This window comes from Bipolaris oryzae (assembly GCF_000523455.1).
Source record: "Bipolaris oryzae ATCC 44560 unplaced genomic scaffold scaffold_153, whole genome shotgun sequence".
NCBI lineage: Eukaryota > Fungi > Ascomycota > Dothideomycetes > Pleosporales > Pleosporaceae > Bipolaris > Bipolaris oryzae.
In genome coordinates this window covers 1-65,973 of record NW_006911429.1, presented here as the reverse complement: position 1 = coordinate 65,973, position 65,973 = coordinate 1, and the positions used below count along the sequence as shown (strand labels likewise).

The following is a 65,973-nucleotide window of genomic DNA, read 5'->3' as shown; positions in this document are numbered from 1 at the left end:
CCCTGATACACCCAAGACCGTAAGGACAAGAAAGGGCGAATACGGCGATGATTACACACTAGTATTTAGCGACGAATTCAACAAAGAGGGCCGATCGTTCTACGAAGGAGATGATCCTTACTTCTTCGCCCCCAACATCTGGTATGGAGCCACACAAGACCTGGAGTGGTATGCCGCCGATGCTGTGGCAACCAGTCATGGATCGCTTCAGATGCGCTTGGAAGAGTTCTTCAACCACGGCCTCAAATTCAGGTCTGGCATGTTGAATAGCTGGAACCAACTGTGCTTCAAAGGGGGCATCTTCGAGGTTTCGGTATCCTTGCCTGGGCCAGCAGGTGTTCAAGGACTTTGGCCTGGCGCATGGGTAATGGGCAATCTTGGTCGACCCGGATATTTAAGTACCACGGACGGGTTATGGCCCTATACTTATCAGGCCTGTGATGCTGGCATCACGCCCAACCAGTCCAGCCCTGATGGTTTGTCTCACCTGCCTGGCCAACGACTTCCATCATGCACCTGTCCTGACGAAGATCATCCTACACCTGGAACCGGAAGAGGTGCGCCAGAAATCGACATCATTGAAGCAGGAGCTTTCTCAGGCTACCCAGGACCTCAAGGATTACCCATAGCAACGCAAAGTTACCAAGTTGCGCCGTTCGATATCAACTACTACCCAAACTATAACTTCACGGCGTTTCCAGATCTCACTTTGAGTGGGTTGAACACGTATACCGGTGGTCCCTTCCAGCAGGCCATCTCTGCGACTACAGTGCTCAACAAAGACTGGTATGATAACAAGCAATACCAGCGCTTCTCTTTTGAATATGTGCCCGGACAGGGCAAAGAGGCCTACATACTGTGGAAAGTAGGCGACCAGACAATGTTCATGATGGATGGCAGGGCGATTGGAGCCAACGGCAACATACAAGCCCGTCAGATATCAGAAGAACCCATGTCCCTGATTCTCAATCTCGGTTTCAGTAACTCATGGACTTATATCGACTGGAGCAACTTAGTGTTTCCGGCAACAATGCATGTCGACTATGTAAGATGGTATCAGAAGAAGGAGGAGAAAATGGTGACGTGCGATCCTCCAGGCTTCGAAACGACAGAGTACATTGAGAAGCACGCAAAAGCCTACCAAAACCCAAATTACACTGTAAGAGTCTTGTAGAGCGATGGAGAGAATCGAGTAACTAATGTGAATCAGTTGTGGGACCAAACGGGCTATGCCTGGCCCAAACACAGGCTCAACAGCGAATGTTGACAACCCAAGGCCTTTACCGACCGAGTCCACAATGGAAAGCATGATTACGGTATAGCCTTTCTTTTCTCGACGGTCCATAGACGTGTCGACTGTGTGCCACTACATGATAGCCCGATGCCCCTTTCCTCCATTGAATCATGCAGCTGTATCTTAGGAGTGGGGCACTGGCGGTATTTAGGCACCATGTGCTGATTGCATATGAGGCGGTGGAACAATAGCTCTTTTGCAGCGACATGAGAATATTGGTTCATGTTAATGAGTGGCATTTAATGGCGAGCATGTTCAGATTGAGTTTTGTTGCGGAAGCAGTTCAACTCAAGTAGCTCTACGCATTTGGAACAATGAAACAAGCCACAGAGATCTTTGTTCGTGTTTCTCTTGTGACCGTTTGTGAGACATTGTAATGTCAACATGCCAATGTTTGATTGAGATAATGGCTGGGTTTGATCTAGGCTACAAATGCGCCCAACTCTTGGCCATATCGGAGCATTAACTACTATTTGCAACCCTTGTAATTCAGTGAAATATCAAGTTTACTATGTAGACTCATGCCGCGCTCCCACTACTAAATACTTTGCCAAAGGCGTCGCCTTCTTCCATGCTCAGCCCTTCATCCAAGATGTCATGCGCCATGTTGACAACCTCATCTTCGATGCCGGACTCCAAAACCAAGCCTTCACTGAAGGCTAGCCGTGTCAGGGCAACAAGATATGCATGCTGTCCGCCCAATGTGTTCACTAGCTTGGTCTTGATGTCAAATTTGGGATTTGATGTGGCTATGTGGTGGATAAGCCTCATGGTTGCATTGATGGAGTTCACCTTGTAGTCTTGGGTGGGTGCAACTGGGTGGCGGTAAAGGCTTGTTATGCAATGATCCAGGTATTTGATGAACCGGCCAATACACAGTCGGTTTTGAGCTAAGCGACAAGACCCATATTCAAATATGGAAAACTGCGTGAGCACTGAGAGGACAAGGAGGCGTAGGTCCCATAGCTCGGCCTCGGACACTAGTATGGTGGATGTAGGTGATGCGGCAGGATCCGGCACAGGCTTGGGTATCTCGGTGAAGAGGTTGGTGAGACGATTGATTAGAGCGTCTTCATTGTTTGCTTGATTATCTGCAGCAGGATCTGGTGTGTTAATGGGCCCAACCGAGGTGGTGAGAGCAGATGTGCCCAATATGCGTAACATGAGAGTCATCTGCGCCACAGGCTGCTCTTTGACTAGGAGCATTAACGTAAAGCTAGAGGGGATTGCTTGCCAAAAGCGGACAATGGCTCCGGGATCTGATGAGGATAGACAGCTAGTTGCTACTAAGTAGAGCAGCTCGAGACAGTCCTCCACATCGATGTAGGCAGTAATTTGGCGCTGTTTTGATGAGTATAGATCTGCGATTGCTTTGTCACCCCCCCTGGCTGCTTTGGATATGGGGTCAGCCACAAGATCAATGGAAGCAATGATGAGTGGAACAATGCGTTGGGCAATCTCTACAGCAGTCTCGACTGGCTCGCATGCGAGGATAAAGTGTAGCGCATCGAGAATCAACGGAGTAGGGACATAGTATTTTTCGGTTTGACATCTTTTCCAGAGGTCGAGAAAGACATGGCACAGGTGCAAGGCTAACTCATGCACATCATCGATAGTCATGTTTGCTAGCGCATCGTACACAATCGACGACAATTTCTTGGTGGGGGAGGAGGGAAAGGCATATCTGGTCAGTGCCTCAAGTACACGGTCTGTATCAATCGAGGACGGGTGGGAAAGCAGGCGGTGCAATAAGGCGAATCGACGGTCGTCGTGTCTGAAGTGCTGCAGCAGTGCCGCATCTATCTTGACTTGGGCTGCTAGCGGCGGTTCCCGCTCCTTGGGTCGACTACGCGGCCCGCTCAGCTGTAGGGCGGGCAGTGGTAGGGGACTTTGGTCAACGACATGCCGCTTGCGCTTCCCGGCCTTGGGGGTAGCAGTTTTTGGTCTGTCGCGATGTCTGGATGGGGATGCCATGACTACGTCGTCATCGTCGAAGCCGTCGGCTAGCGGCCCTCTTGTCGTGTGTGCTCCCTTGGGCGTGCCTGCGGGACTGACGGGTGGCAGAGTTGCCGTTGTTTTTGAGGGCACAATCCTTGCTGTTCTTCGTGGGATGCCAGCTTCGCGTGCCTCATACTGGTGGAACATGGTGTCTGTCTGGGCCGACTCTGCCTCGCGGCGCAGACCGTCCATCTCGGCGCGTAGCCTGGCCAGCTCTGTACCATGGGCATGTTGCTGGTCGGCCAGCTGGCGCTCGTATCTTTGGGTGTCGATGTCATGGCGTCTTCGAAGGATGTCGGCTTCACCTGACTTGGTCTGCAGCTTTTCCCTAAGCGCGTCGGCCTCTCGTGTCTGGCGGGCCTTGTCTTGCTCCAACTGCGGGCATCAGCAAGGTCGAGGGAGCATACGAGCGGTGCACAAAGGATATCGCACCTGGGTGATGCGCTGGAGCAGATGCTGAGGGTCAGACTGCTGGCCGTGTGCACCGGCGGCACCGTCGTCGTAGTCGTCGTCGGCTTGCTGGGGCTGTGAAGGCAGCGGCGCCTGGGTCGTCACCACCCAGGGCGAGGCAGTCGGTGGGCCAGAGGCATCATTCAGGTCGACAAGCTCTGCGCCGTCATCGTCGTCGTCGTCGAGGCCATAGTCGGAGGCGGGTGCAGAGCGGCCAGGGTTGGGCGGGTGGTAGGCGTGCTGGGTGGCGCGCAGGGCATTGGTCTCGAGGTGGTGCAGCGTGTTTGCGGGGAGGTGGTCGAGGTCGTCGTCGTCGAAGCCGTAGTCGTCGTCGTCGTCTTGGTCGGGCATGGTGGCTCCATCGGGGCTAGAGAGGCTGTGCTGGGGCGTATGCTTAGTCGTGGTGGCATTAGGCCGTCGTCGCTAAACGGAGGAGCAGCCATGACGTCTGTCCGTTGTGACTTGTCCGCTGCAATTTCACAGCCTGCCTACTAGTAATAGCCAAATCCTCCCTTGCACGCCTGGCCCACCACCGCGCCCTCGACCACCCCGCCGTCGCATTCACCACCCGACGACATCCACCACAACTTCGACTCCCACTCCACCCGCCATCACCACCACCATCACCATCACCGCCCCCAACCCCTCGCTGCAGGCTCCCACATAGCTGCTGCTGCCATCCCCACCCGCCCGCGCTCACCATGGCGCGCCCTCGCAAGGACGTCAAGTTCCAGCATCAAACGCGCAGTGCCAGCAATGGACGGGCTCGTAGGCCCTCGCAGTCTCTGTCCGAGTTCAGCGACCCCGGAAGCCCAACCACCATCAAGGAGGAAGCGGCTCCCCCAGTACGTTTGGCCCGTCTCTCTCCTCTGCCCTCGCCCTACTGACTAGCCTAGGCCCCCGAACAACCCCCTCAAACAGAGTACGAGAAGAAAAAGGCAAACTTCATCACCCGCACAATATGGACCCTCGTCATGATTGCCGCCTTCTTCTGGGCTCTCGGCGCTGGCCACCTCTTCATAATTATCATGGTCACCGCCGTCCAATGCATATCCTTCAAGGAGGTCATTGCAATCGCAAACGTGCCCAGCAAGGCCCGCAGCCTGCGCTTCACAAAGTCGCTCAATTGGTACTTTCTCGGCACCGCAATGTACTTTTTGTACGGCGAGAGCGTCATCTACTACTTCAAGCATATTTTGATGGTTGACCGGCTGCTGCTTCCTCTGGCTACCCACCACCGCTTCATCTCCTTTATGCTCTACATTATTGGTACCCGAACCCCTCTATTTCATTCCGCCTTATCCAGCTAACCCCAGCCAGGCTTCATATTTTTCGTCTTCTCCCTCCAGAAAGGCCACTACAAGTTCCAGTTCACCCAATTTGCATGGTCACACATGGCTCTGTTCCTCATTGTCGGACAAGCTCACTTTGTTATCAACAACATTTTCGAAGGCTTCATCTGGTTCATCCTCCCCGTGTCCATGGTCATCACAAACGACATATTTGCCTATCTCTGCGGAATTACGTTTGGCAGGACTCCATTGATCCAAATCTCGCCCAAGAAGACATGGGAGGGATTCCTGGGTGCCTGGTTCTTTACCGTCCTCTGGGGTGTCGCCGTCACTCATTTTGTCTCCCAATACAAGTACTTCATTTGCCCTGTCAACGACTTGGGCGCAAACATCTGGTCTGGACTCGAGTGCAGACCCAATCCCGTCTTTGTTGCGCGCGACTACACAATTCCCTTCCTTCCCGAGGGTATTCCGTTCCCCCGCACCTTCAACATCATGCCCGTTCAGTTCCACGTCATCATGCTAGGAACCTTTGCCTCGCTCATTGCACCATTCGGCGGCTTCTTCGCCTCTGGCTTGAAGCGAACATTCAAAATCAAGGACTTTGGTGATTCCATTCCCGGACATGGCGGCATGACGGACCGCATGGATTGTCAGTTCATCATGGGGTCCATTGCATTCTTCTACTACTCGAGTTTTATTGCTGTCCACCACACGACAGTCGGTGGTGTGATCGAGTCTGCCATTACCGGACTTACCTACGAAGAGCAGATGGAAGTTGTCAAGATCTTGAGCAAGCACCTAGTGAACCAGGACATAATATCACCAAAGGTATGTTTCTTCTCTTGTCAAGCCCGTATCTTGGATGCTCACTTTACCGTTCCAGGTGCTTGAACTTCTCTCTGAGCAAATGGTGCGGAGATGAACGCAAGATGTGGATTTAGATTAATCATTTAATAGAGTGTTTAGTGGTCCAAGAGGAGGTTTGGGGGGAGGAGGGGAGGAATCAAATTTGGCGCTGCCAAGTAGACGCAGCTCGAATTTCGACAGGCATGGCATACGGCATCAGCCGTGGGCGGTAGGTATTGGTAATCGGGCGCATATACCCTTTCCGCAGTTTGGCGCACACTTGGAACATGAGTTTCTTCCTGGCGCGCATCAACGTAGCATACAAGTAGTAATATTCTTTACAATTTGCCTACTAGTAGAAGCTTGAGGCTCCTAGTGAGGGGAGGCATGGCGGACGTGCGCAACCGAGGCTTCTGCGCACGGGCCATTTGCTGCAACTCAAGTTTTGGGCCTGTTCAGATAGGCAAAGCATCACATCAACGCCAATGCCACCACGCCCATTTGTGAACGACCGACTATGGCGTTGTCTCTGTCCTGGGTTTCCGCCTAACTCGACGACAAGCGCCACAGTAGCAGCATCGGCTAGACGGCCACAGCGCAATGCGACACAGAATGATGGATCAACCTACCCCCGCAGCCAGTTACGTGCCTATACTCTGTCCAAGACATGTCGCGCGGCCAACGAGTCCTTCTTCTCGCAGCCCGGTGTTGCGCCCACTGGGTTCCGGCCGTTTGGCGAGCAATCCCACGTTCCTCGCCCCGTCAGTTCCCGGCAAAAGCCTTCGCTCGCTCAGCTTCCAACCGACCTTCTCTACGACCATGCCCGCGCCGAGGGCGCCAAAGGCCATTGGGATGAGGTCATGAACATTTGCAGAGTTTTGATCAAGGACAGAGGAGAGCAGCCAAACAGGGAAATGTACACGGCCATACTACATAGCTTCGTCAGTTCCAAGGATGGCACAGCCGGCAAGCTGCGCAAAGTGCTTGAAGAAATGGGATTTTGGAGTCAGACGGATGCGTCCCTGTTTGGAGCCCCAAGAATTGAGCTTGACGCTCGTGCGTGCGAGTGTGTGCTGGAGGTGTTGGCGGTGCATCCTGACTACCTTTTGCGCTCCGAGATTCTCGAGTACATGAAGTCGCGCTGGCTCACCCTTTCCACTCGCGGGCAGAACTTTGTCGTGGCAGGGTTGTTGCGAGAGCGCCACTTCGAGCAGGCGCTTGACACAATAGAGGACATGATTAGGAACAACATACGTGTGGAGAATTGGCTGTTTGACGAAGCCATGTGGATTCTATTGGAATTCAAAGAAGTGGAAGAGGCTTTCTATGTCCTGGGCCTCAAGGAAACAGTGCAAAACAAGGGCAGTGGCACGGGAACTGCCAAGGTGAGTGATGCGCTCTTGAGCGCATTGCTGGACGCGGCGGCAGAGAGTCAGCTTGTATGTGTAACACGAATCCAAGAATCTACCCATAGCACAATGCTGATGCCGCGCAGCACGAAGAAACAGTCAAAGTGTGGATGACTCAAGTTCAGCCGGGCTACCTGAAACCGGGCACTGGCACTTGTATGTCTGTTCTTGCCCTCGCCTCTCATCACGGAGACGTCGAACTTGCCACCGACGTCTTTCGTCTGCTTACGGAACGGGAAACCACTTTTACGACTCACCACTACGAACTCATCCTATCTACTCATCTACAAGCCAACGATGTTGAGGCTGCTCTATCCGTGATTCTCATCATGGTCGATGCCAACGTCAAGGTCGATGCTGCAACGTGCCAGCCACTGTACCGCTACTTGTCTGCGGATACGGGTGATGGGGCTAGCCGCTCGTTAGAAGCTTTTGCCCTCCTGCAGGAGTTTGAGACTGCTGGCCGCAGAGTGCCCACAGCGGCGGTGAATGCGTGCATCCAGGCTAGTCTTGCCCTGGGTCGGCTTGAGGAGGCGATTGAAATATATAAAGCCCTTCATACTGTTTCACGCGCAGGGCCTAACACCAACACATTCAACATCCTCTTCAAGGGCTGCCACAAGTTTGTACGCAAGGAACTGGCAATGTTCTTGGCAAACGAGATGATGCAGCTTGGGCTGACACCCGACCGCATTACCTATGATCGGCTCATACTGGTCTGCCTACGGTGCGGCGACTTGGAAGATGCCCTGCTATACCACGAGGAGATGGTGTCGTCGAGCGAGGGTGATAGGCCGATGAAGCCCCGAAAGAAGACTTGGGAGCTTCTCATACACGCTTGCGTGGATAAGGGTGACGAGAGAGCAGTTGCGCTTCTTAACGAGTACAAACGAGAGATTGACGAGCCCCGCATGTCGGTGGAGAAGGCCGTTGTCGAGCGTTTCGAGTATGGAATGCTGCCGACGCGCCGAGCATCTGGAGGGGGAGGCATCGAGGCTGGTCGATTGCATGGCGTGGAAGATCAACACGTCAGGCCAGCAGCAGAGGTGACACAATTCCTAGGGCTCGGTGCCGACACAGGGCGATCGGGGGCAAAAGATGGGTTTTGGCACCAAGGCAACGAGGCCGGTGCGAATACGGAAGCGGACTTGAAGGAGAGCGCCGATCTCGAGGGCGCACGGCCCACTGTAGCAGCTAGCGAAGAGACAAGGCCATCCTAAGAGGGAAGGAAGTGCGTGCGCGCACGCGCGAACCTTTGGGACGGCCCAATAAGTAGCTTGATAAGTGCCTGGGGGGCTGTGATTAAGTAGATGGTATTCACCGGACACGCTAACAGACTTGCTGGGTGTGTAGGTTTCGAGTAGTCGTATCGCCATGGGCGTCCACGATGAGCGTGGGGGGAAGGGGCCTGGACGTATATGTCGCAGCGTCGATGATAAGTACGTACACTAACTCTACGTACGTGCGCGTGGGGTCATGACATATCGAGACCGGGCGGTCTGGCGGTGATTATTCACGACATGCAAATTCGTCGTCGCACGAGCTTGCTATCTCTCAACCATTGCCATACAGGCCGCGCACGGCTGCTGTTGCTGTGGTGGGGTGGAGAGGGCCGGAGGAAGACAGCTGCCGAGGCCGCGGGCATCGACGAATAGGAGCACGGGCGAATCAAGGTTTTCAAGCAAACTAGCTCCCTCTTGGAGAAGCTTAACTCCTACCGCAGAGCCGCAGCACTCAACCGCTCCACTCCACGCCTCAACTCGGACAATAGCGTTGCGGCCTTTTCCAGGATCATGCTCCCTAGCCGCTCGACCCGATACCACCCAAGCCGAGCTATTGCCGTCGACGCGCCCTGCCTTTTTTTTTCTCTTGCTGGCCTGCTTTCAAATGCCGTAGACGGCGACTCCACACTGGCGACGCGGCCACTACTCTTCCGACCGGTGTGTATGGGGTTATGCCTGAAACGGCCACGGGAGCCTGCTAGGACGTTGCGTCTCCGGTGTTTGGTTTGACCCCAAGATGTGGGGACTGAAATGTCGAATGATGCACTGACTGGAGTCTCCATGATGGCACCCACACGACGGAACTGGCATTGTGGGGAATGGTTCTGGAGTACAAGTAGGCTCCTCTCTCCCGACCTCTTCTTCTCGTGCAGTCCCTTCTGTCCCCTCTTGCACCTTGACTCCTTCCATCTCTGACCACAATGGGACTCAGCGGCAAAACCCTCCAGACGGCCCAGCTTTTGCTCGTTGTCCTACCAGCCTTTGTGCTGTTCGGGTACAACCAGTCGGGCGTAGGTGGTCTCCTCTCCCTCCGCGACTGGAACGACCACTTCCCCGAAATCAACACCGTCGACACCCATGGCGCTGAGAAGAGCAGCAACTCTACCAAGCAGGGTGCAGTCGTTGCCAGCTTCACCATCGGTGCCCTCTTTGGTGCTCTATCCTGTTCCTGGATCGGAGACTACCTCGGGCGACGGAAGCTCATCTTCTTTGCTGCAGGCCTAACGCTTATTGGCGAGATACTGCAATGCACCAGCTTCCAGCTTGCCCAATTCGTCGTCGGCCGCTTCATCCTCGGATGGGGTGTGGGTGCTCTGAGCGCCACAGTCCCAGTCTGGCAATCCGAGTGCTCATCGTCTGCCAATCGTGGCAAGCACGTCGTGCTAGACGGATGCTTCATCTCTCTGGGCTACCTCCTCGAGGCCTGGATCAACCTGGGTTTCTTTGAGCAAGACAACTTGCCCTTGCAATGGCGCATTCCTCTCGCTATCCCGACTGTCATTTCGGTCATTCCCATGTTAGCGGTATTCAGCATCCCTGAATCACCTCGCTGGCTTGTAGCAAAGGGCCGTGTCGAAGACGCTCGTGTCAGTCTGTCCAGCTTCAAGGGCCTAGACCTGCACGACCCTGAGATCACTGCCGAGATTACTGGCATTGAGATCACGCTCGAGGAAACCGGCCGCAGCGCAGCAAAGATGAGCGACATCTTCACTATGGGCAAAGACAAGCTATTCTACCGCTTTGCTCTCTGCATTTTCCTCCAATTCTTGCAGCAGATGTGTGGCAGCAATCTCATCTCCACCTACTCAACTGTAAGCTCGATTAGTTCAATCTTATTCATGATCATCGTACTAATTCATTTCTGTAGATCATCTTCCAGCAGGGTCTAGGCCTTAACAGCGAAACCTCGCGCATCCTGTCCGGCGGCGCGTTGACCTGGAAATTCCTTTCCTGCTTTGTCGCCTTCTTCACCATTGACCGTTTTGGACGTCGCAAGCTCTTCATGTTCAGCGGCGCCGGCATGGCTTCTTGCATGTTGGCACTAGCTGTCGCATCCAGCTTCCCTAAGACGAATCAATCTGCCCAAATCGCCTCTGCATTCTTTGTCTTCCTCTTCAACTTTTTCATCCCTATCGGCTTCCTTGGCGCAAACTTCTTGTATTGCACCGAAGTTGCGCCAACCCGACTCCGCGTGCCCATGGCTGGTATCTCCACTGCGAACCATTGGCTTTGGAACTTTGTCGTCAACATGGTCACTCCTGTACGTATAAGTGTTCTGTTTATATCTTGATTTCTGCTAACGCGCAACACCAGGTCGCGATCGAGACCATTGGATGGAAATACTACCTCGTTTTCCTTGTCATCTCGGCCATCATTCTCCCCGTAGTCTACTTTGGCTACCCCGAGACCATGGGTCGTAGCTTGGAGGAGCTAGAGGTCATGTTCACAGAGGGCAAGAGCATTCCTGCCATCGTTAGCATGTCGCGTAAGCCTTTTACCGGCAGCATTGTGCCTGAGGACAAGCTTGAGAAGATAGACAAGAATGTCAGCGAGGAGGAATTTGTATGAAGCTGCTATGGTCAGATTGACAGTTTCCACGTGGAGTGAAGCCTGTGGCTTTTTGTATACATGACGAGTATCTGAAGACTAGCTACGCTACGATATTATGATGAATGGAAGCAATGAATGATTCATGTGAGAAATTACCTCTGATCTGTATGTGAATGCTTTCTAGGACTTGGAGTACTTGCGTTTTATACTATTCTCAGCTCTAGGAGTGAAGCTGAGGGTCAATTGACAATGAACAGATGTTATCGACATGCACACCCCGCTGATTATATCAATGAGCTTTCCCCATGAAAACTAAAGTCTCGAAGCTTCCTGGTTAGGACACATATTTTAGCGCTTGGGAAGATGCAAGGGACATGAGGGGCTCAGCCGCTTTGACGATCCTATAATTCCTTCTGTGCACCCACAGCCCCCAATCGTGTAGTACTACTTACTATCTTGTCCAAGCTAAAGCTTTAAATGTCTAAGATACGGAAACTTGGACATCGGAGGTTTGACCCTTTGCTCTGATTGGTCCGGAGCGCGTCATTCGATCGGCAGCAACCGGGACAGAGGGAAAAGACGCTAAGCCCAGCCACCAACATCACATTCCCCCCGCGTTCTGTAGGCACTGTAGATCACTGTGGCCTATTCAGCCTCCAAGGCGCACAGTAAGGCACGCTGCGTAGGTATAGGTGGAGGGCAAACCATACAGTGATGTGCGTGGAAGAAAAAAAACCCTACTACGATTGCTGATCGTTGGTATACCAAGCCACTTTTGCATTACCATCTTCAGCAATGCTACGTATGTGGCGTAGTGCAGGCTTCCTATGTTGGATTAGTGGATGAGGTGGCTATTTTGAGGGCTGAGGCGCAGCGCTCTGAGGTGCAAGGCTTAGAAACACCCATGTGATGAGATTCTAGCTGGATAGTGTGGGGTAAGGTAGGCCTGGGACCGGAGTGCACATAACATATATTCAAGGCAGAAGACAGGAAGTCATTCGATACTTTCTCTTAAGAAAGATCTATCTATACCAGCACGTGCCTTTAAACTTTTACTATACCCCCAAGCCTCGACTCACATATTTGTTTTCATCCAGTTCCGCCCCAACAGCATCCTGTACATACTACCCTACCACGAACGGTATGACCTCGGCAAAGTCCAAAGCCAGTGAAAGCGGCACATCAAAGAACGACACGGCGGGCACATCAACAGCCTCACACGATACACCACCGGCCTACGATGGCTCCTCCACCTCCGAGCCACCACCAACCTACGAATCCGTCGGACGCGCCCTAACGGCCCTGTCCCAAGGCGACCCAGACGAGTTAATCCTAGTTCCGTTTGTAACTCGAACCGTGGGCTTCAGCATTCACAACTACAACCCTTTTTCACACAAGCAAGGCGAGATCCGCCAGTCGATTGTGACGCGCCGCATGAAGCGCTCGCATTACCTCGCCCACTACGTCAAGGACATGAACGGCAACTTTGTCGGCACCAGCACTCCGGCGGTAGATGCGGCTCTCGTATTCGTGCCGGGCAAGAGTAGCCCCGAGGACTCGCTGCGCCAGGTCAATGAGGTGGCGTTCAAGGTGCAGAGGTTGAGGGGCGATGGTATTGGTGACTGGGGGAAGCCGTTGCAGGACCATCCAGCAGGATATGGTGGGGGTGGAATGGCCATGTAGGGTTCGTAGTGTATGATGTGTGCGGATCTTTTTTTTGTTCTGTTTTCTCTATTCAATGGGAACTGTTTATGTCGTCGGAAGAACTTGACGGTTTCTGGTCGTGAAAGGTGGTGAATAAACTTCTCAATCCCATTTAGTTTATGACAATACTCAAAAGTGTCCTATGGTGATTTGCAAGTCAATTGCCATGATTCTTCAACATTAGCTATTCAACTACCGGACGTCCATATCTATCATACGATATCATCATGTGGCCTAACATGAAGTACATTAACAATTGGCAAGATTTTCAAAGTCGAATCCTTGGGTAGGATTGACTTTCTTATCACTAGCTTAAAGTTGAGAAATGAGTCCAAGGTCGTATATCCCGGCTGCGACGTCAGAATGATGCAGGACAATCCATTTCAATTTCTGATTCGCCTCGACCTTTAATAGTAACCTTTGTCATTCCAAGGACTTCTCCTCTTAGCCCACTCTTCAATTGGCGTTAGCTCCACACCCAGATCACTGATGATAGGCTTCATGTCTATGTTGAACGGCTCATCTTCTGCCTCATTGTAGTACGTATACGCCTTGAACATCTGGCTCACCACCGTCTCCGTCTCCAACCCTCTTCCCTGCATTGTCTTGCTAATCTTGTCACAAAAATCTGACACAGTCTGATTTTCGTAGCTCAGCTCCTTGCCCCAGGCTCTTGATAGTTTCTCCGTGAGCCGGGAAAGCACAACAGTCTCAGGTCCGCCAATAGGAATGTCGCGTCCGGCAAGTTCCGGTCTATGCATAGCAGCCATCATAATTTGCGCGACATCATGGTGGCAGATCCATGATACGCGAAGGTCTGGCTTGTGGCAGTAGACGACGGTCTGTCGGTCGCGGATTGGAGGCAAAGCCCAGCCTTCAAGAAGATTGTCAAGGTAAACCACGGGCTCAATGCTGATTACCGGAACATGCTCCCGTAACAAGGATCTCATTGCTCTTCGATCATCCTGTGCTTGGATCTCTTGTGGCTGCTTGGGAACCGGCATGCTGGTATTGAAAAGTATTAGAGGAACCTTGGCTTTCTTCGCAGCTTCACCAATGTCTCTTGCAGCGGCGATGATGGGTTCGGACTTGTTGAAAGAAGTTGATGGTAGGTTGAGGAACACTCGGTCTGCGTCTTGAAGTGCCTTTTCAATGGTAGCTTTGCTGGAAAAATCTGCAGCAAACGTTTCGACAGGCTTTCCGTCAACGTGTAGCGGTTGAGGGTTGCGGCTGACTGCAACCACGGAATGACCTGCTTGCGCAAGGGTGTGGACTTGGTGGCGGCCCTGAACGCCGGAAGCTCCAAATACAACGACACGCATCACAACTGAGTTCCTTATGCTTTGGCTTTGCTGAGAGATATTGAGTTATCTCACATACAGCCGTCTTGGTTGTGCTGTTGTATTTGCTGGCGTCATTCCAGGTGGAGAGACGGCGGAGTTGATCAGCCGCTACGGAAAATCATATCCGTGTTACGCACTTGATAGTGTCCGTCAATTTCAGTATACCTTTCATTGCTGTCCATTCAGATCTCAACTCGCAGGTGAAATTACTGTTTGCTGCTTGGCTAATTTCCTTATCGAGGATCGTTGTGTCATTGCGTTTCCAGGACCCCCCTGGAATCCGGGGTGTAGCATGCCTCTCCAATCTTGCTCACAGACCATCAATCCATTTAGGGCCAGCTATGCAGAAGTGGGTCGACCTTCTGTATTTGGTAGGATTCTGCGACGCTGATCATCGAATAAACATAGAGACGGCAGGAACAGATAGAGAATGGGTAGCAATATAGATGTTCAAACACATAGCTACCCGGCTGTGTGGTCGCTCTTGTATTTCCCCGACCTGATGATAAACGACGAAAAACCTTTAGGTCCCAGTCTAGCCTTACCCAGCTAGTTGTAGCATCTATCCCACGTGGCCCTGGTTTCTAAATTGCACTGCAGGACGTTCCGGGACACCGTTCAGCCGTTATCACAGAGTCTCTGGTCTAACAAGGCTACCCGGAGATGTGGCTGCAGCGCTCATAATACTTCCGGTTGCCCCGCCCTTCTATTGGCAACTTATTCCACAGACGATATTGCTTTGCGGTAAGCGAAACACAAAGGTCGGACAAACATAGCTTCCAATCACTGACGTCGAAATTGGGGCTCGCTGAACAAATGCAGGGAGAACGGATCTCTCTTTTTGTCCAACAGTCCATGCATCCAAACCCCAGCCCATCAAAAAGACGAGCATGGCGGTAGCGCAATGTGTTATCTATCTACAGAACCCTATAGAAGCGGCTGGATAATGGCGTGAGTGGTAACACTTGGGCTGAGTTTTCGGAAGAGACCGAGGATCGGTGCTACAGAAGGTAGATGGCGAATTTCAATGGACAAGTACCCAAGGCATGGGGCTGACCCCAGTCACATGCTTGGACTACTAATGCTGGTACCAAGGTGCGGCGGTACTTGGTGGTGAGCCAGTGTGCGTTGCGAAACCTAGCAGTAACTCCAGACCCTAGAGACGGTTATCTTGGTCGGTAGCGAACTAGGCAACCGAGCTCTTCGGTGTGAGAGTTAAGTATGGAACCATGGTGCTGCTCTTGTCCGTGTGGTCTTACCGTGCCGCGGAGAAAGAGGTTTCCTCTATTGACCAGGATATGAGATCTTGGCGCCGGGGCTTCAGAGACAAAGTCGGGTAGCCGGAACGCAGCTGGAGATTGGAAAGCATTGGCTGCATGGATATATGACTTCCCATGGGCTGGTGGTGTTGAGTTCTGTAGAGCAAAGGCGCAGGTGTACAAGCGAGAAAGGTGGACCCTACTGACATGCCAGCCCACGGTGCCGAGGTCGCCGTAAGAAGAAATCGCTTTATCGGGTTGAAACATCGCGGAGCGGTGACGATGAAGGTTCTGCCCAAGTTCATTGGAACGGGCAACTCTGACCGGCATGGAGCTGATGATGGTCGTCACTCCGAGGAGCGGCTCGGCATGAAGCACCGGCTGCAATGTCAATTCCTCATTACATCCTGCGAAATTTGAAATGTGGATCGCCAGTTTCCACAGGGCGATGAGCTTGAGTCGCGTTGACGAGGAGCCCTGTATAGTCGCCACGGTTGCAGCCCACAGAGGCTGGTCGTAATCTGGTGACAGGCTGTGCAGTGTAGAGTACATCTCCACCTACAGGTACTGCATACGAGATCTGCACAGGCTCGTTTTCGCTTCTGCCTTTTGGGAGGAGGCGTTGCTCTTATGGGACAAGCCCGGTATGTGCGGCAAAGGAAAAAAGAAAAGAAAAGAAAAGCTATGTGCGTACACGTACTGGAAAGCAGCCACAGCCATTGTCGTCTGGGGAGCCGCTGTCGTTCAGCGCGCGTCAGATGTGGCTTTCTGGCCCCATGGCCCTCTTTATCGAACCCATGCTGGCCAGGTTGGAGGGAGGAGATCCTATTGGTGGTTATTTGCGCCGCTGCACTGGGCCAAAGACGGTCGAGTATGTTGGATGTGGTGCAGCAGCATCCAGAAGCCAGAAGGCAAACGGGTTTAGGGCACAATTAACGGGCCCGTCCGTATCCACAGCGCTAATCACCAGCAGCAGTAGCGGCGGGGAAGCTGACTGCACTCGATTCCCCGATTCCCCTTGACAATGTTCCCTTTCTTAGCAAATTGACCGGCGTCTCGCCGTTTCGCTTTGCCTACCCTTCCATTGTAGACTCCTGACGACGCGTTCAGTATATCTGTATATCCATCTCCTTTCACCTTGACCAGACGCTCCAACTCGCCCCGTCAGCAACCACCGAACCCACGCGAGCGCAATGCTGTGCCAATCCACCTCAGCACATTTCCGTTTGCGTCTGCATGCCATGCGATCACTCCATGATTGGCCACGGACAACGTAACCGTATCCGCCGTGAACCCACTGTCTATTGCTGATCATGCACGGGCAAATCTTCCGCCCCTCATGATAATTCGTCGCCCAAGTAAACCGTTGGCTGGCCTCAACTCAACACGCCCTCGGCTATTGCTAGCAAGGCCCCAACCACACCTGCAACCCATATGCACACAAGACAAGGGTCGCTGCTTAGAATCTGACGCCCATGGTCGGAGCCAACCCTGACCGCAGGTGAACAGATGGGTCCCTTCCCTTGGGATGACGAAGCTTCCAGCTGCAATGGCAATCATCTTGTCCACAATATAGACCTTAAATTGCCTTTGCCCTATCTTCCAACATCCAGGGGAAAACATACCACGCAGCCGAGCATCCTCCGCTCCAGTAGTATCCTCGTAGTTTTGTTGTCTACACAGGCTGTTATCGATTCTTGAAACTTTGCAGACATATCAAGCCCGTTTCCACTCCGCCCCATCTGCCCGCGCTACCTTCGTATAGACTCGATTAGAGTTAGTCTCATACAGTCGATATGTCGACTACTGTCATGTTTTCACATACCAATTCGTTCGGGGAGCCCGATCTATATGGTCGAATGTCGGGACTGTCGCCAGGTTACGGGAGCTTTTTTAATAACTTCAACACTACCGCAGCGACAGAACCGATCAACTACAATAGCCACGCCCCGCAACACCAGAATCCTGGACAAGCACCTATCCATGGCTGGAGCTCGTCTTCTCTGTCGATATTGCAGCCCCAGAGCACACAACACACATTGGCTTCACAACCACACACCAGCACAGACCCGGCATCGACAGCAAGCATTAACCCAGTCGCTCTTTCAACCCCCACTTTTACCCCCGCCAATCGACCTACTGGGTACTATGACAGCACGTCGACTATCTCTTCATCGCAGTCCAACTTTGATACCAGCAACTCGGCATCACCAGTCAGCTTCACCGTACCCTCTCGCCGGGACAGCCTCTACCTTAAGGAGAGTAGCAGTCTATACTCTCAAGATGAGGAGACGCCCTCAAGGCGGCCCTCTACCACTACGACTGCCACCACCGCCGCCAGCCCCCCCTCAACCACCACTACGACAACAACAACGACGACGACGACTGGTCGACGAAGGCGTAGCTCGGAGTACGTAGAACCAGGCTCGGCGCGGGCCATCTACCTCGAGAAGAACCGCCGGGCTGCAAGCAAGTGCCGGAGCAAACAAAAACACGAGCAAGAACAGCTTGTCGAAAGATCGAGGCAGTATGAGCGTAAGAACCGAATGCTAAAGGCAGAGGTGGATATGCTGCAGTCCGAGGTACGAGCTCTCAAGGACTTGCTTGGCCAACATGCGCATTGTCCCGACCAAAGGATAGCACAGTACCTGCAGCTCGAGGCAAGTCGCTTAGCTTCCTCACGAAACTATTCGGCGTCGTTTTGATCAGACAGCTTGTACGCTGCGTCTTGGATCACCATGTTAACTCGTTTCTTCCCCTTCAATTTTTTTTCTTTATTATTTATTTTGTTTGCTTGCTTGCTTGTTTGTTTAGTTCAGTTAAAACGCAACTATAGGGAGGTAAGTTTACATGTCATGATTTGGGTGGACTAGCGTTGGAATACCACGAATGACGCGACATGATTATGTATGAAGACAAGAAGACATGAACACTTGGGATGGCTATGAAGCGTTGATGCCGTTCGAGACCTTACTCGGTCCTTGGTAGAATCAGGGTCAACGATCATCTGTAATATACCTTGTCAACCCCACAGGATTCTGGTCTGAGCAATAGTCTTTGATGATTTTCTTCTCCTCTGTCTTTCTGCCAACCCCATTTTGTTACACGTCTATGCCGTTTGTAGAACCCCCCGGCTTCAAGTGGTTTTCTAAACAAAGAGAACAGAGCTGCAGGGACATCTGTATAGAGCGGCTTGACAAACATCGACTACTCAGATGTTATGACTGGGCTGTAACGTGATGAGATGAATTACTGGCGGTGAAAAGAAGCAAGAAACAACAAGTCTTCCAGGTTCTTCTTGTGATGTCAAGTCGGGCCAAGTACCCCTTGCTCTCTTAGTCCAGTCATACACAACACTGCGAGACCCAGTGCAATTACAAAAGGCCATTACAGAGAGGAGTCATGAGGAGTCAATGATATGACCTTGTTGTTCCAGGCGGCGCCATGAAGAACCTGATTGCCGTTAAGATCCAGACGATACCTAATCCACCATGGCTTCCAATCTAGCGTGCGCATAGAGTGTATAGAACGGGATTGCCCTGGTGATGAGAACTTGGTGCTTAGATCATTTAAACCCACAAGTCGTGATTCTGTAGTATCCTGCCAATCGATGGTTTTGCGTATCGTTTTAGTCAACGTTCACCGTTCACCTGATAATGCGTGTATATATACGTGCGATGACGCCCTTGAGGCCCTAGCAGGCAATTGTATGAAGGCAATCACCGGGAAAAATGAGACGATATAGCGGCCAATCCACATGACACTGCAGTGGTCTTGGTGGTTGCGAATCAAGTAGCTTGCCTATCGCTTAGCGTGCTAGCTATGCTCCAACCCTGTGGACGAATCATTTTTCGGGGCCACTCTAGCCATTTAAGAAGATCGGGGGTTGCCGCCAACAACTGCTCTGAGGCTGTGAGTAACCACTGGGGCCATTTGCCAACCCACCATACTGGACGGCTTTGAGCCAGCATGGCGACGAAGTGGGTGGTGATGATGCATGTCACAGGGTTATGAGCAGCGAGGAGTTCGAGGAATCGACTTTCCAGCAGGGCAGGCCAGTAGAATAGAAGCGAGTACTCATCACGGTCTGCAGGTAGATGCCGGAAACGGAGCCATGTGGTGTGAAGCTCGTCAATGGCAACTGTACAAGCCACCTTGTCCTGGCTGTCTAGTAACAATTCGGTAAGCTCCTTCAAGCGCATGATTTCCTGGGGGTTATCCTGGCTCGCCAAATTATCCAGACCCTTGAGAAGGTCATCTGAAGGCGTGTCAGTCATGTAAGCAACAAACGCGCTGTCTTTGATTTGATGCCAATGGGGCATGACGACAATCTTGATGCCTTGCAGCAGCATGAAGCAGTGATGAAGTGCCGCAATAGGGTCTTCGGGCTGCTGGAGTTGTGCCGAGCCGAAGTTGTACGTGAAGAGCACCGACGACAACATGAACATGGGCAAGGCTAGTTTTACGTCTGGAATTTCGAGATTTTTCCTGTACGTGTCCAATGCTCGGCTGATATGGGAGTCTGCCTGGAGCAACAAGACCTGTCGATCGTTGGGTGGCAGCAGGAATGCTTGGTGGACGGCAGATAGGGCTAGGAAACCACGTAGGAGGAAGGGGAATTCGAAGCCCAGTTCCACGAACTCGGTCTGCCAAGCACTGCTCCGTAGGGAAGGGTTAGGATGCAGCGATTTGGCACATGACTTGATCCAGTGGTGAAGTAGTTGGAGGTCGGCAAGGGGCAGATCAGAACCGGCGTGGCTATGAGATACATCTGGGCTCTCGGGAAGTCCGACATCCCCGTACGATGAGCTGACGCCAGGGCTGTGCTGGGGAGACGAGGTGTAGCTCTCTGGTATGGTTGGGAATGTACAATGAATGTCCAAGCGAACGCAGTTTGCGCAGCGTGGTCGGGCTTCGTTGCACTACGACAGAGGGTAAGCAAAAGGGAGTCATAGTAATGCGTGGTAGACAGTGCAGTTTGGCCATGTCATGAGCAGACACGAGGATTTGCGTCGGGCATCGTGTCTGGGGATTGGCAAAGTTTTGGGCAAGATACGCTGATTGGCCGGGCAGGGCTGGGGCAGGTGTTGGGCTTCACACGTACTTTTGTGTGGCGTTGCTTGCACTGGAAGCATCCCCTTCGGGACTTTGTGTGCGTCTTGCGCTTTGCGACGCGTTTCTCTTTCTCCTTCTCTGTCATGGTCGTGGTGGAGGTTAGGGTGAGGGCGGCTGCTTCTTGGTAAAGGGCCATGCTCGCTCTCGGAGACCGGTGGGAGTGAGGCGATTATGTAAGCCCTCAGCCACGTGGTTGGATGGGAGAAGGTGTGGGTGGCTTTTGCTGCGCCACCGTCCCATGTTGCATGTTTGCTTTGCATTTCGTCTTGTTCCCATTCCACGCCGAAAAACCACCCAGTAAGTATGACCACTTGGGACTTGGCAGTCGGCAGTATGCCCCGGATTTTGTCCTGCTTGTCAGCCCACAGCCACCTGATTCCGATTTGTCAAGTCAGCCGGTGGACCGGCGTGCCGACATTGCTTCATCAAACGTTATCTGTCTGCTTGCTCCCCCGAATGCACCCTGTGTTGGTCCGCCCGGAGTCCCTGTCTGCGATTGTTACCAGGGACTCTGACCGGAAAACCAACCGTCACCATGCGCCGTTCAAAGAAGACGTCCTGGTGAGGATGGCATGGTGTTTGATGTTGTACCAGTAGTATCGTAACAATGTCAGCCTATACGACCGTCCGTGGCTTTGCCTGTGGCGGCATTGTGCCAATCGCATGGCCCAAGCACATGTCCGTATGGCAGTTGCACAGAGAGAGAGAGAGAGGGCCTGATAGCGATGATGTAGTGCTAGCATGCATGTATGAATGCACACGTACTTGTACTAAGATGGGCTTTTGTGTACTTGGCCGCATACTACACAGTAGGTAGCATGTATGTGTGTAGTGTACTATGTACTCTAGTAGTATGAATAAGTACAGTACATGTAGCGGCAGACAGGGTTCTGGGCAGGCACCGCCCGCCTAGCGTGCCGGAGCAGCCCAGGGTGACGTACCACCTTGCCGTCGCGTGCAGCGTGTGCCCGCCTGCATCCCACGGTTGCGAGTCTCGCCATGTGCCAAGCTGACTTTCTTTTCGCATACACTCCTCTCTCGCCCTAGCTATGGTACGTCTGGCATGCATCCAACCGTGCACCCACTGCAACTGCTTGCAACAAAGACAACTAACTGTCCTGCCTAGGCGTCGCTCCTGCGACAGCTCGTCGCCGGCCCTCGCGCCAGGCATCCCGAGGCCGGCCTCGACCTGTGCTATGTAACCGATAACAGTATACTCACCACAAGACCACAACCCTCACTCTTCATGCGCTGACCTCTTCTTGCAGTCATCGCCACTTCGGGCCCCAGTGGCACATATCCCCAGCGCGCCTATCGCAACCCGCTCGACTCCCTCGTCAAGTTTCTCGACTCCAAGCATGGCGACGACTGGGCCATATGGGAGTTCCGTGCAGAGGGGACAGGCTATCCAGACTCAGAGGTATACAATCGTGTGTACCACTATCCCTTCCCAGACCACCACCCTCCACCTTTCGCCCTCATACCCAACATCATGGCAAGCATGCGCAATTGGCTGCATGAGAAGAAAGGCCGTGTTGTTGTCGTCCACTGCAAAGCTGGCAAGGGGCGATCCGGCACAGCAAGTTGCAGTTATCTCATCAGCGAAGAAGGGTGGCCAATGCAAAAGGCGCTCGACCGCTTCACCGAGAGGCGCATGCGCCCCAACATGGGCAAGGGTGTCAGCATACCCAGCCAACTGCGCTGGATAGGCTACGTCGACCGCTGGACCAAGCACGGCAAGATCTACGTCGAGCGCCAGGTGGAGGTTCTCGAAGTGCACTGCTGGGGACTCAGGGACGGAGTCAAGATCCAGATAGAGGGCTTCGTCGAGGACGGCAAACTCATCAAGAATTTTCATACCTTCACCCGAGATGAGCGCGAGATTGTGCGCGGCGAAGTCAAGACCACGGGCATGGCACAGGCCGTCCAAGAGGTCATGTATAAGAACGGCTTCGGCCCTTCAAAGACAAACGAAGGATCCAAGAACAGCAGCACATTGTCTTTAGAACAGCAAACCAACACTGATGGCACTGCCGCTGAGCGAAAGACATCAAGCGAGAGTCTCCCCCTAGGCACAGGCGACGTCGTCTTTCGTCCTTCGAAGCGTGTAGTCCTTCCCACCAACGATATCAACATCGATGTCGAGCGCCGCAACAAGGCCGCCTTTGACCTCACCATGGTCACGGCTGTCGCTCACGTTTGGTTCAACACGTACTTTGAGGGCAATGGCCCGGAGCAGAAGGGTAACGCAGACGAATCCGGCATGTTCGAGATTTCATGGGATGCCATGGACGGCATAAAAGGCTCGTCTCGGAAAGGTACCCAGGCTTTTGAACGGATAGCCGTGGTATGGCGTGCGCTGTCCGCCGATGAAGGCCGACCTGGTGTATTGATCACAGAACCAAAAGAAGGAGAGCCTGTGCGACAGGTGCAACCTGCGGATTGGAGAGGCACGCACGGCGTGGAGCCGTCCGAAGGCAAAGACCTTGGTGTCCGCAGAGCAAGTCCGACCAACACTCAATCCGACATTAGCCGCGCAAACAGCGTCAGAAGCGAAAACAAAAAGAACACGACCGTTGTCAGCGCTCCTGGTCGCAGAGACAGCGAAGACAGCGATACCAAGGATGTGCGCTCTCACGGTCCCAATGGCGAGAGTGTTCTGCCAGAGCCCAGCGACTCCACGGTATCCGCCAAAGCAGCAGAGAGCGGGCCAGCGACAGCATCTACAGATGCCACACTGCCGAGCCAAATTCAAAGTAGCAGCGGCAACACCACAGCGAGCAAGTCGGAGCCTCTAGACCAAGGCAGTGGGTCGCATCACACGGGTCTTGTTGACGAGGTGGCAAAGGACATCAAGCACCACATTTCTGGCGCAGTCTCGACTGGCGAGCTGCCCGATGGCAAGCCCGAGAGCGAGATGAAGGATGCGAAAGAGCATGGCTTAGGGCACTTGGCCTTTGGAAAGAAGAAGACGAGTTCGTGAGCACCAGAACCCATTGCGCCAACGTTACCAAGGGTGTGTATGTGTGCATGGCTCTTGCAAAAAGCTGTGTGCTCGGCTTGGGGCATTGCGGGGCGTTAAGGGAGGGAGGGAGGGGTTCAACTTGCATGAGGGCTTTCTAGGAGGGGAGGGATTCGTGTGATTGGCGTCTGGTCTAGGTATCACAGCCTTTGTTACCAAGCATGTCCTGTACACGTTGCATGGGTGCTCTGACATCCATGTAGCGCTGGAAGGGAGACCATGTGCGTGTGTTTACCGAAGCTTCACTATATCGCTGTTTGGTTTGTGGCGTAGACTATAGCCTTGCTGTTTCAAATACATCCAACTACTGTTGTATTGTCAATCGGTGGTGTGACTCCTGCCTTGTTCGCCCCCCTGAGCATTTGTTGTCGTTGTAGCTTCATTTCCTTGCTCAAGCACTGGAAGGTTGGTAAACGGTAGACAATATGCATGCTTGGTGGCGAGTTGTTGAAGTGAGGCGAATGCTGTGCGTTCATCGCTAAAGCATCTCGACATGTCGTTTGTTGCAGCTAGCGCATGAAATCTAGATTTTTTCTTCTTCTTCTCCCCTAGTAAAATAACGTAGTAGAGGGGCCGTCTGGCCACTGATGATAGCACACGAAGATGAAGGAGTGCACCGCAGGAGCATGCATGGGAAACCACTACATAAAAACCTGAATGTGGAGTATTTGCCACCACAGGACATGTGCACGCGAGCGGAACGTGGCGCCTGTCCGGGACGACAATCACAAGAGGATATTAAGACGGCTACTCTATCAGGTTCATGGCGAGGAGAATAGGTTGCGTCCGGTGAAGCAAAGGAAGGGCCGTGAGACAAGGCAGCCAATACCCCGCAGAAACGTTTACTTGCGTTTCATAAGCCCTCAGCAATGGGTTAAACTCGGGGTTAGCGGTTGCCTCAACATGTTCAGCCCGTTGCTACTGTAAGTTGCGGAGCCAAGAGGATTCGCTGAAGTGGGTGTACAAGGAATGCAGCAAAATACTTGGTTTTGTCTCAATGAGGACTGGGCATCATCTAGTTGCAGGGGTGTCAAGAGTCTGGTCAAGCAGCACTTGCGGCTCTGTGTGGGGATAAAAAGGTGGTTGCGATGAACAGTGCTGCTGCTCAATTGTCTTTGGTAGAACTATCTCAGTCCAAACACATTTTTCGTCCTAGTTTGATCTGAACGCCCGATGAGTTGTTAAGAAAGCGTGCATTGGATCGAGCCTTTTGATCAGTGTTTGCAGCTCATGAACAGTCTAGACAGTTCTGGCACGTTGGCGGCTGATTGCACCTTGGCTTGTCGAGCAAACAACGAATTATCGGATACATCTTCATCACTTCCGGTCGTTATTTTTACTCCTTCTATGGTCTCTGAACCCGAAGCCATGGCACTACGCGAGCAAGAGATGGAGGCTTTGCAGGAGAGCGTGGCGACTCAGACGTGCGACACACCACCGCAGGATGTCGAAAAGCATACGTTAGATGTTGGACCAACGACAGAAGACACAAAGGCGGAACGTGGGGTCGGAAAGAAGACACCTCGTAAGGGCAGGCTGTTGCACAAGTCCAACCGTCAAGTGGACGACAGCTCCGCATCCGAGACTAGCGACAACGAGAGCTCAAGCGATTCTGACCAAAGTAGTGAAGATGAGAAACTCAAGGAGAAAAAAAGGCTGAAGAAGATTAGAGCGGCGATTGCACAAGCAGAAGTCAGAAAGAGGAAGAAGCAGAAGCAAAAGGAGAAGCTGAAGGAGAGAATGAGGAGCAAGAAACACAAGAGCAAAAAGCACGAATCAACCGACGAAGATGAGAGCTCGGTCGACTCTTCTGAATCCGAATCGGATTCGGATTCAGAGGACGCCGTGCCAGCCACCAAAAGCCAACGCAGAGCCTGACGAACCAAAGTCGAGCGTAAGAAGAGCAAGCGTGTGCAAAGATCGAGCGACTCCGACTCCGACTCGGAAGATCTATCAGCAGAGTATAGCAGTGACCTGGGCACTGAGGACCAGAGTGCCAAACGGAAAAAGGCAAGGGCAAAGGCAAAGCGGAGCAGTAGGAAGACAAAAAAGAAGCTTGACAAATATTCGTCGTCTTCGGAATCACTCTCTAGCGACGATGAGGCCGTTCCAGTGCCCGGCTCTCCGCCAGACGTTCATGTGGTAGAAGATGACCTCGAAGCGCAAGTGGCGACGATCAGTGGCCTTTTGCATCGCCTCAAGGCCAAGCAAGCCTGTGTAGACGCGGCGGCTGTGTCGATTCCCAAAGTGGAGAAAATAGTGGGCAAAAAGGGGCTAGAGTTCAAGCGGGTGGACCAGGTGTTTGACATGCAGATCCACGACTGGAAGCTTGTCGAAAGCAGCCGTGATCAGAAGGGTGAGTTTGACTGCGTATTCACGGTGCGGCGGCGTCTCGACTGGCAAGGCAAGTATATTGAAACTCGAGTGGATATCAAATCGAAGACTCTGCGGAACACGCTTCAAGAAGTGTTGAAGGACTGCAAAAGCATTAGTCTTGTCGAGGATACGCCCCAACTGGATCCCCGCACACTGTTCCACTATTACGATGAGATGAAGACGCATGTCAAGAAGACGCTGAAACGGCAGCTTGGAAAAGCCAAGAGGCCGAAAGAGCGCAAGCGTCTTAAGCAGCAGGTTGTGCAGTGCAAGTTGCTGCTCAGCTATGTGGACGAGGACTTTGGCGCTACTCGTAAAGCTCTGAAGCCCATGGTCAAAGCAGGCACTATTACGTACGATCTGGTATGGGCGCTCTTCAAGCCCAACACCATTGCCTTTACACCTACGTACAACAACAAGGACGATGCGCGGTGCTTTAGGGTGGGAACAGCATACGAGGCAGAAAACTGGTTGACGGGCGTCAAGTCGTGGCGTGTTGATGGCAAGTACCTCGAATATGACGGCAAATCGTTTGGTCTTGGGGAACACGAAGTATCGATCCCGGCGTTCAAGGGGCACAAGAAGATTACCAGTCTTGCTGTATATCCACTCAAGTACCACAAGGATGCCAAGGTATGTTCGATCGTCAGCTTGGGACTGGAATGAATGAATGAATGCTAACAAAGGCGCGTAGGGGATCAAGAAGCAGCTGATCGAGCGGGGCAAGAAGTTTGTCGCGCTCCAGGGCATGAACTACCGGGTCCAAAAGGGGATTGCGTATATGAAGCACAAGAATAGCATCGTGCGCTTCATTGTTAATGGTCGGGTCATGGTTGATCCTGCCATGTTCCGCCGCATGAACCCAAACTACCCGCTCTCATACCTCCGGCCAGATGAGCTAGCTGATAATGAGGATGAGGATGACGACGATGACGAAGAGTGCTGCTGCGACTCCAGTGGAGATGAGGATGACGAAGAAAAGGAAAAAATGCGCATCGTCATGTGGAAGGACAAGAGGGGTAGGAAACACCCTATCCGAGTGTCACAGAGCGTCGTGGACAAGGAAATGGGTACCGGTACTGAACAGCTGCTTGGCAGAGATGAGGATGCAACGGAAGAGCAACGTCAAGTCCTGACTGAAGAGGAACTCATCATCGCATCACCGGTCGTGCTGGGCTTTGCCTTTTCCGAGAAGCTCTGGCTCGAATTTTCTCTATCGGGAATTGAGGAGATCAAGTGGAATGAGGAAGCATTTTCCAGTCTGGTGCTGCCGAGCCAGATCAAGCAGAATCTCAAGGGCCTGGTATCTTCGCATCGGTTCCACGCAGCCAAGACAATTGACGATGTGATCCAGGGCAAGGGCAAGGGTCTCAACGTGGTGCTGCATGGCCCGCCTGGGGTGGGTAAGACACTGACTGGGGAATCAATTGCCGAGTATCTGCAGTGTCCGCTGTACGCAGTGTCTGCAGGGGAGCTGGGGACCAACAGCCGGGCGTTGGAAGCGGACCTGAACCGCATCATGGAGATTACGCATTCATGGGGCGCCATCCTGCTGCTGGACGAGGCGGACGTGTTTCTCGAGGCGCGGCAGCCAAACGACCTGCATCGTAACTCGCTGGTGTCGGTGTTCCTGCGGCTGACCGAGTACTACCAGGGCATCTTGTTCCTGACGACGAACCGGGTCGAGACTTTTGACGAGGCGTTCCAGTCGAGGATCCACATGGGGATTCGGTATGAAGAGCTGACTGCACGGGCCAGGAGGGAGATCTGGCAGCAGCACGTGGGCAGGGTGGAGAGGATGAAGGGGAGCCAGGGAATGAAGGCGTTCACAGAAGCCGACTTTGACATGCTAAGCCAGAGGGTGCTGAATGGGCGACAGGTAGGTGGAGTGAGGTGTGAGCTGGTGGAAGATGTGACAAGTGCTAATTGTTTTTTTTGTGCAGATCAAGAACACAGTCAAGACATCGCAGGCGATTGCGGTGGCTGAGCAGAGTGCGTTTAGCATGGAGCACGTCAAGCGGGTGTTGGAGGCTGGGGAGGCATTTGACGACGATATGCGAGGGGGAAAGGGGTACCGGGATGCGATGCGGCAGTACACGTGAGGTGGTGGTGGTGGTGATGATGATGGTGATGATGATGATGATGGTGATGATGATGATGGTGATGATGGTGATGGTGATGATGATGATGGTGATGATGATGACGACGGCGATGATGTCTGTGAGTATGTGGTCTGTACATAGTAATGGTAGTGAGTAGCAGCAGGAGTGGTAGTAGTGGTATGCAGTCGGATGCATGTTCTGGCCCGCCAAGCGAGTGGCTGGCCCCGAGTCTCCACCAACACACGAGGCGTGCCAGCCGTTGTGTCATGGCCGCTGGCATATCTGGGGGGGAGGCCAAGGGCGAAAACACACTCGTGGGAACAACAACACCCGCCAGCCCTATCTTATTCCCGTGCGCCTCGTCGCCCACTCAGACACGACTCCGACATCCACACCTGCGGCCACGCCGTCCGTGCCGTACAATGAAGCGCGACGACGACCACGACGGCGGCAGCAGCATCAGCATCAGCATCACTAACACCGACACCACCACCAACACCAACAGCGACGGCACATCGCAGCCATCCTCCACCAGCCCTGCGGCTTCGTCCGCCACCCACGGCCATGCGCCGGCCAAGAAAAAGCAGAAGCGCAATAAGCCCACGCTCAGCTGTGAAGAGTGCGTCGAGCGCAAGACAAAGGTGAGCGAGCAACCACCACGGCCGTCTCTTCGGCGCAATTCGCCCCCCTCCCCCACGAACGGTGCAAACACCACCTCCTCCACCAACTCCACATTTCCTCATTCCCGCTTCCATGCACTCCCTCCCTCACTCACCACTCACCACTCACCACTCACCCATTCGACGGCTGATGGTCTTCGCAGTGCGACCGCGCCAGACCCCATTGCTTGGCCTGCATCAAACGCCAGTCGCCCTGCCGCTACTCAGACATCGCCAACTTGATTGCTTCTTCTGCCGACAAGTATGTATGTGCCCGTCAACTTGCCCATCCTACGCCTGCTAAGCATCTGCGCAGAGTTGGCGCCGCGCAACATGCCACGCCTCGCTCCAGGAAGACGGCGGCCAAACATCCACTGCGACTTGGCAAGGACCCGCATCCCCATGCCAAGTCTATCCAGGTCCCCCCAACGCCCCTCCGGACCCAGTATCGCAGTGTGTCCTTGTCGTCAACAGGCTCGTCGCCTTTTTTGCTTTCAAACATCCCCTACTCTAACCACACGCCTGCCCCCTTCTTTGGCCTCGGCTCGGAGCATCCCTTTGCCAACTACTGGACCAGCCGTGGCGGCCTGGCAGAGGTAGTCGGCGTCTTGCCCGCAAAGGAGCAGGCCGACATCCTCGTCGACAAGTACTTTGATGCCGTCGACCCCGTCTATCCCATGGTCCACCGCAGGAACTTCTATGCCGACTACGAACGCTTCTGGTCCCTGCCCCTCGACGACAAGCATGCCGCCGATCCCGTCCTTGTCGCCCTCCACTTTGTCGTCTATGCCATGGGCACTCAGTTCATCCACACGACTGACAACCGCGAACGTGCTCAGATTGCAGAGTTCTACATTTCAGCAGCTCAGCAGGCCCTACGCATATCATCGTATCTCAGTCGCGCCTCAGTCAGGACGTTACAGGCCATGGTCCTGATAGGCTACTTCCTGATGAACGACAACCATGCTTCAGATGCATGGGCTTTTGGCGGTGTCCTGGTACGACAAGCCTATGCCATGGGCCTCCACCGTGACCCGGACATCATTGCCCCTCGTTGCTCTCGAAGCGACAAGCAACAGCGTCGCAAGCTATGGCAGGCCATATTCTTCCAAGACACCTTCCTCACCGTCCTCCTCAAACTCCCACCAACCACAGTCTTTTCAGATATACAGCCTCAGTCGTTGAGCGATGATCTGGACGACTATATCCCAAATGCCTCGTCAGCCAACGGTGCCACCGACGCCGTCATCAATCCCATGAGTATCAGCAACATTGCTTCCAACTTGGACCTCTATCCCCCCTATGAGCTCTCAGACAGACGCTACATCCGATCCATGTGGCATATGGCCATTCTAGTTTCGCGCACCGTCTGCATTCCACGCTCACTAGCAACCCCCCTGACCACGTCCGTTGCCCAAAAGACGGAGCTGGTCAATGAATACTTTGCCCTACACAGCACGTTTCCCATCGAGCTCACAGCATCCGACGATGCCACAATACGAGCCATGGCCGAACAAAACCCAAGAGGTCTGAGGCAAAATCTATTTTTCCGGAGCAACTTTTGGCACTGTGTCATGGCTATCCAAGCGGACGAGAACCCCGCAGAGGGTATATCGTGTGAGGTCAAGGGTGCCCTTGACGCTGCCAGAATGGCTTTGCAGTCCTTCTTCCACTTTTGGGAATACCTTAGAATCGACGCAAGTGTTTGGTGGGTTTTCCAGCACCGCGCTTTTGAGGAAGCGGTACGTATTGCACCCATTACCAACTTTCCGCTGCTCCACTTTGTTGCTGACTTTTGACGTTAAGCTTCTCATGGCTCGTATTCTGGGTCAGCAAGCCCAGCCGCTTTCGCCAACCCAATCAGGCTTGCCTCCTTCGTCAGATCCCCTGCTGAAAGATGCCAAGGCTGATGCGCGAAAATGTCTTGAAATATTAGACTTGGTCGGCATTGCCCCTGAAATGCAAAAGACGCGTACCGAAGTACTCCGAACGGCTTTTGCCGATATTCTCTGGTAATGGTTGATTTACTCTTTCTTGAATATTGGGTCATTTTGGGTTTGACAGCAACACGAACTACACATGTAACACTAGGCAAGCGTGGAGTTTATTTCTACTATATACGAATAATAATCTACCGAGGACAAGATACAAACTACATTCACACCGATTCTGGCTTGTTCTGGCTACTAGGGTACTTGGACACAAACATGTGGCCTGGCGCATATGCTCCCCCGCGTTTTCTCCCGAGGTTCCGAGTACTACTTACCACCAGTCTTCTTGGCAATCTATGTGGACCGGGGCTTTTCTCAGCCTTGTACCTGGACACTCGTTGCATGGGCATAGCGTGTCGAGCCAGAGTACTGGATTTTCGGTCTAGGCATGGAATGCTTGACAAGAATTTGCAGCAATCTCAATGCGTCAAATTGGGTCAACGACATGAAGTCAATCCGAATGCAGACAGTGGTTGATGAAGACGATCAGGCCATAGCTTTTTCTTCTATCAAGCATACCCACTTTCCGCTCTTTCCGACTCTTTTTTTCTATCTCCTTTCTCCATAATCATGCACCGACCAACTGCGCTTTAGTTGCGCTAACGAGCTCTCCTCTCCACACAACCTACGTACGCACCTGCTCAGCTCCAGACCAATATCCGCCACTCGGGCACTTGCGGCATTACGCGCACCCCAGACACTGGGCCACCTTGGATACATGAAAGTTCGAGACGAGATGCTCAATTCGTGTCTATACATCCACAGGTTCGAGTCAAACGCCGTCTCGTCCTGTCGAGACGACCCACATGGCGCCCACCCGCATGCCATACCTTTCTGCGGGTGATGGTGCCTTGACGTAGCACAACGACAATTATTCAACTGCTGACTCAGACCAGACGCGAACGCTGGCTTGACTAATGTCGCCAGTCTTGTCCCTGTACTAGCTACAATCTGCAATGAAGCGGACAAGTCCTATGCGTACTCGTAAATGTTACGGCAGTCGGGAGCCGATCAGGCAACAGTAAGCGAGCCTATCGCCTCAACTTTACCCATCCTCAGCCATTAACCACAAACATTGTCGCCGCGTCCTTGGATACGCTTGTCCCCCGGAAACAAAAGAAAGGGGAAGCACAAATACTTCTCATATCGTATCCTAGGCCAAGAGGAGGAATGAGACTGTGTGTAAGAGGCTTGCAGTGGCTCAAAAGGGGGGGGGAGGGGGGAGGTTTGAGAATGACAATGGTGGATGTTCGACCCACGGATTAAGATTATACAAGGCCTCCAACTAAAAACGTTCGTGTACATGGGCTTTTGGTGCTTTTCCAGACTCTTTGCTCTCGACAGTCGATTGGCTGGTGCCCCCAGGACTGCCTCGCCGATTCTGTTTCTGCCCCTGCTTCCGACTTCTATCCATTGAAACCTGCGCACCTTGCCCATCCAAAACGGTGGATGTAATGTATCCCGGTAGCCCTTGTTGCTGCTGCCATGCTTCTGACGGCATGCTCGAGCTAAGGAATCTTTCCTCGTCCGACTCTTTGCTTCCCCGCCGTGCCCGCGAAGTGGTAATGGTGATGGACTTTTGAATCGAAGGCTTGATCACGCTAAGTTGATGGCCGGACTGCTCTTGTCCTGATTTGAGTGAAGGCTTGCTCCACGGCATGGCTGAAGCTGATCGGGTAATTTCAAACGCCTGCTTCAATAGTGGTCGGAGCGTCGCAATTGATCCAGCTGATATGCCAAGGCCTACTTCGACAGTGCTCCAAATCGCAAAGTCAGTTGTCCGGAAGAGGAAGTCACCTTTGTATCCCTTGATTGTTGTTGTGTACGGCAAGCGAATGATGGTCGCTGTAGAACCACTGTTTTTGCATGTCAGGCGGCTATCGAAGGGAGGGGATGTGACCGAAATGCTACTTACATGGCCGCCAGGGCAATGACCGAGGCTACAACCACCTTCATGCGCTTCTTCATGTGCAGGCCCTGAACGATAAGTACGGGAAGAATGGCAAAGACCCAGTCGGCAAAGGCGTTGAGTCCAGAGACCACAAAAGTGAAGTTCATGACCAGTACCGGAGAGAGGCAGGAGCCGACGGCGTTCGGATTGAGATTCCACCAATATGAGATGGGCTTGCACTGGAAGATGACAACGGACGTGTATGCAATTCCCACGAGTCCAGACACGACCATGATGAGACGGATGATCCAGATGTGAAGCGGCACAATGGTGATGCGTAGCAAGAAGAAGCCGACGGAGATTTTGAGCATACATGTCGACAACGTGTAGAAGATTTCGCAGAAGAACCAAAAGTGAAGAGCCGTCTGAGCGCTCTCGTCGGTAAGGTGTATGCGGCGCACGCCAGATCCGTTGATGGCGCCACCAATCTGTGATATCAAGTATCCTGTGAAGAAGAGCAGCGTGACGACCATTGTATAGTCGTCAATTCCAAAGCCCTTGACCATGTGGATGCTACAGTCAAGAAAGTCAGTTACACGTCGGGTGGACTCAAGTGATTAGGCGATTTCTTACCGTACAAAGCACCGGAGACCGACAGTAAGCCATGACAGGATCAAGAAGGTAATGCCTATGGCCAAAATCTGTCCACTTCGATCCTTCATCTTGAGATGATGGGGTATGAGGGTATCAATTAGGAAGCAATGATATCTGGGGAAGGAAAAAGCAAACAGTCAAACAGAAACACCGACGAGTTGGGAGCACATTGTATGCAGTGGATATGTCCTCCTCTCCGGCGATCTTGCCTCACAAAGATCCCGACATCTGGGCCTAACCCGTGTCGCAGTCTGCTCTGGCCCTGGCAGCGGTAGTTGAGACAGGGCCAGCGATGAAGCCAAGATCTCCGTGGGGCAATCTTCTGCTTCCATACATAAGACCCTCCAACCGGAAGATCGGTAACGTGCAAAGTGGAGCATTTCAACAGGCTTTCTGTAGCCGGAACAAGTCAGCGAAGGGGGAAAAATCTCGGACCAAGCCAGTCAATGTAGTAGTTCATTTCATGAGGGGCTCCACTCGCTCGAAAAAGATGAAGTGGATAGGGCTAAACAGTAACATGCTCGTGCGCCCTTTTTTAGCCCTGGACGCGGCAAAGAACCCGACCAGTTGGCGACGGCCGGGTTTAGGGCGGACGCTGGGTCTGAAAAGAGAAGGCAAGGATTTGGCGTGAACCTTGGTGGTTGCCACTCCAGTCAAAGGGGCAGGCGATCTCAGCGGGAAGAAGATGGATGCTGTCTCTCTCCTATCTCGCGAAGGAACGAGAAGCCGGGACTGTGTCCAAATGCCGTGCCTTGGTCGGCTCCGTTGTTGCCGCTTCATGAGCCACTTCGCGGTCTGACAGTCGCAATGTCATCACGCCCATGCTCGACCTGTCGTCCAAAAGCGCAGCCTCTCCCGTGCCGAGCGTCTCTGTTCTTGGGCAGATTCGTCATTTCAACAGTGTGGGAGCGTGTGCGTGCTTGCGCTCTCATGCTCATGCTGACTAGCAGGTCCTCCTTCCGAGGTGGCGCAGGACACAGCCATTAGGAGAAAATGACCTCCCCCGCACCGTCCCGCGGGACGGCGTTCGGCGCCATGCAACCTTGACAGGCCGCTCGTTGGGTAAAGTAGTCTGCTAACTGGCGTCGAATGCGCATATTACATCTGCTGGCGCTGGTGGCCATGCGGCGCGGACTACACCCTCAAGTGGGCCTCGAGGGGGCAGCTGTTGAGCGTTTCTTGCGTCTACTGCACGGGAACCACGCTATCCATGTTCCGCTCCCCTCCACCAGCCCTACTGTCATTGAGCATGCCTTTGCCCTCCCCCCCTCCCCTCCTCTGCCCCAGCCAGAAGGCGGCACAGCAATTGGCGAAATCAGCCCGCAGCGCATGCAGGCACCTCCTTGCTGAGGCAACTAGAGGTTCAGTAGGGCTCTCCTTGTGCCGCACGTTTTGCTGCCAATACTTGCCATGGGTGCATGTGAACACGGAGGATACACTATGTCCTTAGTACATATACACCTGTACATGTATACAAACACCGGTAACTCAAATCATGGCAAACTTCCCAATCACGATTCGACTCTGTTCCCCGGCAAACATCCATGGCGCAATCTTTCTGGAATCCCAAGGTAGATCCCTCGTATCTACAGTTCGAACTTAGTTGTATACAACATATGTTCGTTCAGGGGCGTATTTACCAAACCTGTCTTGAGCCCCCACGCGCGAACGGGAACGGGAACGGAAACCCGACAAGACTACAAGTACTTAGCCCGGCTCTACTGCGGCGAGACCACATCCGTCGAGGTTTCACCATATCCAGCAGGTCCACATGTCTCGATTCCTCGACGCGGAGACATGCCCAGAAAAAGTACCAACGGTCGGACCCTAGCATGATATGACGCGTAGCTATTTTGTGCCGCCTCCCGCTCTGTTTCATGCCAACTGCCAGCGAAAAAAAAAAAGCTCACTCGTTGTGAGACTCGAGGCGATGCGAGCACCGGAAAGCTCTGCCCTCAACTTCGCCACAGCCTGGGTCGCTATCCAAGGGTCCACCAGTGCAAATTCTGGCCAAGGGGGTAGTCATGCTGACTGTCACTGCGCACAACCGTTGCGTCGATGGCAATCATATTACGCATCTTGCCGTGACTCGCCTAATTTCATCAAAGTTCCAGTCCCGACTCGTCCCGGGCTTGACTGCATCGCGATGCGATAGCTATACAATAGCTATTATTGACCCTTTATCGCAAATGGGAAGTTGTCAAGATATCTGTGCTGCACTCTCATGTCGCCGACTATGACAAGATGCATGAGCTGATCATTGTTTAATACAACAGATCGCCAACCGGACCCATACTACGGGACGCAACATGTCGCTTCATTGGTGGATTGTTCTCCCGCCTCTCCGCTGGAACATATCGCCATGAAATGGTCCCTCGTGGTGGATTATAGCATCGAATTCTGCCTTCACCGCCAATGCAACCTGACCTCAAATCCAGCCCTTGCCTCGGCATCCTAGGAACACCTGCGCAGAATGAGTGCACTTCACATTCCTCTTGCCTGAATTGGCAAACGCATTGCATGAAACATGCGGGGTGACGATGTAGGTTGAATTGCAGAAGCAAGTCTTGCATTACAGGCATTATATGCTGAGCTTCGGATCTTTGCCTCGGTTTGGGTCGAATTGGTCACCTGGAAAGGGACGCCTGAATATTCCATGCTGTCGGGTGTGATATGGATTATGAATATATGCAACCTTTGCTCCTGCATTCAGAATGAACCTGTCATGCGAACCAGTACTGAACGAGGGTCTGCAGGAGTGATGGCATGTCGCATGAACCGCTACTAACCGTCCTTCTACATGTGTAGCGTAGGTGAGTGCACATGAAGTTCAGGATCCTGTTCCGGTTGGCGATCATATTCCCAGCGCATAGACTGGACTGTTTGCCAACACTGCTAATCTGGTTGAACTCTGTTATGTTAAATAAATCGCCCAAACTTCCAGGTCGAATAGAAATTCTGAATGCTCGAGGAGAGAATAGGTGAAGTTGAAAGAAATCGAGGGGCACTACATTTATAACTACTTCCAAGAGAATACATAAGAGCAGGTCTCGGTGCGCCACAAATGCATTTTTAATGATCCTTCGAGCAGCGCAACGGCAAAATGTACGAATGGCTTATCCCATCTCAGAACAAGCGCAATCAAAGCCCGAGAAAATATCCGGCCTGGATGCACCAGTGCGGGGCCCCGCAATCAAAATTCATCTATTCAGACACTGCTAAGGCTATGAAATAGGAGAATAGGCTTTCCATACAAAGCTCATCTCTTGGCCGCCTTTCTAGTTTTCAACATGTCTACAGCGGTCTGAAACGGCGCACGGTGTGAAGATGACGCTCGTAAACTCGCTCGGCCAATAAACATCACGCCTGGTTGCACCGAGAAACCTCACCATCAAGGTTTCGGTGGTATCGCGGGTTCATATTCACATTTAACCACGAAATGCCGGGAAGCGTCTCCGCTGGACAAGACCGTGCTCTCACGAGGCGGTATAAGTATGGTGTTGATTCAATCGAAACAATTCCCCAATCGCTTCTTTTCTCGAGCCAGCGCAGTCACTCCTTCTTGAAACGCCTCAACATGTCATTTTCTTCAGTCGTTGCAGCAACCCTGTTGGGCTTGGCCACTGCCCAGATATCGGGGACTATCCCAGAAGTACACCCAAAGTTGACGACGTGGAAATGCACAAAGGCTGGTGGATGCAAGGCGCTAGACACATCCATTGTTGTCGACTCACTACGCCATAACATCCATCTCAAAAACGACACGAGTGTGAGCTGCGGTGGTGAATACACTGACCTCAATACGGCGCTTTGCCCAGACAAGAAGACTTGCGCCCAGAAATGCGTAATTGATGGCATCGAGGATTACTCTACACAAGCAATTTTCACGGACAACGACAAGCTTCGCCTAGACATGTTTAATCCCAAGGGCGAATATATGAGCCCTAGGGTGTATTTGCTGGCCGAGGATCAGCAAAACTACGAGATGCTACAATTGACGGGCAATGAGCTATCCTTTGATGTCGACATGTCGAAGCTACCCTGTGGCATGAACAGTGCTCTGTACCTCAGCGAGATGGAGGCTGATGGAGGCCGGTCCGAATACAATACCGCAGGTGCGCCCAAGGGCACCGGGTACTGCGACGCCCAGTGTTTTGTCAAACCATTTTTGAACGGCGAGGTAAGTTCACTTGGTTACTGGCGTTGAATAAATAACTGACTGTACACAGGCCAACGATAATGGCGAGGGCGCTTGCTGCAACGAAATGGATATCTGGGAGGCCAACAGCTATGCCAACCAGATTGCTCCCCATACCTGCGCCAAGCCAGGTATCTTTGCATGCACGGGCAATGACTGCGGCAGTGCTGGACTCTGCGACAAGGCCGGATGCGGTGACAACCCATACAAGCACCGCAACGACAAGGAATACTACGGACCGGGTCTCAAAGTCGATACCAACCGGCCATTCACCGTTGTCACCCAATTCCCCGCCAAGGACGGCGTGCTCCAGGCCATTGTCCGCAAGTATGTCCAAGACGGCGTGGTCATTGAAAATGCCATGCGCAACCTCACCGCCGAAGAAGCAGTCATGGACCAGGCGTGGTGCGATAAGCAGGGGAAAACCTCCGCCTACAACAGGCTTGGCGGCCACAAGACCATGGGTGAGGCTCTGGAACGCGGTATGGTTCTCGCACTGAGCATCTGGTGGGATAAGAGCGGTGGTATGCAGTGGCTTGACAGCGGAGACAGCGGTCCTTGCAATGCCACCGAGGGCTTCCCAGATGTTATCCAGTCCAAGGTCAAGAATCCAACTGTCACCTTTAGCCAGGTCAAGTGGGGTGAGATTGACTCTACGTATGGAGCTTCAAACGCGACGAGCAGGTACTGGAAGGCTTAGAGCGTGGTGGCTGTGTATAAATTAGACGATTCCAGATATGTGTATATGTACATTTTCAAATATAGATGCGCAGGCATACTACCTTGAGTCACGCAGATGGCTTTGCAATGAGTGTCATCTCCGCATGTGAAACGCAGCAACCGTCGGGAAAAACCATGTCAGCAGTCCATACTCCTTATGAGTCCTCACCTCATAATAATAAAATCGTCAAACTTTCATTCCCAAAAAAAAACCGGTCACCCTCAGCGGCTGACCGACCACACACGTCGCAAGAGTAGACGCGAGTAATACGAAATGCAGCTTACAAAGCTCACCCACCTTACAAAGCCTACACCCACTTTGCCGTCCGAATGCGGAAACCACTAGTCCGCATTTCCACCACCGGTGACGCTGTTTTGACTCAAACACCACACAAGGTGCAAACTTAACCTTTTGCAGCAAAAACAAGCGTTACGCCCTTTGCTTCTACACGTGTAGAACCGCCACTAGATGACTCAACCGTGTTGTCGTGCGCGGACATTGGGGGAGAATGCCTGGGGGGGTCACATGAGTCGGATGGGTACGAAGGCGCAGTGCGGTATGGTGCGATGCTGTTGAATTGGTCATTGAGGGTTGTATTGCTAAGCTGGGGCATGGGAATGGAGAAGGGTATAAAGATTGGGGCATAGAATTTCGGTAGTTGAGGCATCAGATCAATTGGAACATCATCACTTCATACATTAGCATTATCAAAGCTACGATACGCCGCCTACTCCATTGTCAATTCCGAAAGGACATATACCACACGATTCAACCGACAATTTATAAATACCAAAACACGGAATTCATCATACTCAACATGTCGTCTACACGCTCCGCATCCACATCTGCACCAGAGAAAGATACAATGTCGATAACTTCATCGTCGACGATGAAAAGTACGAAGTCGCTTCTGAAGTCGCTGCTCCCGTCGAAGCGGGATAGCAAGGCGACAAAGACGGAGGCTGCAACGTCGAAAGTTACAGAGACACCGGCGGAAAAGGCGGAAAGGAAGTTGACAAAGGCGGAGGCGCTGCATGATTGGGCGTTGCATCGGTAGAAGGAAAGGAGTCCAGGGGGATCATAAGAGAGAGATGACGTGAGAAAGCAAGTCGCAGTTACTGGGTTACTTCTGGTGCGGATATCCTGGGATCTAAAAGGCCCCAATCGTTTTCGTTCTTTGTTTATACCTTGGGCATAACGTGTCATGCCTCTTTTCTATTTGCTGCTGCGCAGTGTGGGTTTGGTCTAAGCGCAGCCCCGGCAGATAGAGATGGTTGATTAGGGATGGTAGTGTACCATATCTTGCTATCAGGAAGGAATTGGATTAAGTGCTTAACTTTTGAAATCTTACCAGTCGTTTGATCCAGAGTCAATTGAAAGCTTGTAAGCATCTCACACATACGAATTTTATGCAAAGGCGATAGAGAATAAAGCAAATGCGCACAAAGCTGTGACGACACGGTCACTGTGCGCTTCATTTAGTTACTTTTATCTATCGTGTGTGAATCATAACATCATCTAAGCAGGGTATCATCATCCTGCCAGTGGGCAGCTCTATACCTCCTTCTTGGGGACACCGCCTGGCAACGTCTGTACCTTTTCCTGGAAAAGTTTTTCAGCACCTTGCCACACAGGGGTTGTGGCGCGGTCCTTGAGTGCCATTAAGCTAGGCAGTAGGGCATTGCTGAAGGCTTCTGACGACTCGCGGGGAAGTGCGGATGGCAGATGGTCAATGGAGATGACGGATAGTCTAGGACCGTTGCCTTCGACGGGCACCTCGACCGTGGGCTTGTCAAAGGTTGTGTTGATATCGTAGATGGGGATAGGGTTGTGGGGGTTGGTGGTGTCGCAAGAGACATCGCATACGACGCTCAGCTTGCGGTTTGGTGACTTAAGGCTCTCCTTGCTGACAAAGGGAGGAATGGGCTTGGAGAGGTATATGCAGTTGACAAAGATGTCTGACTCGACGATCTCGGGGTAGGGGCCGTCACGCTCCTTGGTCTCGGCCAGATCCCACTTCTTGACTTCTGAGCAACCAATCTTCTCGAGAAGGTCGACGGCACCCGAGCCGCAGCGACCCAGGGCACCGAGAACCAGGCTGCTGGGCTTACGGCCCGCGACCTTCTCACCGGCGGCGACGTCTTCTTTGAGCTGAGCGATCAGCTCATCCTCGTTGTTGTAGTAACCACGGCCGTCGGTGAATGCATCGAGGCCAGGGAGGGGCTCGCCATTGGGGTGGGTGAGCTGCCAGGCCCACGTCTTGATAGCAAGGGCGGCGCCAACAAAGCCAGCATGGTATCCAAAGGCAGCTACACGCCTGCCCGACTCGTCCTGCAGGAACTCAAGGTCGTAAAGAGTACCGCCACCGCGGGGGAAGCGAGCGAGGACGTTCTCCCATCCGCCTTGTTGCTTGTAGCAGTGTGCAAAGTGGACGAATGTATGCTCAAGAGGGAATGAATCCTCAGGTAGTTCCTTGAGACCAAGGATGATGTGGTCCTTGGGCGCTGTCTTGTAGGCGCCCTCTTCAATGAGTGTTGCGCCGGCCTGCTCAAACTCTTCGTCGGCGAAGATGCGGGCGTAGTTGGGGTCCTTGGGTGAACGCTCGACGAGGACAGGGTAGCCGGCATCGAGCAGCTTCTTGGCTGTGGTGGGCGTGAGACATGAGCGGTGCTCGAGTGGCTTGGCCTCTGCGCGGGCGTGGAGGGTAGGGAATGCCATTTTGGAGGGTGATGACTGTTATTGTTGTAGTAGTGGTGTTCAATTGCAAGTCGGCCGTCTTATAAAAGACAATGCGACGGACTTCGGAGTGTGGAGCAAGGAGGGCCGGACTAAAGCAGCCCACTATGACTCCATGCTCTGTTTTGCCCGGCGCCCAAATTTCGAGCTCCGAGAACGGGGGGGAAGACAAGGCCGGGTATGGGGGTGAACAGGCCAACGGGAAAAGGCGTCCCACCCGCGCCGGAAAAACCATTGCCCTTGATACTCCAACAGCTCCACGTCCATGCTCTTGCTCGTGCGGCACTTGAGACGGAAGCGCGAATTATGATTACTGCTTGGAACAGTCGCCCGCTTCGAGACGACGGACTTTAACAGAAGAGGAGGAACACCGAGAAGAAGAGAACGAGGACGGCTACGTCATCAGCAGCAACGACAATACCACCACCATCAACACCAAAGCCATCGAGAATGCCACCCAAACCAGCCACCCCAGATGACAGCAGTCGCCAGCCTGCCACAGCCTCACATTCGCGAGACTCTTCGAATGCAAGCGCCCGCCATGCTCATGCGCCTGCCACGCCCAGCCAGCTCCGACAGGCCCATGTGCCCTCGGACCCGTCCACTTCGCCAGACGAGGCCATGCACCGCCGACACTACTACGACGATGATGAAGAGCCTCTTGCCGAGGCCAGTGACACTTTGCCTCATCTCGACTTTGGCGTTGGCGGCATACAACCCACAGCAGATGCCCTGTCTGCGCACTCGATCCACGAGAATGTTGGCCCGTCGGGCGGTATCATAGAAATCGACCTCGAACCCACTGTGCGCACTCGCCTGCTGAACCACCAACAACACGACGCCGGCGCTGGAAGGCCAGCGACACATCGCAGCTATGGTAGCTTTGCGGGTAGCGTTCACTCGGAGCAGAGCTTCGGTGGCGCCTTTCCTGGCATACGCGAGACGCTCGAGAGCGACGCACCAGACGCCGCACATGCGCTGCTGGGCGACGCTATTGCCGACAGCGTCACCAACAAGGCCAGCGGCGGACAGATGAGCACCACGCGATGGCTTGCCGAACGCCATGGCATCAAGAACAAGCGCATGATGTACCTCAGGTACTACATACCCATTCTCAACTGGACGCAGCAGTACAAATGGCGCTACTTGAAGGGCGATCTTGTCGCGGCTATCACCATGGCCTCCTTCTACATTCCCATGGCTCTTTCGTATGCCTCGAATCTCGCTCATCTGCCCCCCGTACACGGTCTCTACAGCTTCGCCTTCAACCCGCTCATCTACGCCATACTGGGCACCTGTCCACAGATGGTCGTAGGTCCAGAAGCACCGGGCTCGCTCCTCGTCGGCGAAATTGTGCGTGAGAACATCAAAAAGGGCACTACAGACGACAACGACGGCAGGCGCAATGCTGAGATTGCTGGTATTGTCACGTGCATGGCCGGCGCATTCATTCTTATTGGCGGCTTCTTCAGGCTTGGCTTTTTGGATAATGTCCTGAGCAGACCCTTCTTGCGTGGCTTCATCAGCGCTATTGGTGTGGTCATCTTCATCGACCAACTCATCCCTCAGATGGGATTGGCAAGGCTTGCTGCTGACCAAGTATCTCACGGAAGCTGCTTGGACAAATTTCTATTTCTCGTCCGCAATGTTGGCAATGCTCATGGTCTTACATGTGCCGTATCTTTTACTGCGTTTGCTATTATTATGTTCTTCAGGTATGTTGTTCGACACCAGACGTCTGGTAATTCCTCCTGTCTGATTCTCCTTGCTCACAATGTTGCAGAGAGTTCAAGAAGCGACTGCAGCCACGTTACCCCAATGTCGCATATATCCCGGACCGCTTTGCAGTCGTTGTGCTTGCTACCATTGTCACCTGGAGATATCGACTTGATGAGCAAGGGCTTGCGGTCCTTGGCGAAGTAAACTCGAGTGCGAAGCTCTTCTCAGTCCACTTTCCCTTTGACACATCGCATCTGAAGTATGTATCGGACGCCATCAACACGGCCCTTATCATTGCTATGCTGGGTTTCTTTGAGTCATCTGTCGCAGCGAAATCCCTAGGCAGCGGCGAGCAGAACAAAGAAGGGGTGCAGATGCCACTCAGTGCAAACCGGGAGCTCATCGCACTGGGTACTGCCAACATCACTGGTGGCCTCTTCATGGCTCTTCCGGCTTTTGGTGGTTATGGCCGGTCCAAAGTCAATGCGTCGACTGGTGGTTTGACACCCATGAGTTCTGTTTTGCTGTCCATCATTACCATTCTGTGCACTGTATTCATGCTGCCTTACTTTTACTACTTGCCAAAGGGCGTGCTTTGCGCCATGGTTTCGGTTGTTGCATACTCACTTGTTGAGGAAGCACCGCACGACATCAAGTTCTTCTTGAAGATTCAAGGCTGGTCTGAACTGATTCTCATGGGCCTCATCTTCTTCATCACCATCATCTGGGATCTGAAGCGCGGTATCGGCGTTGGCATTGGCCTGTCCATCCTGCGCCTCATCCGCCATTCGGTGCGCCCACGGATTCAGATCCTCGGCCGCGTGCCTGGGACGACCAACCAGTTCTCCAACGCAGAGCATGCTCCGGGAGACGTTGAATTCATTGAGGGATGTCTAATTGTCAAGATTCCAGAACCCCTGACTTTTGCCAATACAGGCAACCTCAAGACGCGTCTTCGGCGCCTAGAAGACCACGGCACTGCTAGAGCGCACCCAGCCTTGCCGCGGGTTCGAGATGCGGAAAACAACAAGAACATTATTTTCGATGTACATGGCGTTACGTCGCTTGACGGAGCTGGCGCTCAGGTGCTTGCTGAGATTGTAGAGTCATATAGAAACCGCGGAGTTCGAGTGTTTTTCTGCAGAGTGCCCAGAGAGTCGAGTGCGGTTTACAAGCTCTTTGGCAAGAGCGGCATTATCGAAATGTGTGGCGGGAAAAGACACTTTGTACACAGCGTCGAGGAGGCACTTCGTATGACGGAGACGGAGCGTTTAACGGAGGAATGGGGAAGTTCCGCGGAGAGCTCCCGCGCGGTTTCCAGCCGGGCGTGACGACGAGTTTGCCACTAAGCATTGGGATCGTACGACATGAGCAAAGGCGTTTCTAGCATGGCATTGGATGACACGGCGTTTTGAGCTTACGAGCATAAAGTAGACGAGTGCGTATATGCATACATAGTACCCCATGAAAAAGGGCGTTGGGAATCAAGAAAAATTTTGCGCTTACCAGCAGGAAGGTCTGACATGCGTCTCTGCTCCGACACTGCGGAAATACTAAGTTTGGCGCCATTGTAGTAAGAGGAGAATGCGGGTCTTTTCGCACGCGGAGCTTGATCTGGCGCCTTTGGTCGACGAAGCAAGCGACAAGCTTTGCGACTGAGCTTGGCGGCGAGTGTTGGGCCCCGGTTTTTTCTCGAGGGAGCCAGGCTAAGCAAGTCTTGATAAGGCTTAGCATGTCTTAACAAGTCATGCCACGGCCACATGGCGCCTAGCGCTGTATTGAGCCTCGCAGCTCATCGGCCCTAACGGCCTCTCCGCAAACATTCACTGGACGGGAGCGGGCAATGCGGGGTTGCGGGCACGTCATGTGTCAGTGGACCGCGCACGCATGGCCTGCGCACTGCTTACCAGTCGGGCATCGCATCGGGGCAGCGAGGAATGCTCGCAACGACGTCAGGCCATGTATAAAGCGTTGCCTGACGGGCCCCCCCTGTGTGGCCTCATGAGCACACTGGTCGGCCAGTCCGTCTGATCTCATTTCCCAAGCACCTTGACTGCCATGGCAGACACCAAGTACGAAGACGCTGAGCAGCGCGAGTACGTGGAGCCCGCTCCTCCCATGACGGCTGCCCGTTATGTGGTAACGCGTATTCCAACCCTCAAGCCCGCGCACGACAAGGTCGCAAATCCCATCGCCCTTCTCCGCATGCTCAACCTGCAGCAATGGCTCTTCTTTCTTGTTGCCTTCTTTGCTTGGACTTGGGATGCCTTTGACTTCTTCACCGTTTCCCTTACCATTGAAAACCTCGCCGAGACGTTTGGCAAGACCAAAGCCGACATCACGTGGGGCATTACGCTAGTCCTCATGCTGAGAAGCGTGGGCAGTATCATCTTTGGCTTGGCTGCTGATCGCTATGGACGGAAGTGGCCGTTTATTATCAACAACATCTTGTTCATTGTCCTCGAACTCGGCACCGGCTTCTGTTCGACATACAAGGAGTTCCTGGGCGTACGCGCCTTGTTTGGCATTGCCATGGGTGGGCTGTATGGTAACGCTGCTGCAACTGGTACGTTAGGCTGTTCTTTCTCTCCCTAGTCCGTACATACATGTACCCAATCAGGAATCTAACATCTGGAAACAGCTCTCGAAGACTGTCCCGAACAAGCCCGTGGAATCATGTCGGGTATCCTGCAACAAGGCTATGCGTTCGGTTATCTACTTGCCACGGTCTTTGCACGTGCCTTTGTTGATACCGTCGGTCATGGATGGCGCCCGTTGTTCTGGTTCGGTGCAGGGCCTCCGGTTCTTATCATCATCTTCCGTCTCTGCCTTCCAGAGACGAACGCCTATCGCGAACGCCAGCGTATCCGTGAAGAACAGCCCAGTGCAGCCAAGGCATTTGTCGAGGAGGGCAAGGTGGCCCTGAAGAGACACTGGCTGCTGCTTGTCTATCTTGTGCTCCTTATGGCCGGCTTCAACTTCATGTCTCATGGCAGCCAGGATCTTTACCCGACCATGTTGAAGAACCAATACAACTTCTCGGCAAACCAGGTGACGGTTACCCAAGTCGTAGCCAACCTAGGCGCTATGACTGGGGGCACGGTTGTTGGATACTGTTCGTCCATTTTCGGCCGTCGCATCAGTATCATTGTCATGTGCTTCCTAGGAGGGGCGTTACTCTATCCCTATACGTTTACCTCGAGTGATGCCGTCATAGCCGCAGCCTTTTTCCAGCAATTCTGCGTCCAAGGCGCGTGGGGGGTCATTCCAATCCATCTCATGGAACTCTCGCCGGGCTCATTCCGCACGTTTGTCGTGGGAACTAGTTACCAGCTTGGCAATCTCGCTTCGTCTGCTTCATCTACCATCGAGGCCACGATTGGCGAGCAGTTCCCTCTGCCACCAAAGGGCAAAGTCTCGCGGTACAAGTACGGCCTGGTCATCTGTATCTTCATGGGGTGTGTGTATGCATATGTTATCTTGCTGACCGCAGTTGGGCCAGAGTATAGGGGCCGGGACTTTGACGCTGCAGCGGATGAGGATTTGGCGATTGCCACCGGTGCAGATGTGGGCAAGTACGAAACCAAAAAGCAGGTGGAAGATGTGGAATCAAGGCCGCGTGCGTGAAACATGTTTAACCGGAAGATGGGAAATGTTTGGGCGCGAGGCTGGATTTGTCAGTGGGGCCAGGAGGTTCCTCGGGGTCGGGCCAGCAGCCAAGCCGCGACGTCTTCGTTTGTATCTTCACCATGCTCGAAAAGTAACGGGCACACTTGGCGCTGCCCTTTCGGCAAGCGACCAAGGCCGAAACCCTTTAGCCACGGACTTGATTAATGAATCCATGACACTTCCAAGACGTGCTATTCCATTGGTGTCGATAGACGATTCCACTCTAGGACCCACCACATCGGGGTTCAAGTGGAGAGACTTTAATATTGTGCTGGCTGTGTGATCGCACGTCCTGTCGTGGTATATTATGGCGCCTATAGGCCTGACGTAGGTAATCTAAATTATTCTTGCTTCTTATTGGCCTGATTGGCTACGCTCTTCATGCGGAATCAACATCCGTCTCTAGTGCCGTATCACCTGTAGAGTCTCGCCAACCCAAACAGATTGTCTTCATATCCAGCAATCTATGCCACGCATCACGCCGCCTTGGATGGCGGTGCTCGCCATTCCACTGCCCTCAATCTTCGGCTCCTTGTCGCGGCTTTAGTTCTAAGCGATGCTATTGCCGAAGGCTGTGTTACATTTAGGCAGCGTTCCTATGCGATGGTGTCGGGTATAAGTATAGGGAGCCTGGTAGACAGTGAAACAGAACCACAACTCTTCATCTGTCTCTCTTTATCTGCAGCATAAACAGAGACTTTTTTTTCCTTACAAAGATGAAGGTTTCCGCTGTTATCCTCGCTGTCGCCTCTCTGGCCAGCGCTCACTGTATGCCTATTTAGCATTTCCATTTTCGAACCTAACCCCAACTGATTTCTTCTGCAAGACACTCTCCCCAGCATCAACGGCGGCGTACCGTGGGCTCACGTCCGCCAAGCCAAGAACTGGCAGGACAATGGCTTCGTCGGCGATGTCACCAGCAACGACATCCGCTGCAACCAGCTGAAGCCTGGCACTGCCACCATGACCGTCGCCGCTGGTTCCAGCGTCAAAGTCAGCGTCAACCCCAACGCCTACCACCCAGGCCCATTCCAGTCCTACCTCGCCAAGGTACCCGCAGGTGCAGACATCAACACCTGGGACCCCACTGGCGCAGTCTGGTTCCGCATCTACGCCGAGCAACCCAAGTTTGGCAGCCAGCTGACCTGGTTGGGTAAGTCATCTCCTACACCATCTTCCCTTGGCCACCACTGAACCCACACTAACAATCTTCTTCACTACAGCCGCCGCCAACTACGACATCAAGATCCCCCAGTGCATTGCCCCCGGCAAGTACCTCATGCGCAACGAGCACATTGCCATCCACACCGCCGGCCAAAGGGGCGGCGCACAATTCTACCTCTCCTGCGCTCAGATCGAGGTCACCGGTGGCGGCAGCACGTCGCCCAGGAACCTTGTCGCCTTCCCAGGCGCATACAGCGCTACTGACCCCGGTATCTTGATCAACATCAACTACCCCATTCCTACCAGCTACGTGAACCCTGGCCCTCCTACCTTCACTTGCTAGAGTGATTTGGATATGTAGGAGGCGTAAGGTAGTAACAGCGGGGTCCTGTATATAGATATTTTTTCTCCATCCCTCCTGTTGCTGGGGAAGATCCGAATGGGGTTGGGAGGGTTCGAAAGCCTTTTTCTTTTCTTGCCTTCCTACCAGATTATGATATGATGTTTTTATAGAAAATGTAAATATGTTCTATGAATGAACACCTTCTTGACTTGAGGTACCATATCTGTCAGAACTGATTAGGTTGTTGAGGTGATGTGCGTGCCGCTATTGTAAGGAATCATCTCCTTGCGTAGCTTCCGTATCGTTGGCCAGAGCGAAAGGAGCCCGATATTACGCGTAGCCTTTCACAAACACACGATGACGCCTTGACATTACAAAAATCAGTTCAGATGGCTCGATATGATAAATCAGCTGTTGATATCGATCTCAAAGCCATAACTCCCTTGTGCGAAGATTCAGTGGCAGGCACCTCACTCAGTAACAGCTCCCGAATGAATTATACCTCTGGCAACCCAATTTGATTACTACATCGATATTCTCAAAAAGAAAATAACAGTATCAGTTATAGAATCACTACTACTAAAGACGACCTGATTTGCATTAGACCAAGGCATTGGAAAAAATTACAACAACATGGTCATAGGTGTCGGTACAAAGAAAACTTTTGGAGGATACAGCCACACGTCACACAGGGTTTGAAGTGCTTATTCTGTATTTCTGGCGACTGAAGACATTGAATGCCTATAGGTATTGGCCAGAATACTAAAATGTAGGCGATTTGATCCACCAGTTGGGTGGTATCGAGGACGAAAAGTGGGTGACCGTCCATATCGCCAGCGAGGAAGTAGTTGAGCCAATAAAAAAAAGGCCAGCGTTGGCTATTATTTTCTGTATGCGAATGACTTGGGTAGTGGTTCACTGTGTTTTGCTGTCTAGTGTTGAATGAATTAGCATGAACACATCGTGTAAACGAAAACTTACTCTACTGACAGCTTCATTTTTTTTAATCACACCAAAGTAGAGCAGCAAAGAAGCCGTTGGAGTGTATGTGTGTCTATGTGTGTGAAGCAAGAAGACGCGCTAGTAGGACAGAGGAAATTATTGTACATTATGGGAGGTGTTGAAACTGGATTATAAAACTTGATGGAAAAAAAAGGAAAGTGGATGATTTTCATATCTCGCACATGTGAACTGATTTATCCCAGCAGACATCTCGCCACAAAAGAAATATATAGAGTGCTTATACGCAATCCAGGCTTGGTTATAGTAAGCAGCAGGAATTGAAATAACTTTCGAGCGTTTTGAATGACGAAGGCATCACAATCACGCCCTGTTTACTACGGATAACAGAACGACTGCTTACTCTGGTTTTAGCTTGGTTCTGATTACCCAATAAGTGTGGATTGAAAAAGAAAACCGATGCAAAGGGTACCGAGAATTTGATTTAACAACTAATCTTTGACCCTAATGTCAGAATGCAAACTAACTTGAGCAACGGGCTATAGGAAAAAAACAAAACTCCCCGTACGATTTCTGAATATGTAACAAGGAAATTACCATATGGTGCAGCAGAGGAAACAGGTTCCGAACTTTGATAATATTGAAGTCCTCATGGCTGATATTTGTGTGCCGTGGGTGTCTTTGAAAACAGATAACTTGCCGTACTACTACCCTGTAACACAAAGGCTCACTTAGGCCTCTTCTGGAATATTTGCCAAGTTTTTACGGGTATTGTTCCAAGGGAAAATTGGAATACCAGCTCTTGAGTATACTTCTCTAGGTAGAACTTCGTCGACGAGTACAGTGGAGACAGATTCAGTCATGGCGATATACTCACTGCATTGGCAAACTTACTGAATATGGATGTCGAAATTGGCAAATTATTTGACGGCTAGACCGGGCAATTTAGCTACGCTACAGTTAAACTAAGTTGCTGATGTTAGCACTACGTAATCTCTCATCCGAAACCAAAAGCTCGTGCGGGAACCATTCTGCTAGTTTTCCACCGGGTCTACCCGGATCTTCAGGCAAGTCGTCCTCTTCGGTTCCAGCAATCATTATACCGAGAGCAGCTCCAGAAAGCCAGGCCCACACCATTCCTTCTCCACAAAACCCTGCTGCGATCCACTCTCCACATTGGTGATCGCCATCTGACATTCCCTTTCGCTTCTTAATGTCGCGTCCCGTCAACTTCGCGTTCAATGGACCCACGAAGGGGAGAGAATCACCGGTTATACCGATGATCCCAGGCCACACCTGCTTCAGCTCGCTTCCCGCACCCCACTTTGGATGGAATATTGCTGGGAATATGCCTGCAATGTGCGTGATTGTCAGAGGATCCAACACGGAACCGTCGTCGTAGAGGCCGACTTGATCGATACCTTGCTTCAAAGATCGCTTGAAGCCGCCCCCAATCATCAAATCCCCTTTGGTGTCGCCTGAAGCTGGCGGTATTTGCGTAATGTAGTCAAACGCATCATCGTATATTACACCCCAGGATTTTGTACCGTCAGCATGTGGGAATCGTTGCCCTGGGGTCTGGGCGGACATGTGAGCTCTTGCTCCTACAATCCTACTCCGCAATCCAGGAACAAGGTGGCTTGCGAATGCATTGGTGGTGTGAACTACTTTCCGGGCAAAAATAGTTCCTCGGGGAGTTTTCAAAGCATAGGGGAAGCCTGCTGGGGCATCTTCTGGAACGCTTATCGATTCTACGGGAGTATTCGTCTCCACAGATAGATGAGGAAACTCGCTCAGTAGGTTATTCCAGATGGACGTAACGAACCGGTAAGGCCAGATGGCACCTGCTTTATAGGATAAAGCACCCATGACACTTTCGTTGACACCACACATCGACTGATGTCAGTTTTTAGTTTTCTTTTTGTTCAATTGGTAATTGTACAAACCTTCTGAGCTTCATCCCCGTTCCATACGGCAATCTCAATCTCGGGGAGCCATTGCTTCAATGCATCAGAATCAGCGACGGCCTTGGAGAAGCTTTTGCTGTCCAGAAAGAAGTCGGTCGTTTCGACCTTTCGAGCTTGAGCAGCCTCGATACCTTCGCTTTCACATAGTCCAGTCAAATAACCAACATGCAGAGATTGAAAGCGCACCAAGGCGGCAGCACGATCTTTGGAGAATGGTTTGCTCAGCAGAGAAAATGATTCGTATGGGGAAGGTTTGATATGTCCGCCATTCCGAGCGGTGGCACCGCTGCATAACTGTCGAGCCTCGAGAACAACGACCTTTTCGTCCGGACTGGTGTTACTACGGCGTCGCTCGTGGAGTAACGATCGTGCCACGGATGCTCCAGCGATTCCAGAGCCTATGATGGCCACATCTGCGGTTTGTGGTAAGGAAGGCGAGCTTGCATTGATAAGTTCAGGATATGGTGGATCATTGAGCCAGTAGGTTTGGGTTGGGTTGGGGTTAGGAAGGCCCGGAGATTGCGATGCACGCTTCAAAGCTCGGCTGAATTCGGTCGACAGAGCTTTCAGAAGAGAGGCTGTTGCAATACAGACTTTAACTAAATCCTGGAGAGTCGAGAGAACGACACCCATTGCGGTATGATCTGCTTTTGAAGCTGAGGTGCAAATGTGGTTGGTGCGTAGTATATGCAAAGAGAGACACCGTCAGTAGTAGTGTGCTGGTCTTGGCAATACCAACCCCCGCTCACATCGGTCCGTTCACCCTACGAACACATCGTCAGGATGAGGCCACATGGAGTACATAGCCAGGTATATTCTTGTAAATTGCTTGGAAACGATAGATCTATGTAGGTACCAGGAATGCCCAACGGTCATTTGCACTCTAGACAAGAGTTCATTGTCGAGTTTAGCACAACATTATGTCGTAATGGTACGTGTAATACTCTTCTGCACACTGGAAGGCTAATAAGACAAGCCGGAACATGTCATAAGGCTAAAGGGCTCTTCATCGTTTGTCGCCTTCGATTAAAGTTTCGAAACCTTGCATGTTCCTTACGTTATGAGTCTTTTTCCGGCCCGTTGGGTGGAGAGAGAAATGCTTGGTATGTAAGGGTATCGCTGAATAGTCACCTGCTGGCATCCAAAAGGCACCGACGGCTGCCGAAGATTCGAATCAACCTTTCCAGCCGCCGACGTCACTGAGGATGATGTTTGTCTCCGTGTTGTCATTGCGCGTCAAGACTGGCCGAAGTCCTCAGGTGTATGTAAGCTCTTCTTGGCAGCTCAGTTTATCTGTCTGGACCCGCCCATCAATACCCCTTGCGCTGGCGCACATTGGAAGCTCGCATAGCACATATATTATTGGATACTCTCCAATAATAAGATCTACCCCAGGATCCTGGACCTATATATGTAAGGCTAGCGTATATAGCAGCAGCGGTAGCCCCGGATGTGGCTGGACAGATATAAGTATATCATGACACCCATCCTGTTAAGAAAGCGCGGCAAAAGCTCGACTTTTTGTTTTGGAGGGATCTGGAGTAATTTCTGGAAATTTTGTTTAAAATTGACATACTATTTATAGAATCAGCAGATGTTACTGCGAAGGAGCAAGGAAGTAGCCCATCATAGTTTGTATATTTCTCTACACACACCGTAATCCTGATCAGGAACTGAATGGCAAACCTACCGTAAGACTGAAACTGCAAAAGGGCCGATGTAGCTTAGCTTTTCAACCTTAAACCAGCCGTCGGGAAGCTGACCAAAGCACCACGAATGAGATGTTTGTAACTAAATGAGGTAATAGAAAGTACAGACTCGGACGGGAGCCCAAACTCCATGCGAGCGGACACAAGAAACCTAAAGAGAGTGGATACCAATAATTACAAAGCAAAGTTTTTCCACTGAGAACGCCTGTAAACATGGCCTGAGGATTGCTAAGAGGTTGCTATGACTAGCGTAGCTCATACACACGTACTCCCCGTCAGCTTACATACTTACTTACTGACGATCACCATTCTCGTCAAGAGGTACCATCAAATCGGCGGGACACTGATGCTGTACAACCCCGCTTGTTTCTTCCGGACCAGTCCCGGGGCATCCGATCTCCGGAGTCTCTGTCACTAAGATTCGGTATCGTGATATCAGGATCTAGACTTCCATACACCATTCGTAGATGGTTGTTTTTGCCACATACCAGGAGAGACAACATACATACTACATGGTGAATTACGACGTAGTTCCTACTAAGACTCGACCTCGACTAGGAAGTAGTAGTAGTCTGGTCAGATCTACATATTTCGTGTAGAAAATTACCGATGTGAAGAACTTTGGACCTACACACTTACTACACACGCAGGTCATAAGCCGGCACTTACTCCGAAAGGTAAGCAAACAGAGTCTCTCCCTACCTCCAAGCAACGTGAAATGAGCCCATCACTCTGTATATAAATACAGTTGTAATTCCCAGGTTGGATGGTATCACAACACTCCCTTCCTCACTTCTACTAAGATCTATCACCACTCGGTTCCAAACAATGGCTCCCCTTATGTCCTACGTCCTGGCCCTCGGTGCCCTAGCCAGCACTGCCCTAGCCGCACCTAAATACCCCACCGCGGAGCCAGTCAAGTACCAAAACAACACTCTGTACACCTACAAGTACCAAGGCTGCAACGGCCCCGCCTTCATCTTCAACAACTTCCAGCCCAACACGTGTGCTGTATCCATCACCCGCCCGGGCCTCAACATCAGCCAAGCCATCGCCGCCAAACTCACCCTCGTCAAGTCCGGCCTCCTCGTCCGCAACGAGGCCGGGTACACGGACCCCACGTTCGTCGCGTGGAATGAAGGCCCACAGAGCAATGCGGATGGCCCCCTTCAGTGCGGCACTGTTCGCGACAGTGAGGTCGTCAAGGGCGACCGGCTGTGCCTCAGCACTCCTGACAATCAGAACGACCACGGTTACAGCTACTACCGTGACGATAGCGCGGACGAATCCGATCATTGGGAGAAGAGGGAAACTGATGAGTCGGGTCTTATACAGAAGAGGGACGCGCCCCGCTGCACTGGTCAGCAGCATCCCGATGCTGTATTCATTGCTGGAGCTATCTACACCCTTATTAATGTTCCTGATGAGATCGCCGTGGAGCTTGTGGTTTCGGTTCTCAATGGCGTGACTACGATCAGGGCTGAGCTTGATGTTTATATCGTCGGTTAGCTTGGTGATAAGTAACTGCCAGCCTGGTTCTCCATAGTAGAGTCTGGTGTGCCATTTTTTGTCAGAGCTGGAACTATGTTAGTAATGGATAATTGTACGGGAAGTTGTTATACGTAATTAATTCATTCTTCCAGTCACGGTTTGCTACTCCACGCGTGACTAGGTATTAAACATTTACAGTCGACATTAGCTTTGGTATGCTCAGTTGGGGTGACATTGCAAAACACTTAACATACACTTCCTGAAGTAACAGGTAATTGATCAAACCCAAGGGACCGTGACGTAGCATCAGTAATGAATAAGGTATTCCATTCAGTATATGCTGTACACGCATTTACAGCCGAAGTTTACAAGTCTTACTCCTCGAAACCCCCTTATCACTCTCACTCGTTGCCGTCAACGTAACAGTCGCCTCACTCGACGCCCTACTCTCCCTTCCAACTGCCACCTTAACCGTCTTTTGTTTCCCAGCACCCGCATACACAAGCGCATTCGGCAACGCGACCTTCCAGCCCTCGCCCTCGACCTTGGCTTCCAAACGATAGATATCGGAACCAAGGTAAGCAGAGAGATCTTGAGGGTGGGGGTTAGTGCTGAGTTGAGCGGCTTTCCCCGTATTCTTCAGCTCGAAGGTGCAGTATGTGGCGTTCTCGTCACTCAAGGACGGGCCGTCTTGGGCTACCTTGCCGGATCCGAGCTCGATGCCGTGCTTGGTAGATGTGGTGGCGTTGGCGGCGGCGGTGGATGCTACACCGACGGTATAATGCAAGACACCAGCCTCATCACGAAGCTTCTCGAGGATGTAGAAGTGCAAACCGTTGGGCTCATCGATGTATTCGTATTCCGAACCAGAGTTTGTGCCGGCGTGGAACAGAGCGTCGACGAGTTGTCGGTAGTCACCGATGGTCCAGTACCGAGCTGTGCCGTTTGGAAGGTAGAAATCAATCTGGCGGGCATCTTGAGGGTTTGCGTCGATGACCCATTGGAAGGGTTGAACTCGGTCGCTGTTCTTAGTTTTGCTAATCATCACGCCAGAATCGGGGCAGAAGGAATCGGCACCCATGCGGTCAACAACTTCGACATTGTAGTTGTTATAGCGGCGGCCGTCACAGAGCGGGTCAACAGTGACGTTGCATGGAGGTGCAAGGTCGCCTGTGGAATCAAAGGTGATGTTAAAACCCATGAGGCTGCCGACTGGATCGACTGATCGAGCTGTGAGCTGAGCAATCACTGGGCCAGAAGCAGCGAGACCAGACCGGGATATCTGCAAGATGGGAGTCGTGTCGATGAGGCCAATCTGGTGCTTGTCACGCATCGTGTGCAGAGAACCCATGGAAGCACCTTGAACAGGAGGGATTTGCCAGCGCGTGTGTGGACCTCCAGGACCGTTGAAGCTACCACGAGACAACATACTCCAAGGACCGGTATAGGTACGTCTAGCAGGGTTACTGAATGGGTTGTTGTAGTTGTCGCCAATGCCAAGCAGGTGCGACAACTCATGAGCAAATGTAGCCATGCCACTCGACTCTCCCTGCGTAGACGAGCCACCACCTGCGTTGGGCCAGATCGTGGAGGCTGCAGCCCACGAAGACCATTCAACATAGCGAGTACTTGCCCAGTTGGGCAGGGAAGAGTTGCCGGGAGGTCCAAACTCGGCGGGGACATCTTCTTTGGAGAGGAACTTCATTTCACCGAATTCCTGCCATGTCGACGACTCATCCTGGCCCGCGGAAAGAATGAACGCCAATTCGAATGCGTCCGCGGTTGCATTGCCAACCTCCGCTCGCCATGCTCCAAGAGCATCAGTGCGCAGGTCGACTGAACACGGAGGACCTTCTGGGCAAGCACCTTCATTGAAGCCACCCTCCTCATCGTCGATTCCATACTGGTAGCTACGCGAGGGCATGCGATACGGGCCGAATACGGTCAGGTCGACTCCATATTTTCCAAACGAATCGCCCATCCAGTACTCGTGCAGCGTATGACCCTGGTTAATCTCACTCGGAACATTGAGAAGATCGTGGTAGAATTTGGGTACATCATCACGACTTAAGCCAGCAGCCAGCGGTTGCGGGTTACCGAAGATATCGGACTTGGCCGGGAGAGTAACCACGAAAGGCGAATCCGGATAATCGACTGTTATCATAGCGATGTTGAAGTTCCTGTCCCTGCCCTTGCGCGATGGGTCGGCCCAGTTGGTTTTCGGCGGTTCAACATAGTCTGTCGTATGATCAGCAAATCGAACATAACTCCGCTAACAGAGGCCATTTTCCTACCATCCCAAGTCATATTATCCGGATTTACCCAATTCTGAGGATCAATAGGCGTAAACGGATCCGAAGATGAGCTTTGGCGAGGAAGCACGGCAGCAGAGGCAAGCCTGAGCATTGCACTCCCAAGTACCACCATGGCGGCACCTGATGACTGCTTCTTGGCTACCATTGAGCTTTCAGCGACCCCGTTGAGGTCAAGAAGGCTTCTGGTCTAAACAGGTAGGAAAGTGAAGCAAGACGCAAAGCTTGCCAAAGCGTAGGCGGCGGGAGACTTTTGTACAATCACAGCAACATCTGGACGTGCATCCATTATCCATAACCGGCCCGTCGCAATAAAAACTCGCATCATATCACGCTGATAGCCAAGTAGTTCAACGCAAGGACGGTCGATATACGGTTTGTCGGTATATCCGGCTGCCTCTTGAGGTTAGTTGCGTTCCATCGACTGGCTTGGCAGACAAGCACCTGCTTGAATAGGGTCGATAATAGTGGATCCCAGTCGCACGCATTGTTGATCAACGTATAGTGGCACCAGGACGCCACAAGCTTCTCTGGCAGATGCTTGTAGTTGACATCATCCATGTAGAAAAGTAAAAGGTAGAAGGCATAGCATACGGCTGCTCGCGAGAAACACAATCCCCCAATCCGACGAGTAATGAACAGTCTCAATGAGACGAGGATGAAATTGTCGCTCCCTGCCTTTAGTGTATATAGGTCTCACCGCCGGTGCCATCCGCATAGAGTACGATCCTGGAAAACTTAAGCTTAGGCCATAAAAACAAGGGAGATCGAAATGCCGCAATTGCAGTTCTACTCTCTCAAGTTCCGGTTCACTAATGTTACGCATAGTCAATGTTTTGGTGGTAAATCCAGTCTTGCCAGCTACAGTGTACAGAGTAGATAGATTCAAGTGCTTGCATATCTGCAAGCTAGACTACGCTTTTGGCATAAACTCCGGGTTTGTTCGTCCCTTGGTAAAGAGAGTACCGTGGAGATGAAATTGTATAGCAATAAAGAAAAACGTCCGCAAACGCCGCCGTATGCAATGAAAGCCAGGTAAGACGGAGCAATAAACAAAGATTGACAAGTCATCGAAAGTGCATCAAGACATGTGTCTTACTCATCCTGCTTGATTTCAAGCTTGGTCTTCTTAGGACTACCATTGTAGTCATCCTCAGCCTTGCGCTTGTTGGAGGCAGCGGCAATCTCGGCCTCAGTGCGGGAGTCCTTGACAACGGGGACGCCGTGAGCATCACGCTCAATCTCCTTCTTCTCTTCCTTGGAGTTGGCACGGTCGTCCTTGCCGTTCTTGAAACGATCGCGACGCTTGTTCCAGTCGCCACTGTCGACAGAGTCGTTGGAAGCGCTGCGGTCACGACGCCTGCGAGGAGAACGATCGCGGCGGTTGTCGCGACGGTCACTGCCACCTCGGCCACCACGTCCTCCACGGTTGGATCCGCGACCACGGCCTCCGCCACGACGGTCATTGCCTCGGCTGCTGCTGAAATTACCGTTGGCCTCGCGCTGCTTCTTGCGCTTCTCGTACTTCTCCTGTTCAGTGAGTTCCCAATCTGGCTTGATTCCCTTCTCCTCGCACTTCATCACAATGTACTCCTTCTTGCCCATAGTGGTAAGCTCATTGCCATTGAACGTGGGCTTGGGGTCGAGAGCGAGGAACTGCTCTTGAGAGTCCTTGGAGTCGAACTCGACAAAGACGCTACCCTTCCAGGCACCCTCTTCATCGCGGCGCTTGCGGACCATGACTGAGCCGAAGGGGCGGAAGAACTGCTCGAGCGCAATCTGGCCGGCTTCCTCGGCCTCACCAAATCCCTTGACGTAGGCACTTGTTTCCATGGAGTTGGATGAGCTGCTCCTCAGGCGGTAGAAGAGCTCTTCTGTGGTGGGGGGTTTCTGATCGTCGCCTTCCTTAGCTGGGACGACTAGTGGCTCTTTACGCTTGACGGCCTCGCTACCAGGCTTGCTGTACTCGCCATCATCGACGACAACAAGATCGCTGCTGTGACGGAGGGCTTCTACGACAGCGGAGTAGGGCTTGAAGCGGCGCATGCGCTTGAAGGTGCAAATGTGATGGATCGAGACAGGCTTGTTCTTGGGACCCTCGAGCTCCTTGAACATGTGCTCATCGGTCGCCAGGTTCTGCGCAGAGAAGTAGAACTCGATCTGGGTGGAGTTAGTAAGCGAGGCCTAGGGTGGGAAGACGGGAGTCATACTTGAGCGCGGATCTCAGCTGGATCGTCGGACTCTGGGAGGTTGTCAAACTCTTGGTTTTGCCTGTGCGAAGAGTCAGATACTGCAAGCACCATGGAAAGACGGGACTCTGGGCGTACTTCTTGTTGCGGCCGTTGCCCTTGCTGCCACCGCGACCACCACGGTTGTCGCGACTGTTGCGACCGTTGCGATCTTCGCGGTCGTTGCGGTGGGTGCTCTTTTCGCCGGACTTTCCGTTAAGCTCCCATTTCTCCTCGCCGTCAGCGGCTTTGGTGTCAGACTTGGTCTCGGTCTTGGAGTCAGACTCGACCTTGAGCGCCTTCTCAGCCTGTGAGGTTTCGGCGGGGTTGGAGGCCGCCGCAGCAGCGATTTCGGTGTCGGCCATTTTCAAAACGGTTGCAGCACGAGTCGCGTAGGTAATGGGGAGCTGCTGCAGGAATTTTTGTGTTTATATAAGTAAAATGGAGGGTGGGTGAAGAGAAAAGGTCAAAGATGGGCGAAGAGCTACGGTTCTGCTAGTGGGGAAATTTCAATAGGACCAGGGTCCATAGGCGCCAAGTCTCACTCACTGCGGAATTGTTGCTCACCCGCTAATAATACCAGAAGACGTACGCCCTTTGGGAGCAGCGACAATACGCCGCCCCAATTGACTCACACCCGCCGTCACCATGCCGCGCAAGAAGCCGAGGTTCCATTCGCTCAAGAAGCTCGTATGCATGCCGTTTCCTTGAGTCAATGAGGCGTCCCGGTCGCTAACCCACTGCAGAATGTTCGCCAGAATTGGTCGCGCTGGTCTCTATACGCCCTTTCTCAGCTCAAGGCACCCAATGTTACGACACGCACATATTTCCAGCAAAAATGGACGGCAAAGGCGTCGACACGAGCGTACCACGGCGAGCACATACGAGAGAAGAAGTGGAAGCACATGTTCAAGCGAAATCTCCCCGCAGTAGTGCCCATGGACCACCAATATCTCGCTCGCCACGATGGCTCTGAGCAGGCGGCGGGACGAGGCATGGGCGCTGATGTCAATGACAAAGCAAAGACGCCCCCGATGACACCATACATGCAAATGGCATACTATCCGCTGGAACGGCGACTAGACACTGCCATTTTCAGGGCTCTATTCGCAAGCAGTGTACGGCAAGCCAGGCAGTTCGTCGTTCATGGCTTGGTCAAGGTCAATGGCAAGAAGGTACGTCTGACAGTGTCTATACGACCAAGAACCCCACCCAAACTGACTTCGATCTCCAGATGGTATACCCAGGCTACGCACTCAACCCAGGCGACATGTTCCAAGTCGAGCCTTCATCTGTCATGTTTGCAACCGGAGCACCCAAGACCCGTTCATCTACCGCCCGCCGCGTGACCAAAGAGAAAGCCGCGGCCCGCGCCCAAGAACGCGAGCAGAGCGGTGGCCAAACCCCCAAGCAATCAAGCGACACCAACCTGGTCATCTCACAGTCCTCGCGCGAAGAACCGACTCCCACAGAACTCAAGAAGCAGCTGCAAGACCTGATGGAGCAAGTCGATGGCGTCCTCGCCGAAGACGTCAAAGCAAAGGACAAGCAAAAATTCCGTGCCCTCCGCTCGAGTATACGCAAAGCCATTAGTTTATGGCGCTCCGCAAACCCAGAAACAATCTCAACCCTCGACGCCCAATTCGACTTCCTCAAGACGCAAATCGCTGAGCGCAACGCCGCCATGTCTTCTTCGACGTCATCCTCCAAGGACTCTGCATCGGCCGCAGAACCCCTCATTTCCGAGGAAGACCAAGCGCGTCTGCGATCTGCGTTTGAGAAGCTGAGGCTGGAAACTGAACACACTTCGGCGTGGAATAGGCGAGACGCTCAGGCACCGTATGCGACTCCCTGGCGGCCAAGGGATTACATGAGCGCTTTTGCATTTATCCCCCGCTATCTTGAAGTGAATCAAAACATCTGCGCAGCTGTGTACTTGAGGCATCCGGTCGCGAGACCTGGACTGGCTGAAGTCCCGACACCATTCCATATCGAGACAGGCCAGTTGGCATTCAACTGGTACCTGCGTAACCGATAAAGCAAATCATAGATCATGAGAGAAGGGGCGTCTGTATAACTGTAGATAAATCCGCTGCTAGCGGTGTCAATTGCATTGTATAACATTGTCTTGAACAACAACAACAACAAGAATATTTGACTAGATATATGACAGACCTGTTGCGTGTATGCAACAGCAATCTTCCCTCGTCGAAATGTGCGCCCGAACAAAAAAAGTGTGCGGCTAGGTGGTACGCTCAAGAAAAAAAAGCATGCTGCAGTCCTTTGTCAGAAACAACAAAACGCCAACATTATGATACATGAGGGCAGTAATAATATTAGTGGATAGCGTCCTCGGACTATCCCTTGACGCTGTCACGGGGAAATACCCTCTCCTCCCGATTGATTGGCCTTGGGAATGACAGTGTCAAGTGTGCCTTTCGGCGCCATATCTGCAAAGCAGAATACGACTTCAAGGATCGGGATCTACGCAGAATCCCTTTCGTGCTGGTTGCTCGAATTGCAAGGTATGCAGCTCTAACTGTATGTAGACAACAGAGTGTATATGTGCGAAGCGTCAAGACCGGGATGTGGGAACTGGTATGAATAGCTAAAGACGGATTGAGGGTGCCATTGCGGGCCCCAAAACGCACAGTCTTCAATCACCATCTGACTCTTCCTCATCTAGAGTATAGATGCTCACAGGGTACCTAAGTGTCTCTGCACTGGGCCTAGGACTCACGTCGACAACACTACTCTCAGGTGTCCAGTGGGAGCTCACTTCGGATGTCGTGGATGCAGCAGCATATTGGTGGAAGCCATTAGCGACAACGTCAGACATATCTCGGTCAGAATCATAGCCAGGCGGCTCCGTGGGCGTGTCTGAACGATAACTTGGTAGACTCTCAGTCCGCGACAATGGTCGCGAAGGTATCTCAGGAAGTGATGTGGGAGGGTATGTGGATGCTGTTGATAGCGGGGAGGAGGGCGCGTGAGTTTGTTCCCGGTGGTAAGTGAAAGGAGGGTGGTTGGCACTTCTGCCTTCTTCAGCGTCTCTCACAAGATCATTGACAACATCGTGTGCTGCCCTCAACTGTCGGATCTCTTCTTGCATCGCATCTTCAAGCACATTTTCCTGTTCGGAAATGAGGGCCCTTTTTTCTTCATAGTCAGCAATGCGCTCGCTGTCCCTCCGTGCCCAATTACCGCGCCACCACTTGCTCCATGCATGCTGGCGCGCTGCTCGGCGATAGGCACGAGCGTTGATGCGTTCTTCCCGGGCAGCAGCACGCTCAGTACGTGTTCGAAGGCTGCTACATTTGTGGCGGATCGCAGTGAAAAGACAACCGCAACAAAGGATGCCAAAGGTGATTTCAATGGCCAAAACGAAGGACGATTCTTTGGTAGGTCTTGGTGGAAGTTCAACCTAGAAGGTGTCAATTTTGGATCTTAGACGAAGACAAAGAAATGATCAACATACCGCTTCCGCTTTGTATGCTTGAGGAGCCGGTGTGCTGACCCTCAAGCTGTCATCAGAAACCTGTGCCACTTGTGCGACATGATCATGTGTCTGGGGGAAAATGTGCTCCGGGTGGCCCATTTTGATTGGCTTTTGGCCAGGCTTGTAGCGGAGGTATGCTACTCTCCACGCGCCGATGGCCTTGTCGGCAACCGTCTTGAAGATACAAGAAATGCCGTCACAGTTACTCAATTCTTGTGAGACGTTCTGCGCTTCTTTTCTCAATCGCGAATGAATAAGCTTCTTCTGCTTGGTGATGAGTGATTGAAGTACTTCAAGTTCACTTTCAAGCGCTTTTAGTTGGCGAATGTCTTCCTCTAAGGAGTGAGCTTCAGTCGCGCGAGGTGAGCCCTCGACGTTTCCAGAGGCAACAAGACGCAGAGCCTGGGGCGGCTCGCGCCAAGATTCAGCGACGTCTGTATTGTTGGCAGAGGGATCCGGGGCGGATTCAAGCCTGAGCAGCAACGGGGGTGAAGTGTGCTGCTTGAAGGAAATAGTAAAACCAGATGGTGCGTCAAGGGGTTTGCCGTCAATGGCCTTGATGTTAACTGTCAGGACTTGCGCGGCTTCTGTTTCTCTGTGGCCGTGAAGACAGGCCGTCTGCCATTCGAGATCCAAGTCGCGCTGCAAAAAGCGTTCATTCTGTGTGAGGTGGGTGAGAGCCTGGTAGGAGCCCGAGCCGGAGGCAAAGTCTCCGGACCACTCCTGAGGTAGATGTACTCCGTTCAGGGTAACGTTGGAAGAGCCGCAGGCATCATCTTGGGCATGGCTGGTGAAGCTCAGGATCTGGGGCGCGGGTCAGCAGGTGGGACGGTGGTGTCTAGTTGCCTGAAGTGGACCTTACTAGAGACTCGTCATTCTGGTCCGTGTGAGCCGGGCCAAGACAGCCAATGCATGGGACGCTGAAGGTTGCTTGCGCGTAATTGTGTTGCACGTCTGCAAGTAGTAACACCTGGTCAGCAGCTGCCTAGATATGGCAAAAGGCGGATAGCTGTGTCTGTAGTAGTATAAGAGAGGGGCATACCGAGATGCAGCAGGTCCTCTGCTCGAGCAGCTCGACTGTGGGAGTGAGTGGGCAGGACGGCGGCGAGCACAGGAGCCGCCCACGCACACGCTGTAAGCACCTTTGACCTGAACCAAGGCATCACGATCGGACGGCCGAGACAACCACGGCCAGAGAAGGGGGCAGGAGAACTAAAGAGCGAGGCTCGGACGATGGGACAGTTGGTCCCAAGTGTGTCCAGAGAATCAGGCACCAGTCGCTACCGTCAGCACTGGGCGTGCTGCGTGGCTTAGACGTCTGAAACGACTGCGAGCGATTCAGCCACGGTTTGAGGCGTCCAGCGCGTCACGTGCTTCTGGCTGTTCCGCCAAGCCCCCGACCCACGCTTGGGCCAGCATCATCGTGCAGTTGAGTCGAGGGCCGTGATATTCGCCGCCTGCTCCCACTTTGACGACGCGTATACATCAATTGAATCGGCCAGCGCCATGGTATGTTCCTCCTGGAGTCGCGCTGCCTTCTCTCGCAACTTGGCTGACTCGCATGCCAGCTTCCCTTGGGCCTTCTTACGGCCGCGACCGGCCACCCAATGCTCGTTGAGCTCAAGAGCGGCGAGACACTCAATGGGCTCCTGGTCAACTGCGACACTTGGATGAACCTTACCCTGCGAGAGGTCGTACAAACAAGCGCAGATGGCGACAAGTTTATGAGGCTGCCAGAGATCTATGTTCGCGGCAGCACAGCACGTCTACACCCCCCTTCGAAGCCAGCGCGAAACTAACATGGGCCAAGATAAAATACCTACGAGTACCCGACGAGATTGTCGACATTGTAAAGGAACAACAGGCCAAGGACCAAGCGAACCGGGGCGGACGAGGAGGCGGTATGCATGGGCGAGGAGACCACCGCGGCGATCGTGGCGGGGGAGGTAGGGGAACGAGGGGTAGAGGACGTGGTCGTGGCAGAGGTGGTGGTGGAGGAGGAGGTGGTGGCGGCGGCGGTGGTGGTGGGGGTGCTTGAACGATCTCTCGTCCATCTGGTTGCTTTGCCCGACGGTACATGCCATGCATAGACCCACCGACCGGTCGACCCAGGGCGACGTTGATACGGTGATATTCGGGCACAACGTTGCAGGACTAGAATGGCAGTCGTCGTCGACTACCTTGTCTTGCCGGGCGCATTCGCACTTGGTTACATCACGAGATACCCTGACTGTCAACTTCTACATGAGCACTGTTGTTGGCCTTGTAGAACCACACATCAAGCCTCCAGCCTTGTTGCTCCTTTTCGTAGTTGTAGCAGTCTACCAACTAGCCTCGACATATTGTCAGCCATGCGAGCTCCTACCGCCGCAGCAAGTATTCACCCATGTTCGTTATCCGTGTGCTCCTTGGATCTGGTGAGACGATTCGCGAAGTAACTCAAGCATGTGTTTAGGTCTGTGCCATCTTGGCGCGAAGCTTCATCTTCCTCGGCCGTTCTTTACTTCCAATTTTAGGGTTGTTGTTCTCGTGTATATGGCTTAGTTTCACATGTGCTGGGACAAAAGTAAAGAATGCCCAAAAGCCAACACAACCTCTCATAAGACAACCCGTTACACGATTGAAGGTATTGGGAGTCAAGCAAAGGTCCAGACTTTGCTTCAGAGATCAGGTGTATCCGTATTGAACTTCGGCATTCTTCCTGTTGCCAGCAGATTGCTAAATAATACAAGAATGCTAGCTTGGTAAGCATGGTCAGGTTAGAAGAACATTAACTTTCCCAACCATACTAGCTGACGTGAGGTAGGAGAAGGCATCTTGTAGCACGTAGACATGTCGCGCTAAGAGAAATGACTGGTGGCGGCAGATTTCCTGTCAATTCGGGGCGATCTGTGGGTATGTGCAGGGAGGAGCGCATACCCTACATAAGTAGACTAACCTGAGGCGTTTCTCGCCATGTGGGTCAATTCTGTGCTACTGTCAGTGACAACGCATGCGATGATGAGTCTGTTGGTGTTTTAGAGAGTATGCAAAGGGGTAAATGCATTGTGCCCAATCATAAAAAAGAGCAGTGATAATAACAGTGCAAATATATACTGCGTGTGGTCAGTGCGTGCAACAGTTCAGCCAATGCAACACTATCTGCCCAATCAAAATATCCACCCACTATTTTCAACACGTGATATCTCCACCACCATGACAGCTATCGAGAAAGCGATTGCGGCAATCGATTCGCAAGATGCAGAAGGTCAACTTTCATACCGCGCAGCTGCAAAAAAGTTTGGTNTTNAGGTTTNAACATTNACGCGCCGGCACNAAAANAAAACACAGTCGCGGGAGGCAGCTNCAAAAAAACGCNAACTACTCACTCTACNACAAGAATCTNAGCTTATAAAATATATAGAAAAACTATNAAAACGTGGCCTACCACCTTCTCGATCGATAGTCAAAAATTATGTGGCCGTTATTGCAGAATGGGAGCCCTCCGATAGCTAGGTTACTCGTTTTTTGCACCGTCACNACGATACCTTATGCATCAAAAAAGCCACCAGTATCGACCGCGACCGTCATCTAGCTGAAAATCNAGCTAACTACNAATTATATTTCAATCTCCTCTATNCTAAGCTNNATNAATATAAGGTTGCGCNANATAATATCTATAATATNGATNAGAAGGGCTTCTTACTCGGCCGCATCTTGCTATCTAAAAGAATCTTCTNAAAGGCTATNTGGGAGCAAAAGAAAATACGCAAAGCACTCNAAGATGGGAGTAGNGATTNGATCACGATTATTAGGTGTATCTGCGCTGATNGGAGCTCGGTAGATCCTGCGATAATCTTNGAGGGAGCAGATNGTCTTCGCGATNAATNGCTGCGGGACCTAGAGGTAGGAAAACACCAGATTTTTTGCTGCAGCAGCCNATCTNGATNGAGTAANAATNACCTCGCGCTGGCTTAGGTTNAGCAGGTGTTCGATCGCTGCACGAAGGAGAAAGCAAAACGCGACTACAGGATGCT

General features: G+C 52.4%; 27 protein-coding genes across 27 annotated transcripts in view; 16 read left to right on the top strand and 11 right to left on the bottom strand.

Annotated features, from left to right (window-relative positions):
• The window catches only part of COCMIDRAFT_8236 (glycoside hydrolase family 16 protein), a gene marked incomplete at both ends in the record, with an annotated part of 2,160 nt that extends 893 nt beyond the window's left edge, over positions 1-1,267 (top strand). Inside the window, 2 exons of the mRNA XM_007693128.1 lie at positions 1-1,159; positions 1,211-1,267. The exon at positions 1-1,159 is cut by the window's left edge and continues 893 nt beyond it. Of these exons, the coding sequence (XP_007691318.1) occupies positions 1-1,159; positions 1,211-1,267 (1,216 nt within the window). The remainder of the gene's footprint in view (positions 1,160-1,210) is intronic.
• Positions 1,268-1,813: 546 nt separating this feature from the next.
• On the bottom strand, positions 1,814-4,093 carry COCMIDRAFT_8235 (uncharacterized protein; the record flags this gene model as incomplete). Its single annotated transcript, XM_007693127.1, has 2 exons — positions 1,814-3,667; positions 3,725-4,093. The coding sequence occupies 2 exons, from the start codon at positions 4,091-4,093 to the stop codon at positions 1,814-1,816; spliced, it is 2,223 nt and encodes a 740-aa protein (XP_007691317.1).
• Positions 4,094-4,443: 350 nt separating this feature from the next.
• Positions 4,444-5,959, top strand: COCMIDRAFT_8234 (uncharacterized protein; the record flags this gene model as incomplete). Its single annotated transcript, XM_007693126.1, has 4 exons — positions 4,444-4,587; positions 4,639-5,011; positions 5,063-5,865; positions 5,921-5,959. The coding sequence occupies 4 exons, from the start codon at positions 4,444-4,446 to the stop codon at positions 5,957-5,959; spliced, it is 1,359 nt and encodes a 452-aa protein (XP_007691316.1).
• A 409-nt stretch (positions 5,960-6,368) lies between these two features.
• On the top strand, positions 6,369-8,512 carry COCMIDRAFT_39766 (uncharacterized protein; the record flags this gene model as incomplete). Its single annotated transcript, XM_007693135.1, has 2 exons — positions 6,369-7,322; positions 7,379-8,512. The coding sequence occupies 2 exons, from the start codon at positions 6,369-6,371 to the stop codon at positions 8,510-8,512; spliced, it is 2,088 nt and encodes a 695-aa protein (XP_007691325.1).
• A 983-nt stretch (positions 8,513-9,495) lies between these two features.
• COCMIDRAFT_104294 (uncharacterized protein) lies at positions 9,496-11,143 on the top strand (the record flags this gene model as incomplete). The annotated part of the gene is made up of 3 exons (XM_007693147.1): positions 9,496-10,386; positions 10,443-10,835; positions 10,889-11,143. 3 exons carry the CDS (start codon positions 9,496-9,498, stop codon positions 11,141-11,143), a joined length of 1,539 nt encoding a protein of 512 aa, XP_007691337.1.
• A 1,125-nt stretch (positions 11,144-12,268) lies between these two features.
• On the top strand, positions 12,269-12,808 carry COCMIDRAFT_104230 (uncharacterized protein; the record flags this gene model as incomplete). The annotated part of the gene is made up of 1 exon (XM_007693146.1): positions 12,269-12,808. One exon carries the CDS (start codon positions 12,269-12,271, stop codon positions 12,806-12,808), a length of 540 nt encoding a protein of 179 aa, XP_007691336.1.
• A 428-nt stretch (positions 12,809-13,236) lies between these two features.
• Positions 13,237-14,151, bottom strand: COCMIDRAFT_39762 (uncharacterized protein; the record flags this gene model as incomplete). The annotated part of the gene is made up of 1 exon (XM_007693134.1): positions 13,237-14,151. One exon carries the CDS (start codon positions 14,149-14,151, stop codon positions 13,237-13,239), a length of 915 nt encoding a protein of 304 aa, XP_007691324.1.
• A 1,099-nt stretch (positions 14,152-15,250) lies between these two features.
• COCMIDRAFT_29182 (uncharacterized protein) lies at positions 15,251-16,151 on the bottom strand (the record flags this gene model as incomplete). Its single annotated transcript, XM_007693130.1, has 4 exons — positions 15,251-15,328; positions 15,432-15,587; positions 15,639-15,963; positions 15,994-16,151. 4 exons carry the CDS (start codon positions 16,149-16,151, stop codon positions 15,251-15,253), a joined length of 717 nt encoding a protein of 238 aa, XP_007691320.1.
• A 1,076-nt stretch (positions 16,152-17,227) lies between these two features.
• On the top strand, positions 17,228-18,136 carry COCMIDRAFT_104283 (uncharacterized protein; the record flags this gene model as incomplete). The annotated part of the gene is made up of 1 exon (XM_007693145.1): positions 17,228-18,136. The coding sequence occupies one exon, from the start codon at positions 17,228-17,230 to the stop codon at positions 18,134-18,136; it is 909 nt and encodes a 302-aa protein (XP_007691335.1).
• A 1,083-nt stretch (positions 18,137-19,219) lies between these two features.
• Positions 19,220-20,631, bottom strand: COCMIDRAFT_104239 (uncharacterized protein; the record flags this gene model as incomplete). The annotated part of the gene is made up of 2 exons (XM_007693144.1): positions 19,220-20,353; positions 20,536-20,631. 2 exons carry the CDS (start codon positions 20,629-20,631, stop codon positions 19,220-19,222), a joined length of 1,230 nt encoding a protein of 409 aa, XP_007691334.1.
• A 964-nt stretch (positions 20,632-21,595) lies between these two features.
• On the top strand, positions 21,596-23,529 carry COCMIDRAFT_29179 (uncharacterized protein; the record flags this gene model as incomplete). The annotated part of the gene is made up of 3 exons (XM_007693129.1): positions 21,596-21,598; positions 21,673-21,757; positions 21,815-23,529. The coding sequence occupies 3 exons, from the start codon at positions 21,596-21,598 to the stop codon at positions 23,527-23,529; spliced, it is 1,803 nt and encodes a 600-aa protein (XP_007691319.1).
• Positions 23,530-24,798: 1,269 nt separating this feature from the next.
• COCMIDRAFT_39758 (uncharacterized protein) lies at positions 24,799-28,046 on the top strand (the record flags this gene model as incomplete). Its single annotated transcript, XM_007693133.1, has 4 exons — positions 24,799-25,413; positions 25,462-26,577; positions 26,639-27,823; positions 27,888-28,046. 4 exons carry the CDS (start codon positions 24,799-24,801, stop codon positions 28,044-28,046), a joined length of 3,075 nt encoding a protein of 1,024 aa, XP_007691323.1.
• Positions 28,047-28,468: 422 nt separating this feature from the next.
• On the top strand, positions 28,469-30,721 carry COCMIDRAFT_104295 (uncharacterized protein; the record flags this gene model as incomplete). The annotated part of the gene is made up of 4 exons (XM_007693143.1): positions 28,469-28,687; positions 28,915-28,975; positions 29,024-30,447; positions 30,512-30,721. 4 exons carry the CDS (start codon positions 28,469-28,471, stop codon positions 30,719-30,721), a joined length of 1,914 nt encoding a protein of 637 aa, XP_007691333.1.
• Positions 30,722-31,981: 1,260 nt separating this feature from the next.
• On the bottom strand, positions 31,982-33,309 carry COCMIDRAFT_104291 (uncharacterized protein; the record flags this gene model as incomplete). Its single annotated transcript, XM_007693142.1, has 3 exons — positions 31,982-32,552; positions 32,612-33,160; positions 33,221-33,309. 3 exons carry the CDS (start codon positions 33,307-33,309, stop codon positions 31,982-31,984), a joined length of 1,209 nt encoding a protein of 402 aa, XP_007691332.1.
• A 3,509-nt stretch (positions 33,310-36,818) lies between these two features.
• Positions 36,819-38,139, top strand: COCMIDRAFT_8223 (glycoside hydrolase family 7 protein; the record flags this gene model as incomplete). The annotated part of the gene is made up of 2 exons (XM_007693125.1): positions 36,819-37,421; positions 37,471-38,139. 2 exons carry the CDS (start codon positions 36,819-36,821, stop codon positions 38,137-38,139), a joined length of 1,272 nt encoding a protein of 423 aa, XP_007691315.1.
• Positions 38,140-38,563: 424 nt separating this feature from the next.
• COCMIDRAFT_8222 (uncharacterized protein) lies at positions 38,564-39,366 on the bottom strand (the record flags this gene model as incomplete). The annotated part of the gene is made up of 2 exons (XM_007693124.1): positions 38,564-38,849; positions 38,951-39,366. The coding sequence occupies 2 exons, from the start codon at positions 39,364-39,366 to the stop codon at positions 38,564-38,566; spliced, it is 702 nt and encodes a 233-aa protein (XP_007691314.1).
• A 348-nt stretch (positions 39,367-39,714) lies between these two features.
• Positions 39,715-40,878, bottom strand: COCMIDRAFT_104289 (uncharacterized protein; the record flags this gene model as incomplete). The annotated part of the gene is made up of 1 exon (XM_007693141.1): positions 39,715-40,878. The coding sequence occupies one exon, from the start codon at positions 40,876-40,878 to the stop codon at positions 39,715-39,717; it is 1,164 nt and encodes a 387-aa protein (XP_007691331.1).
• A 468-nt stretch (positions 40,879-41,346) lies between these two features.
• On the top strand, positions 41,347-43,946 carry COCMIDRAFT_8220 (uncharacterized protein; the record flags this gene model as incomplete). Its single annotated transcript, XM_007693123.1, has 2 exons — positions 41,347-42,611; positions 42,680-43,946. 2 exons carry the CDS (start codon positions 41,347-41,349, stop codon positions 43,944-43,946), a joined length of 2,532 nt encoding a protein of 843 aa, XP_007691313.1.
• Positions 43,947-44,673: 727 nt separating this feature from the next.
• Positions 44,674-46,242, top strand: COCMIDRAFT_104251 (uncharacterized protein; the record flags this gene model as incomplete). Its single annotated transcript, XM_007693140.1, has 2 exons — positions 44,674-45,181; positions 45,257-46,242. 2 exons carry the CDS (start codon positions 44,674-44,676, stop codon positions 46,240-46,242), a joined length of 1,494 nt encoding a protein of 497 aa, XP_007691330.1.
• Positions 46,243-47,000: 758 nt separating this feature from the next.
• COCMIDRAFT_104296 (lytic polysaccharide monooxygenase) lies at positions 47,001-47,791 on the top strand (the record flags this gene model as incomplete). Its single annotated transcript, XM_007693139.1, has 3 exons — positions 47,001-47,052; positions 47,111-47,437; positions 47,508-47,791. 3 exons carry the CDS (start codon positions 47,001-47,003, stop codon positions 47,789-47,791), a joined length of 663 nt encoding a protein of 220 aa, XP_007691329.1.
• A 1,920-nt stretch (positions 47,792-49,711) lies between these two features.
• Positions 49,712-51,351, bottom strand: COCMIDRAFT_104274 (uncharacterized protein; the record flags this gene model as incomplete). The annotated part of the gene is made up of 2 exons (XM_007693138.1): positions 49,712-50,647; positions 50,698-51,351. The coding sequence occupies 2 exons, from the start codon at positions 51,349-51,351 to the stop codon at positions 49,712-49,714; spliced, it is 1,590 nt and encodes a 529-aa protein (XP_007691328.1).
• A 1,904-nt stretch (positions 51,352-53,255) lies between these two features.
• On the top strand, positions 53,256-53,936 carry COCMIDRAFT_39749 (uncharacterized protein; the record flags this gene model as incomplete). The annotated part of the gene is made up of 1 exon (XM_007693132.1): positions 53,256-53,936. One exon carries the CDS (start codon positions 53,256-53,258, stop codon positions 53,934-53,936), a length of 681 nt encoding a protein of 226 aa, XP_007691322.1.
• Positions 53,937-54,270: 334 nt separating this feature from the next.
• COCMIDRAFT_104301 (uncharacterized protein) lies at positions 54,271-56,345 on the bottom strand (the record flags this gene model as incomplete). The annotated part of the gene is made up of 2 exons (XM_007693137.1): positions 54,271-56,156; positions 56,213-56,345. 2 exons carry the CDS (start codon positions 56,343-56,345, stop codon positions 54,271-54,273), a joined length of 2,019 nt encoding a protein of 672 aa, XP_007691327.1.
• Positions 56,346-57,325: 980 nt separating this feature from the next.
• COCMIDRAFT_8214 (uncharacterized protein) lies at positions 57,326-58,823 on the bottom strand (the record flags this gene model as incomplete). The annotated part of the gene is made up of 3 exons (XM_007693122.1): positions 57,326-58,390; positions 58,441-58,501; positions 58,558-58,823. The coding sequence occupies 3 exons, from the start codon at positions 58,821-58,823 to the stop codon at positions 57,326-57,328; spliced, it is 1,392 nt and encodes a 463-aa protein (XP_007691312.1).
• A 283-nt stretch (positions 58,824-59,106) lies between these two features.
• On the top strand, positions 59,107-60,496 carry COCMIDRAFT_104280 (uncharacterized protein; the record flags this gene model as incomplete). Its single annotated transcript, XM_007693136.1, has 3 exons — positions 59,107-59,148; positions 59,205-59,633; positions 59,693-60,496. The coding sequence occupies 3 exons, from the start codon at positions 59,107-59,109 to the stop codon at positions 60,494-60,496; spliced, it is 1,275 nt and encodes a 424-aa protein (XP_007691326.1).
• Positions 60,497-61,114: 618 nt separating this feature from the next.
• COCMIDRAFT_8212 (uncharacterized protein) lies at positions 61,115-63,120 on the bottom strand (the record flags this gene model as incomplete). Its single annotated transcript, XM_007693121.1, has 4 exons — positions 61,115-61,882; positions 61,937-62,761; positions 62,820-62,911; positions 63,000-63,120. The coding sequence occupies 4 exons, from the start codon at positions 63,118-63,120 to the stop codon at positions 61,115-61,117; spliced, it is 1,806 nt and encodes a 601-aa protein (XP_007691311.1).
• A 343-nt stretch (positions 63,121-63,463) lies between these two features.
• COCMIDRAFT_39744 (uncharacterized protein) lies at positions 63,464-63,995 on the top strand (the record flags this gene model as incomplete). The annotated part of the gene is made up of 3 exons (XM_007693131.1): positions 63,464-63,466; positions 63,526-63,717; positions 63,768-63,995. 3 exons carry the CDS (start codon positions 63,464-63,466, stop codon positions 63,993-63,995), a joined length of 423 nt encoding a protein of 140 aa, XP_007691321.1.
• Between the last annotated feature and the right edge of the window lie 1,978 nt (positions 63,996-65,973).